Source organism: Protomyctophum parallelum (assembly GCF_964188405.1).
Source record: "Protomyctophum parallelum genome assembly, chromosome: 17".
Classification (NCBI taxonomy): Eukaryota; Metazoa; Chordata; class Actinopteri; order Myctophiformes; family Myctophidae; genus Protomyctophum; species Protomyctophum parallelum.
In genome coordinates this window covers 42,791,536-42,863,624 of record NC_139719.1, presented here as the reverse complement: position 1 = coordinate 42,863,624, position 72,089 = coordinate 42,791,536, and the positions used below count along the sequence as shown (strand labels likewise).

Here is a 72,089-nt window from a genome sequence, read left to right as displayed (position 1 = left end):
AGTATCACGTTAGTAATGTATCATGGTCAATGTCATGTCAGTATCATGTCATTATCATGGTCAGTATCACGTTAGTATCATGGTCAATGTCATGTCATTATCATGGTCAGTATCACGTTAGTAATGTATCATGGTCAATGTCATGTCAGTATCATGGTCAGTATCATGTCATTATCATGGTCAGTATCACGTTAGTATCATGGTCAGTATCACGTTAGTAATGTATCATGGTCAATGTCATGTCAGTATCATGGTCAGTATCACGTTAGTATCATGGTCAATGTCATGTCATTATCATGGTCAGTATCACGTTAGTAATGTATCATGGTCAATGTCATGTCATTATCATGGTCAGTATCACGTTAGTATCATGGTCAATGTCATGTCATTATCATGGTCAGTATCACGTTAGTAATGTATCATGGTCAATGTCATGTCAGTATCATGTCATTATCATGGTCAGTATCACGTTAGTATCATGGTCAGTATCACGTTAGTATCATGGTCAGTATCACGTTAGTAATGTATCATGGTCAATGTCATGTCATTATCATGGTCAGTATCACGTTAGTATCATGGTCAATGTCATGTCATTATCATGGTCAGTATCACGTTAGTAATGTATCATGGTCAATGTCATGTCAGTATCATGTCATTATCATGGTCAGTATCACGTTAGTATCATGGTCAGTATCACGTTAGTAATGTATCATGGTCAATGTCATGTCAGTATCATGGTCAGTATCACGTTAGTATCATGGTCAGTATCATGTCAGTATCATGGTCAGTATCACGTTAGTATCATGGTCAGTATCACGTTAGTAATGTATCATGGTCAATGTCATGTCAGTATCATGGTCAGTATCACGTTAGTATCATGGTCAATGTCATGTCAGTATCATGTCATTATCATGGTCAGTATCACGTTAGTATCATGGTCAATGTCATGTCAGTATCATGTCATTATCATGGTCAGTATCACGTTAGTATCATGGTCAATGTCATGTCAGTATCATGTCATTATCATGGTCAGTATCACGTTAGTATCATGGTCAATGTCATGTCAGTATCATGTCATTATCATGGTCAGTATACCAGTATCATGGTCAATGTCATGTCAGTATCATGTCATTATCATGGTCAGTATACCAGTATCATGGTCAATGTCATGTCAGTATCATGTCATTATCATGGTCAGTGTGCCAGTGTCATGGTCAATACTCAGTATCATGTCATTATCATGGTCAGTGTGCCAGTATCATGGTCAGTATCACGTTAGTATCATGGTCAATGTCATGTCATTATCATGGTCAGTGTGCCAGTATCATGGTCAGTATCACGTTAGTATCATGGTCAATGTCATGTCAGTATCATGGTCAGTGTGCCAGTATCATGGTCAATACTCAGTATCATGTCAGTATCATGGTCATACTGACATAGGGTGATCAGATGACCCCCTTTGCGTGGCACAGGCGTCCCACAAATGGAGACCCTGTCCCACATTGTGACTGACAGGCGTCATGCAGTGTTCAAATGCCCTAATAGTTACTCCCCCAATAGTTGCTCTCATTGTCTCTTTTCGTGTGAGGAATGAGAACCAAGGTGGGATGTCAGCAGTAGTTGATGCACAACCGTTTTACCTGTTACACTGAATCTCAAACAAAACAAGTGATTGTTTGATTGACTGACTGACTGACTGACTAAACGTTTTAGTCAGAATGTAATAACACTAAAAGGATAACACTAAAAGTCTTGGGGAATTATTTATATTTATCCTTTCTGTATTTCTGTTACAATGTAGGCATTTATAGTCCAGTCCAGTCAGAATTTGTTTTGCACGAAAAACCCTCCTTGGGCTAAATTCGGCCAAAGCCACTTGCCCAAATGTGATGAGGTCTTATACGATATGGTCTTTTCAACATTGCGTGGAAGTCTGGGACAGTTCCACGGGAGTGGCAGACCACCACCCCGGGTGGTCCCACCTCATTTAAGAAGGGGGATCAGATTCCAATTACAGCGGTATCACATTACTCAGCATCCCCGGGAAGATTTATGCCAAGGTATACTGCATGGGTCTGGCCGAGAGTCGAACCTCAAGAGGAGCAATGTGGATTCCGTCCAGGCTGTCCAGGAACAACTGACCAGATCTCTGCTCTGTACTGCAGGCGTCCAGACGGGCTGGGAGTATTAACTAGAACTAAGATGAGAGAACATATTACTCCAGTTTTGGCATCACTGCACTGCCTTCCGGTTGTTTTTAGGATTGATTTTAAAATTATTTTACTTGTCTATAAAGCTCTCAATGGTCTCGCACCTTCCTACCTACATGACTGCCTGCCTAAATATGTCCCAAAACGCCCCCTAAGGTCTTCCACCGCCGGCCTGCTCGCTTTGCCTAAAAAAATGGCAACTAAAAAATACGGGGAAGCAGCTTTTTGCTTCTACGGGCCGTCGGCATGGAACAAGCTCCCACTGTACCTTCGTCAGGCAGCCTCTGTAGACATTTTTAAAGCTCAGCTCTTTTATTTTTTATTTTTCATGTCCTCACTGTACTGCATTACTGCTTGTTTTTTAATGTCGTTGCCTTGCTTTTCTTTTATTCTCCATTGTTCTGTAAAGCACTTTGAGCTGCATTTCATGTCATGAAAGGTGCTATACAAATAAAGTTTTATTATTATTATTATTATGCATGCATATCCGGTCCTCATGTGTTTTGTGGATTTGGAGAAGGCATATGGCCGGGAACCCCTGTTGGAATCCCTAACAAACAACCCCCCCCCCCCCTTTCCACCTGATGGACTAGTGAACGCATACAGTAAATATTTAGATTTTAATCATTAGTACTTATAGAACAGATTTTAAATATATTATGCTTTTAAGTAGTTCCTCTTAAAAAGTCATTTTTTATGATCTTTTATATAGTAACTGTGTTTGTGTGTATACTGTGATCTCTGTTGTCTTTACCACTGCACAAAAGAAGTTTCCGAAAGGAAAAATAAAGTTCTTTGAAGTTGAAGTTGAAGTTGAAGAGGTGCTGCGGGAGTATTGGGGTGAGGGGGACCTTGTTGAGGGCCTTTCAGTCTCTGTACACCCAAAGCGGGAGCGGTTGTCCGTGTGCTCGGGAGTAAGTCGGATTTGTTTCCGGTGGGGGTTGGCCTTCGCCAGGGCTGCCCTTTGTCACCTATCCTGCATATTTTCACGGACAGGATCTCGAGGCGAAGTCGTGGCGGAGAGGCTATACGGCTCGGTGAGCTAAGGGTTGCATCACTGTGGTCCTGAGGGGCTTTCTAGGCTCTCTCTGTCGCTCGCTCGCGCGCACACACACACACATACACACACACACACACACACACACACACACACACACACACACACACACACACACACACACACACACACACACACACACACACACACACACACACACACACACACACTTTACTGCAACTAAAGATTTCCTATCAATAATAACCAATGTAATGCCTGTTATTGAATAAGCTTGACTATATTTGGAACATCTGAATACTTTCACTTTGGTACTCTTAAGTTTATTTTGATGACCCTTCACACCCCACACAATTTATCACACACAATTTATCACCCCTCTCATGACCCCCCCCACCCCCCTCTCATAAACTGTACAGCAGTCGCATGTACTTAGTATCCATCGAGCCATAAAACTATTTAAGACACATGCCGTCGAACATTCACCCCATACTTGGTATTTGACGTGAACTTGCTTCGTGGGAACCATCTATTTTACCGTTACATTTAATCACCGCTTCCTGATTCACCGATGGCGGCACACAGGTTTATGCACAACAATTCTAACAGGATAACCCAGATAAGCTCTCATTTCCAGTGATAAGCCTGGACTTATTGTTACAGTGACCAGTTGCTGTTTTGAAAGGAGTTTAAGGAGTCACACTTTTTTAATGACTGTTGGTAGGACGGAATAGCAGTAGAACAAATTTTGACCCCATTTATGTGCGCCGACACTTGTATTCGTTCGAGTTGGTAAAAGGCTGACTTCGTTGGAATTTGTCAGAAAATGGTAAATGGTGCATTTATATAGTGCCTTTATCCAAGGCGCTTTACATAGATTGTACATTACATTCACCCATTCACACACACACACACACACACACACATTCATACACCGATTGCGGCGGAAGCCATGCAAGGTACCAACCAGCACATCGGGAGCAATTTGGGGTTCAGTGTCTTGCCCAAGGACACTTCGACATGTAGACAGGAGGAGGAGCCGGGATTCGAACCGCTGACCCATGGATCATTGGACGACCTGCTCTACCTCTTGAGCCACAGTCGCCATGCAGGTTTCTCTCTCTCTCTCTCTCCTGGTCCTTAATTGGCTGTTGATGGTGATGTAATTACTTGCGCAAGCAGAGTGCACAAGTACAACGGATTAGAGTGAAAGTCAACCAATAATTCCCAGTACTTATCAAGCAGATCTTATCAACCTCCTGCATGTAGTCTGTCTTGGGAGCCTACTGGCTGCGAATGGCATGATAAAACATTAACCGATCTTATTCGGCCTACTGCACATGCTGGGAGCCTACTGGAAATGACAAGCCACCTCGTACCCTCACCTAAACATAACCGCAAGCACGTAGCGGTGCGTCTCAACCACCTAAACATAACCGCAACCACGTAGCGGTGCGTCTCAACCACCTAAACATAACCGCAACCACGTAGCAGTGCGTCTCAACCACCTAAACATAACCGCAAGCACGTAGCGGTGCGTCTCAACCACCTAAACATAACCGCAAGCACGTAGCAGTGCGTCTCAACCACCTAAACATAACCGCAAGCACGTAGCGGTGCGTCTCAACCACCTAAACATAACCGCAACCACGTAGCGGTGCGTCTCAACCACCTAAACATAACCGCAAGCACGTAGCAGTGCGTCTCAACCACCTAAACATAACCGCAAGCACCTAGCGGTGCGTCTCAACCACCTAAACATAACCGCAAGCACCTAGCGGTGCGTCTCAACCACCTAAACATAACCGCAAGCACCTAGCGGTGCGTCTCAACCACCTAAAGATAACCGCAAGCACGTAGCAGTGCGTCTCAACCACCTAAACATAACCGCAAGCACGTAGCCGTGCGTCTCAACCTCAACGCACGTTCGCCAACCTTAATCCGGTCGTTTCCCGAGTTTCCGTTTTATCAATGCAGTTATACAGCGGGAAGGGGGCGTGTCCGATAGCATTATTATCAGTATAATCTAACAGAGTTTCCAATGGGTTGTTGGTATACAGTGGGAAGGGGGCGTGTCTTGTCTGATAGCATTATTATCAAATATCTAACCATTAAGATAATATAATAGAGACCTAGTCATTTGGCGATGATAAAATATACAGAATACAATATACAGCTAAAAAGGGGGGGGGGGGGGGGGGGGTCTACAAGCTCATTTAAATGGTAAATGGTGCATTTATATAGCGCCTTTATCCAAGGCGCTTTACAGAGATTGTGCATTACATTCACCCATTCAAATACACACTCATACACCGATTGCGGCGGAAGCCATGCAAGGTACCAACCAGCACATCGGGAGCAATTTGGGGTTCAGTGTCTTGCTCAAGGACACTTTGACATGTAGACAGGAGGAGCCGGGATTCGAACCGCTGACCCATGGATCATTGGACTACCTGCTCTACTTCCTGAGCCAGCCCCCCCCCCCCCCCCCCCCCCCCCCCCCCACCACACACACACACACACACACACACACACACACACACACACACACACACACAGAGCAGCTGCAACCATATCATCGGTAAGTGGCTCAGTCAGTGGTTAAGCTGTTAAGCTGTGCTTTACACTCTAGTTTGACATGGCCTGCTTTGGATCACCTCAACGTGCCTTCACAGTACATTAGAGCACGGTGGGCGACAGAACACTCACTGTTTATCATCATTTTTACTCCCATGTGTGTCTCAGGATAATCTGATGTAATTAAAGTATAGTGTGTTTTATATTATGTTTGTATTCTTCCCCTAATATAAATCAAGAAGAGTCTGGGGTCACTTGTTAGACGGCCAACCTTCCCACAGTGATATGAATTAACAGTTTCCGTGCTTTGAATGGATTACTCCAGGTTAATGTCGCTGCCATATCGGAGATACGCAACTTTTGTTTTATGTGTTTAATCCGCCGCAATGTAATAATTAAAAAGAAAATCCGTCTTCGCCGCAGAGAAAGAGTGTAGATGCATCTGTTTTGATGAGGAAACGGAAATCGTCACATGCTGTGGGCTGCTAGGGCTTCTGGGAAATTGAGGCCAATGTAAACGAATGGGGTTCAACGCCTCATGGAGGAGGGTCCTGTGCTGCGTCTTCCGGGTGTACCAAGATGGCGGGTGGTCCAGCCGTTCATAACAAACGGGGGAATCTTTTTTCGCTCGATTTTCGCGGATTAAAAGCCCAAATAATTCAGCGTATGCTCTAAAGGTAATACAACAATCTCGGCAGTGAAGGGGGGTTGATTAAAAGTCTGATAAATCGTTTTCCGCAGTCAAACTGTTAATATAGCCATGATTGACAGTTCAATGACAAGTGAGAACCGAGGTGGGACATGTCAGCAGTAGTTGATGCACAACCTTTTACAGTGAAACTCAAACAAAACGTGATTGATTGATTGATTGAATATAGCCTACTTTATTAGCCAGAAATGTAATCAGCACAAAGTAGGGCATTAAGCAACTAGTCGACTATATAGTCAACCTTGTTGGTATTAGTTGACTAAAAAAGTTTGTTTTTATTTTTTTCCCCGATTTTGAAGGCCTCAAGATCAGGTAGAATATAGTTAAAGTCACCAACCAGGCTACACAGTTTTTTTGTTTTTTTAGGTAGTTAAACAACTAGTCGACTAGTAAACTATAGGCAACTATAGTCACATAGTAAAAATGACTAGAAGTGAATGCCCTAGCACAAAGCTAAAATTACAACACAAAAGAAAAGGTTTTCCATTTGTCTCGATCCGTGTTCTTTCTGTATTTCTGGTTTGTTTATCAGTGGAGTTCACCTGTGTGTCCTTGTGTATTTATACCCACTGTATGTATATTTATACCTCACTGTTCCCAGTGTTTCTTATCTTAACACCTTGAGGGCTTTAGATTCAAAGGTGACACGTACATACCGGGATACTGCCGGGATTGTTTCATTACCTTTGGAGCATAATAACGCTGAGGTATTTGCGCCTTTGATCCATGAAAATCCCCCTGGAAATAGTTCCATGGCTTGTTGTTGAACCGAGAGATATGCCACCGTCGCGATGCGGAACAACAGACAGCGAGGGCTGCTGGAGTCCAGTTGAAACTATACTGTTAACTTATTTTCCCAGAAGCCCTTGCAGGCCCAGCGTACCGGTCGATTTTGTCATCATAACGTGACGGCCTCGTCACCAGAGATACGCAACAAATCCGGTATTTCTAGAATGAAACACATGAAACAAATAGCGGGTTTAGCGTATTACGCAGGGCAGAAACATGTATTAAATAGCGTGGAAAGCGGGTTATGCAGTAGAACTGTGATCTGCTCATCATCCTTGTGGCTTTGTTATTAGTTTTGGACTTCCTATCCTGACTCAAACCGTGACACCATTATTTGGAAACGGTATAGTTACGGTATAGGCTACAATAGATACACATGGACAAATGATTATAGAAAATGTTAACATTTGAAAGAGTATATGAAAATACATTTCTGGGTGTATTACTTAATCGTCTGGAAATCCATGTAAGAACAAAGTTGCAATTCTGGGGAAAAGAAAACACATTTTGGACCATGAATGAAACTATTGTATAGACTAGCGGCAAAGTCCTGACGTCACTCGCTCATCCCCTGGTTCTGCCTGGTTCACGGAAAACAATAACCTCTTTGAGAAATTTAAATCAGGATTCCGCACAGCCCAGAAACAGCACTGGTCAGAGTCACTAATGACCTGCTGATGGCAGCTGACAATATGGTTCCCCCTCCCTCCTCATCCTCCCACAGCTTGAGACACACACAAAGAGAGAGAGAGAGAGAGAGAGAGAGAGAGAGAGAGAGAGAGAGAGAGAGAGAGAGAGAGAGGGAGAGGCGTGCACTTGAGGACATGGGGCCATCCTAAATAGCCTGCATCAGGGCCCACCATTACTACGCCAAAGTGGGGTAGGGGGACCATAGGGGTCCTTCAGGAGTTCCAGGGGGTCCCAGCTAAATGAAACCAAATGGACCCTTATGGGTCTGTAACTCTGAGAGTGTACACATGGAACTAAATTGACCCTAACGGGTCCATTTGGTTCCATTTGTACACTCTCAGAGTTAAATTAACATTGATTTTACAATATAAATTGGGGGTCCCAGAGATAGAAATGTAATTGAATGAGGGTCCGTAGACTGATGCATGTCAAACTGGTGGTCCTTGAAATTAAACGGGTTGAGAATCATTGCTAGAGTCGTAAAAAATCTTCTCTTATGGGGGTCCCTGGCATATATTTTCAAATGGGGAGTCTGCGGGCTAATTAGTGTCAATTTGGGGGTCCTTGACATGAAAAAGTTTGGGAACCACTGCACTAGCAATTATTGCACCTGGGGCTGTTTCATGCTTAGCCTGTCAAAGTGGTGCAAAGTAACCTACTTAAATGTACTCAAGTACTAACTACTAGACAATAATGTGCAGTGCTTACAATGCACAGTACAATGTTGAGGTACTAAATTACTTTCCATTTTTGTTACTTCTACTCCACTACAATTTACAGCCTTTGACAGCTTTAGTTACTTTATTATTTATTATTGTATTTATTTATACAAAACATTGATTAACCACTTTGGCTATTCGGGGAAAAAGCTCATCTACAATGTGACGTGTCGTGAGCTTGTAGATCTGCTGTTTTTGAAAAAGCTTGACAATAATATTTGGAATATCATGAATGCTTTCACTTTGGTACTATTTTGATAATAACATCAAGGTTAACTTTATTGTCCCTTGAGGGAAATTGGTTTGCAGCCATGGGTAATAGTAAAAACACATACAATACATCGAACGACAGTCAACGACACTCATTACAAAAGACTAAATCCCAACAGGCACTAGAGACAGAGAATTCATTACATTCAAGTAGCAGCGTCTCTGGACCTTAGTTTAGCACCCTGTGCATTGGGCCACGTGCAATAAGGGCTACGTGCAATATGGACAGATCATGTTTTTCTTCTTCCTCTCATATCTTATGTATTACTTATTTAAATGACTACTGCTCAGTTCATTACTACTGTACTACTGTAATTAATGTATCCTCCTTGCTGACATGTTTGCACTATTGGTGAGATGCGAAAATACTTTTCGCTGTGCTGTACTTGTACTGTACATTGACAATAAATTGAATCTCATCTCATCTCATCTCGTCAGGCCGTCAGCAAAAGTGCATTATTTAGTGGGCAATACATTGACATAACAACGCGTCATCAGAGCGGAGGGAGGGGCGTCAGCTGCGACTCCGCGGCTCCGCCCACCCCCCAGGGTAAGATTTGTGATTTGTGATTTGCTCTCGTTCACTGCAATGCAATTTGCGGCATTTTCAAAACAATATTGCGCAGAGTAGCGATTATCAAACGTATTTGCAATGCCATACGTTGAAAGATCTGTTGCCCGCGGACAAGGCACGTTACCTCCGCAAGTTAGATATTATCGGCATGGATGTTTGTCCGTATGTGATTAAGGATTGGAAAAAGTTGCATTGGCAGCCATAGAAAATTCTGCCCAGGGTAAAAAACCGGATGTGATGTTTTTGGGCGTTCCTGTCTTGTTAAAAAACCGGCTGTGACGTTTTTGGGCGTTCCTGTCTTGTTTCGTGTCAATGTATCTGTGCAAAGAGGCAACAATAAAGTGCTACAGTATCTGCTGTTCAGCAGCCGAATAGCAGCCGGGACAAAGGATAGTTTGAACCGATTAGTCTTTGTACTGTGTAGCACTACAAAGCACTTCTAAATGTTTTGATGAATTGAACAAGGCATGGACCCTCTTGTAAACAAGTGTAATGCTTCATTAGGGTCGTCCACTCACAGTTAACAGTCTTTGTATTGAGTTTGTGCTTGAAATGTACTGTAATTCTGCAAACTGTTAAATATTTAAATCAATCAATCAATCAAAAAGCACCCTCAGCCGACGACCTGCAGGGCAACAGTTCAACTTCAAACTCAGACCTAAGTGGGTGATCCGCGACCTCCAGGAGGGAGGAGGCTCTCCTAAACATCTGCCTCTTGTAAAAGGTCTATGAGTTGGGCTTGGGTTCCCCCAGAAATCTTACTAGTGCATGGCCAGTTGGCCACTCCCCATCTCATGAACTTTACCGCAGTACCGTAGTATCCATTTAGCCATAAAACTATTCAAGACGCATTCCGTCCATCCAACATTCACCCCATACTTGGTATTTGACGTGAACTTGGCTTAGTGGTGTCTATTTGCCAGTGGGTATTAAATGTGTAATCACTGCTGTCTGACTGATGGTGGCACGACACAGGTTTATACAAAATAATTCTAAAAGGATAACCCAAATAAGCTCCCATTTCCAGTGATAAGCCTGGCCTTATTGTTACAGGGACCAGTTACTGTATAGGTGCTCTTTCAGAGCGGTTTTGAAGGAGGGTAAGGAGTCAGACTATTGGTAGAAACTGGGTTTCAGTGGGGCTCCTGCTGGTGTTGAGCCTGTGTGTCTTGTATGCTATTGAAGTAGTCTGACAGGTGCATGGGTAATGGGTATCCTCATGTTCTCGCATAAAAATAATGGTAAATGTATACAGTATAGTGCTTTACATATGTACATTGTGCATCAATTCACCCATTCACACACCCACACCCACACACACCCACACACACACACACACACACACACACACACACACACACACACACACACACACCCACACACACACACACACACACACACACACACACACGCTGGCGGAAACCCTGCAAGGCACTAGCCAGCACATCAGGAGCAATTTGGGGTTCAGTGTCTTGCTCAAGGACAATTTGACACTAACTCTGGGGGAGCCCGGGTTCAAACTGGCACCCTTGCGGTGCCCATCCAGCCACTCTACCCCTGAGCCACCGCAAATTACACATTATTTGTACAACTGGGAGTGGTGACAGGCTGTGAAGGGTTTCTTGGTGTCAGTATATCTTGTCAAATACATTCATTCGAATCAACTAGTCAAATGATTCACGAGCGCGGCACGGCTGCAGCTCACCGCTCCTTGGCTGCAGCTCACCGCTCCTTGGCTGCAGCTCACCGCTCCTTGGCTGCGGCTCACCGCTCCTTGGCTGCAGCGCACCGCTCCAAGAGATATGGGTCAAAATCTGAGAACAGATTTCACTGCAGCGTGTGTGACAAATCGTATGACTTTGATTATTTGTATTTTTTTTAGATTTGTAATAGGTTTCAGTAGTGATTTTTTTTTTTGCTGCCAATAGCCTATACTTACACATTACATAGGCTACTTTGTAAGTTTGTATGTGGACACGTCTGGCTGGGGTTAATGTCTGGGCCTTGCACCCTAATGTCATCCAATAAAAACAGTGTCTAATATTAATTGCATTCCTTGTACTGTAATAAATTACAGCATGAATATATGATTCATCAACAGCCTCTCTCTCACACAGCTGATACAGTCCAAGATTGCCACAGCTGTGCTCGCCTATCAAATAGAGCAGATACTAAAAATGACCTAAACACAAATCAAGAGGCTTTAATGAATTGGTTTTCATGAATTGTCAGTATTCAACAAATCAAAAAAGGGCTGAGCACAGAAATAGCTGGGCCCCTGAAAAGGTCCAGTGAACGAGGCCTCGGTCCCCAAATCTGCTTCAGGTTCCGTATTTGGAGTGCAACGTTACCCCCCCCCGTCCAGTTATTGCACCGGCCTGTGATGTCGACTTCTGACAAGTCAACATTTAATATGAATAATATACTGTGCTATATAAATAGTCCTCTCTCTCCTCCAACTGCACACTGACTCTTGCAACAGCTGTAGGAGGAATGCTTTGTGACTAACTTTGACCTGTGACACTTACTTGAAGTGTCCTCCTGTTTTGGTCTGCCATGTGTTAGTGCAGAATGGCGTTAAACTCTGAGTGAAACGTTTATGACCATGTAGGAACTAAGGGAAGCCAACGGGGCAGCTAGCTGTATATAAGCTGAGACCAGTCAGTGTTCTGCGAGCCAGACCCCGCTGTATTCCTATTGCATCTCTCTGCCGCATATTTGTAAGTCTGTCTCCTATTTTTAAGGGACGCTAGCCCCTTCTATAAAACAGCTTTCGTCCCCACAACAAGTCTCAAGATTTGCCATTGACCTCGGTAAGAGAATTCCGGTCAAATGTCCACTAAATGTTGTCCCCGGCGCCCGTCTCAAGTTTTGCCATTGGCAGTGAACGGAGAAATGACATCAGAATTAAACATCAAAACATTAAACTGATGATGGATTTAAAGTTCTGGAACAAAACGACAGCATAAATATTATTGAATGCAGTTGTAGAATGGCATATTTTTGCATACGCAGGTTTATGAAAACATATCATAATATTATTATTATTAATATTATTATGTTATTTATCATTAAGATTCATAATCTAATCAAAGGAGAAAAGTGGGGAAAATCGTTGATGTAAGCAACTGTAGGAAAGCAAGGTCAGTTATTATTATTATTATTACCCTTATTCATTTAAAAAATAGCAGATCTACAAGCTCGTAGCGCGCCACTTGGTGGCGTGCTACGAGCTTGTTGATCTGCTATTTTTGAAAGATCGAAGAGCGACTGACATAGAAGACATTTTTAGAATCTGATCTCAGGTCAGAATGGGTTAACCAATAGCCTCTTAGCCCAGTGGATTTCAACCAGTGGTCCGGGGACCACCGGTGGTCCTTGAGGGGGTTCCCAGGTGGTCCCCAGCTAAATGATGGAGAGTTGGTAACCATGAACTCCCTTAGGCCTATAGATCTTTAACTCTTGAGAGTGAAGTATATTTTCTAGCTACTTAAAGAGAGAAGAGAACGGACGACGGACAGTCAGATGGAAGTTTCCAAGTCCATTTTATTGCAGAGTGTAGAGTACAAAAACAGTATCGCACAGCCATGAGGCTGGAGCCCCATGGACAAGCTCCTTCAGCCTGCCGGCTTCCAGAGGACTAACATACACTAGATACATTTCAGTAGGGTTTAAATACAACTCAAGACAGAGACATCGAAGACAAAGAGATCAAAGGGAAAATGGCAAACCCCCACTGTCCCAAATGGTCTAAAGTGGTCACTCATGTCCAAATAAGGTATGGTCACCAGGGAGCCCTCTATCTGAGCAAGATCAAAGTAGGCCTATAGCTATTTACCATAGAATGCAAGCTGTGAACTGGTGCCCATGCGTCTATCCAAACGTGTCCCTGTTGGTCAGGCCTACTATAGTCTGTCTAGTTTAACATTATATTTGAGCTATTATTAATGTGAATTGTGGTTCCATATACATCAAGAGCGTAAAATTAAACCAAATGGACCGTCCCGCCGGGTCCATTTGATTTCATTTCACGCTCTCAAGAGTTAAGTCATTGTTAAAAATCAGAATTACTTAATTTACAATTAGTCTACACAATTAGAGAGAATGTAGAAGAATTGTTATCTTGGTCAACGTTTGCCTGTTATCTCTCCTAATGGTACCAACATCAATACAGCATGGAATTGTGGACACAATCTTTTTTTTTTTAAGATATTTTTTTGCGGCTTACGCCTTTTATTGATTTTTTAAGGGACAGAAAGTAGGCTGACAGGAAACGGGAGAGAGATGGGGGGATGACATGCGGTAAAGGCCGTGTCGGGTCCGGGAGTCGAACCCGCGGCACACCGCGACTGGATCACCAGTCCGGTGCCCAGACCGTTACGCTACGGCCTGGGCCTGTGGACACAATCTTTACTAAAAACTAAACTGTTTAGTTTTGGGTCTGAGAGGTCATCAAAATGTTATTGGTCCATGGTCAAATGCCTAAAAAAAAGAATGGCCCTTGACATTGAACCTTGGCTTGGTCATTCCTGCAATCTGCTGGTCTCTCACTTATGGACATGACCGAGGCAAATATAAACACACGCCGTTTACATTGTATAGAAAGAGCTGTCCTCCAAGCACTGCTCGCAGGAAGTATGTTTCTGCACTGTCAAATAGGTCTAAATCTATTCCAAGATAGCAACTAAATAAAATGAAAAGTGAAAATGTAGTACCGCGTTGTGTCTATGCCTACAGATTCATAGTTTGGTGCAGGGGGAGAGAATAAGTCCCCCCTGAACAATTTAGTTGAATAGCCCTGTTGTAGAATATCATAGTTTAGGTGTCGAAAGGCCACCACTAACGTCTGCGTGCTGTGGCTGAAGCTGTCCTAATCCGAGGACGCGCTCACGCACGCACATGATTATTGAAGTTGAGGTCGATATATTGTAAGAGTAGGCTATAGAGACAGAGGTCCGTCTTCCCCAGCAGATGGCGGTGTTGTGTTAAAAGCTGCTGGTGCTGGTGTGTAAATGAAGCACTGTGTGAGGGATAGTTTGGAACAGATAGAATTCACTGTTGACAAGAGGGTGTCTGTCTGTCTGTCTGTCTGTCTGTCTGTCTGTCTGTCCCCATGAAGTTCAGGGTGTTAACCCATTCTGAACGGGCACCCATTTTGGTGTCAGCATCATGTTATGCTTTAGCTATTGAAAAATAGCAGATCTACAAGCTCATATCGAGCTTGTAGGTCTGCTATTTTTGAAAAATCGAAGAGCGACTGACATTTCTAGAATCTTATATCAGGTCAGAATGGGTTAATCAGACCAGTGGGTGTCCAGTGGAAACCTCGTATGAATCTGATCTCAGGTCAGAATGGGTTAATAAGAGTGAGGGAATAAAATGCAGAAGACATCCTGAGAGGTGCTCACGAACTATAAACACAATGTTGAAGGCAAAAACCTTCTAGCAATACTGAATACATTCATACAATATAATAGATAATAATTATAATAGCACCTTGTTATGGCCCTGTGGGTCATAATGTGTGTCTTTTTAATGTTCCACAAGTTGGAGCAGCTCCGGTGATAATGGTGTTTTCCTATGCACCTTGGTGGGCATGGTGGAATAAGTTACGAAAATATCTCAAACTAGAAAAAGTGCCCTACTGGGCACAGGTCTCCACCAGGATCCACAGATCCGTGCAGTTAGAGGTAAAAACACTTTTGGGCCAGTTATAGCGCCACCTTGAGGCTGAGTTGAAATTGTTCATGTGGCATTTCGTCCTCTGCCTAGTGGGAATGTGGGTGCACAATTTCACGGAAATCACGCGATGTGTTCATGATTTGCAGCATTTTGTTTGAAACTGAGCACTCCTGTGAATTTTGGAAGCCAATCTTAACCAATCAGGATGGAGTCTGAGAAATCTGAAAGACCGGTTTGGTTGAATGGCTCTAGAGAGACTGTGTACCAATTTGCGTGATGTTTGGACAAAATCTGTAGGTGTACTGTGCAAAAACTTGTTTTGCACAAAGCGGCCTCCTGGTGGCGCTATAACAGGCCGTTCTGGAAAGTTTGGGGCAGAGGTTCATGGTTGGCATCCAGGGAGTGTGTGTGCAAAATTTGGCATCGACCGGGTTAACGGTGGCTGAGATTAGCTGGTCACGGACGGACACACGGACACACGGACGGACGGACGGAGTGCAAAACATACTCTCCCCATGCCTTCGGCTGGTGGAGACAATAAGATACACTCATATGGTGAAGGAGGCTTTCATCTGAGAGGCCACGGAATTATAGCAATAGCAATTCTTATGATTTATTGTGGATTGTGTTTTTATATACTATAATGTATATCAGGGGTGCCCACACTTTTTAGACTTGAGAGCTATACTTTCAAAATGACCAGCTCAACCAGATCTACCCACCAGAAATATTATCCCATTGCTGAAAATAGTTACATCAGGCAAACACTCTTGGAATGGGAAATAGAGGACGGAAATGGAATTGATATAGGGTGTTTTTGTATAACTTTGTAATACTGATGTTTGTGGGAAACTGCGAAACACTTGAAAACAAAGTATTGCATTTTGGGTTTTGAGCTTCCCTTTTTGATGTCTATTAATCAAGTGAAGTCACCTTAATTCAAGTGGCACATATTTATTTAAATAATTTAAATGATATTTTAGGGGCATGTCATGTTGTCTACCTGCACAGCTACTCTACTTTTGGGCACCCCTGATGTATATGCATGCTACCATGGGCAGGTCTCTTGTGAGCATGTAGATCACTGTTTTTGAAATATGTGGTTGATTCATGATGCATTTTTGTACGTTTGGGATGGGAGACATGCACCAAAATATCTTTATGGTATTGAACCATTGGTGTACAAAGTACTACAAACACAACACAACACACAACACCACTTAGCCTATTGGATTTCTCAATCTTTAAGTGATTTCAGGCCTATATTGTGTTACACTGGGACACAGTGACTCGCTTCACCTATAGCTGCTTCCCTCTGTGACAGAGCAAAGACCAAATGTCACGTTGCCTAGAGACCAAATAACAATCCTAGTGTGTGCGTGTGCGCGTGTGTGTGTGTGTGTGTGTGTGTGTGTGTGTGTTTGTGTGTGCACTGACTGGTTGACTGAACAAGCTACAGCATCTCCATTGGGAACACGGATAATCCACAAGCACTTCCTGGGTTTTATTTACACTGCTCTTCACTTCAAGTTTCGTCTCTTCATTTATAATTCACCAGTTTAGAGAGGGAGAGAGAGAGAGAGAGAGAGAGAGAGAGAGAGAGAGAGAGAGAGAGAGAGACAGAGACAGAGACAGAGACAGAGACAGAGACAGAGACAGAGACAGAGACAGAGACAGAGACAGAGACAGAGACAGAGACAGAGACAGAGACAGAGACAGAGACAGAGACAGAGAGAGAGAGAGAGAGAGAGAGAGAGAGAGAGAGAGAGAGGCTGATTGCATGTATTGTTCCTTAGCATTCCGTCCTTAAATCTGCTTTTCTTTCTATAGGCCTAATCTGCATCCAACGGTAAGTGAGAGTGACTTTAATGTGTGCACAGTATATCCTCTAATTATATAATGGCTAAATTAACATTGAGGACTGACTTTATTATGTGTATAGATGGTAGGGCTGTATAGACATTAGACAACTATTTGTCTTGCTGTTACCTATAAGCTTAGGAATGTTATTAAAGCGGAACATGTGTGTTGTAATTTTGTCATTGCAACTTTAACCCCAGCTAATTTATGTGAGAAATATATTTCGGGTGGTCTGGTTTATCATAAATGGTGCATTTATATAGCGGCCTTTACAGAGATTGTTCATTACATTCACCCATTCACACACCGATGCCAGAGGAAACCATGCAAGGCACCAACCAGCACATCGGGAACAATTAGGGGTTCAGACAGAGTCTTGCTCAAGGACACTTCGACACTAACTCTGAGGGAGCCCACAGGGTTCGAACTGGCAAACTTGCGGTTTCCGGCCCAGGCCGTAGCGTAACGGTCTGGGCACCGGACTGGTGATCCAGTCGCGGTGTGCCGCGGGTTCGACTCCCGGACCCGACACCGCCTTTACCGCATGTCATCCCCCCATCTCTCTCCCGTTTCCTGTCAGCCTACTTTCTATCCCTTAAAAAATCAATAAAGGCGTAAGCCGCAAAAAAATATCTTAAAAAAAATAAAAAAATAAACTTGCGGTTTCCATCCGGTCACAAGCCACTGCAGCCCTTATGACTTTTTTTTATTTATTAACTTTTGGTCATTTCATCATCTACTACTCAGTCTTATGTCAACACCCCAGACAGTTTCTCACTTCAGTATTTAGATATTGTCCTTAATACATGAGGGGGCCGTGGTTTTTCATTTACTATTTTTTATTTATTGTCTCCACCAGGCCGAAGGCATGGGGGGAGAGTATGTTTTGCACTCCGTCCGTCCGTCCGTCCGTCCGTCCGTGTGTGTGTCCGTGAGCAGCTAATCTCGGCCACCGTTAACCCGGTCGATGCCAAATTTTGCACACACACTCCCTGGATGCCAACGATGAACCTCTGCCCCAAACTTTCCAGAACGGCCTGTTATAGCGCCACCAGGAGGCCGCTTTGTGCAAAACAAGTTTTTGCACAGTACACCTACAGATTTTGTCCAAACATCGCGCAAATTGGTACACAGTCTCTCTAGAGCCATTCAACGAAACGGGTCTTTCAGATTTCTCAGACTCCATCCTGATTGGTTAAGATTGGCTTCCAAAGTTCACAGGAGTGCTCAGTTTCAAACAAAATGCTGCAAATCATGAACACATCGCGTGATTTCCGTGAAATTGTGCACGCACATTCCCACTAGGCCAAGGAAGAAATGCCACATGAACAATTTCAACTCAGCCTCAAGGTGGCGCTATAACTGGCCGAAAAGTGTTTTTACCTCTAATTTACTTTTGTTGCCCCTTTATCCAACCACCAGATGAAGGCAAGCTGCAATGTCCTACATTCCTATCCTGGTGGAGACCTGTGCCCAGAAGGGCACTTTTTCTAGTTCTTAATATAATTTTTTAATTCTTTATTCTCCTCCTTCCTCCAGGGTGTCCTCATTGAAACACCACGGCCCCCCTCACGTATTAGAAAGACAATATCAGTCACCGGGACATCAGTCACCAAGACAGGTGTTTTTGATTAATCTATCATGGTTAAAATGGAGTTTGAAATTACAATGGGTTTGTATGGGAAGGGGATGTGCAGGCAGCTAAGTATATCAAATATCTAAATACTGAATCAAGCAACTTAAAAACTGTCTGGGGTGTTCACATAAGGCTGAGTATAGATCTATGATGAAATGACCAAAAGTTGAAAAGTGAAATATCCATCATAATTTAGTTGATTACACATGTATTAAAGGTATATTCGGTGATTTCACTCAAAAAACCTTAGGTTTCGTTTTTGGCTGTGGGACCCAGCCTTTCGTCCAATCAGGATTTTTGACCCCCAGGGGTTAACTGGGGACAGGGAGGAACTCCTTATATGGCCAGCACACTCTATAGTAGAGAGGATTATCACAACAAAACAAAAAAATAAGTGATATGAATTAAGTGAAATCACTGAATATACCTTTAAGGTGGTTGCACACTGGACTCGCTGTGTGCAGGGACCTTTATTGTTCCAAGATCCTTTTAAGTTTCTGAAAGTCCTTTCTGGAATAAATCCATGCATTCTATCAAAGTAACCACATGAGATATAGCTCTCATGAATCTCTCCTGGACGTGTCCAAGTGTTTAATGATATCATGTCACATAGTTGTTCCGCTGTCAGTTCCTTTGTCACAGTGGATCAGTGAACCGCGGTGGAACAAGTTCTAACCTGATCTCACTAACAGGTAACCAAAGACCTTGACAAAGACATGACAAGGCATCAGGATTCAGGCCCTGTACGCGTTAGAGCTGTTGATCCCAACGCTTTGTCCTGCGGGGACCGTGACCTTCCTGCTCCTCTATTCTCCCAAATAATTGGTTGTCAGTCTTAACACTTTATGACGGCTTTATAATAATTATGTGACATATACCGAGGCTGCCAGGATTGTTTCATTATATACCGTTGGAGCATAACGCCGAAGTATTTGCGCCTTTGATCCATGAAAATAGTTCCATGGCTTGTTGTCGAACAGAAAAAATATTCCACTGTTGCGATGCGGAAAAACAACAAGCAGTGAGGGCTGCTGGAGCCCAGTTGAAACTACCGTTCACTTGCATTGAACTCATTTTCCCAGAAGCCCTTGCAGCCCAGAGCACGGGGTCGATTTCCGGTGGAAAGCGGGTTTTGCAGCTAAACTGTACATTTTGACAGCAAATTCTGATTTAGTCTTATGAGGGGTGCCTAGCCCCTCCTATATCCAGCTTTTAATGTTTGTGTGTACACAAACATTAAATTCCCATTGACAACGAATGGATCATTTTACGTCATAGTGTCTGAGCAAATAGACATACTGTCTATTTCACGCTATGATGATGTACGATGATATGAGTGCCCCTCACTTCACACCATTTAGTATTAGTCCTATTTTTAGTCATATAAAATTGTTTAGTCTTAGTCTATTATGGTCTTAGTCGACTAAATATCAAAATCTTAGTATTTTAGTCTATCTTATCTTAGTCAACAAAATGTGCTCACTGGTGTTCCAGTTCTTAATGAGTCACTGATTAGACACATAATGGAGTCACTGATTAGACACATAATGGACACCACCAGCAGTGCAGTTTGTCCTCGAGGACCCACTGACCGGCATACGGGTCACTACGGTCAGACGCAAGTCACCAACCTGCACATCAGGAGCAACTATAGGGGTTCAGAGTCTTGCTCAAGGACACTTCGACACTAACTCTGGGGGAGCCCACAGGGTTCAACCTTGCGGTTACCATCCGGCCACTTTACCCCTGAGCGAGCCACCGCCGCCCCAAAACAAATACTGTAGTTATTGAACAAGTGCCAGGACCGTAATCCCGTCTTATGGACGTCTTTGCAATGGGTGCCAAGGACGACACTTATTTTTAAAACGTCCTCTCTTTTTTATAAGAGCCTAAACTGGTGACCACCAGGTGGCGCTGAAGGAGTTTTAATTTAATACTTTCTATAACTGGACAAAAGTAGAAGGGCAGCACCGAACTACACGACAGCATACATACATGCTCGGGCCAATATTACAGCAAATATTGCAGCACTTATTAAACCCATTTTAGGCGGGAACCCCTTTTGGTGTTAGCATTACATTATGCTTTAGCTATTTAAAAATAGCAGACCTACAAGCTCATAGCGCGCCACCGAGTGGCGCGCTACGAGCTTGTAGGTCTGCTATTTTTGAAAAATCAAAGAACGATTGACATAGAAACATAGCTGTCATAACTGTCATTTTCAAACAGACATTTTTTAGAATCTGATCTCAGGTCAGACCCTTGGTGAAACATGCTGTTGTTCCATCCCCTGACAGCAACAACAACATGGCAAAAGGGACGACGAAGAAGAAGACGACGAAGAACACAGCGGAGTCTAAAGGGAAGAAGATGACCCTGAAGATGGCCAAAAGCTGCCTGAAGTCCACGGCGGACGGCTCCCGGTGTCTGGACCTCAGCAACCAGGGCCTGTCCGCTGTGCCAAAGTGCATCGTGAAGCTGTGTGACGTGGAGGAGCTGGACCTGAGCAGGAACGCTCTCCAGAAGCTCCCGGGTTTCATAGACCGGTTCTCCAACCTCCGCTCACTGGATCTGCACAGCAACCATGTGAGTTGTTTGAGGAGGAGGGGGGGGATGCATTCCATAGCGTACATTCCACAGGGCTGCATGGTCCTGGACCACACATGGATAAATGATAAATCAACTTGCGACAGGCGCATGACATGCATGTCCATCTTGTGTAAAATTCCATATAAATCATATATGGAATTTTAGTTTTTAATTTTAGTCATAGAGGGAAAGTAATGTACTATATTAACAGTTTCCGTGCCGGGAATGGATTACTCCAGGTTAATGTCGCTGCCGTATCGGACATACCCGCCTTTTGTTTTATGTGTTTAATCCGCCGTAATGTAATGAATCAAAAGAAAATCCGTCTTCGTCGCGGAGAATGAGACTCGATGCATTCGCTGTGATGACGAAACCGGAAATCGTCACATGCTGTGGGCTGCTAGGGCTTCTGGGAAATTGAGGCCAATGGAAATGCATTGGGTGCAACGCCTCATTGAAACCAATCTTGTGTGCGTCTTCCGGGTGCACCAAGATGGTGGATGCTACACACAGATCATAACAAACCACGGGAGCTTTTTTTGATGGATTTTCGCGGATTAAAAGCCCAAATAATTCAGCGCATGCTCTAAAGGTAATACAACAATCTCGGCAGTGAAGGGGGGTTGATTAAAATGCGGGTTAATCGTAAAAAACAGTCAAACTGTTAAGGCATAAGGCTTAATAGCCATGCAGGGATCCCTTTTAAACTGTGATAGTATCAGACATTCACTGTAGGTTAAGTGTGGGTTGAATTCAGTCTGACCAGAAGAAGGAATAAATTATATCCCCATTCTGGCCATAACAACAAATGACCCAAAAGGGGCCTTATCTGTCTCAAAAGCAGACATTAACACGTCATCCCTACATGCGTATGTCTCTCCTCTCCTCTCATCAGCTGGAGCACATCCCAGAGTCCATCGGCCGTCTCCAGAACCTGGTGTCTCTGAACCTGTGCAACAACCGTCTGACCAGCGGCGCTCTGCCCAGCGAGCTGGGCCTCCTGCGCCGGCTCCGGCAGCTCAACCTGGGCCTGAACCGCATGCACCTGGTGCCCTCCTCCTTCTCCGCCCTGAGGGAGCTGCGGCGCATCGGCCTCTTCGACAACCAGCTGACGCGCTACCCGGAGCACCTCCGGGCTTTGCCGCGCCTGGAGCGCATCAACCTGGACAACAACCCCATCATCGCGGCGGCGGCGGCGGAGCGCGGGCCCCGTGGCGGCGACGCGGACGCCGTCCGCAGGGTGGAGAGCCTCTACCTGGTGAAGGAGAGCTGCCTCTGCGAGGAGTGCCTGCAGAAGGCGCAGACGGAGAGGCAGAGGCTGGAGAGCAGGGTGAGCGGCGAGGCCGTGTCGTCGTCGACCGTGAGGTCCAGGGTGACGTTCGCCGGCCTGGTGTCGCCCAACTCGGTGGCCCAGCTGGACCAAGAGACGTGGAGATAAGAACTAAGAAAAGGGATGCATTCCAGCCGGGGCGCCTGATGGAGGGGAAAGGAACTGGTTGGAATAACGTGTTCCTTCCACGCGCTATACGTCCAACCAGGGAAACTCCCCCCTGTCAGGTGTAAAGGAGCTACTTGGACACTCAGGCATGAAGGAAGCATGAGTTCAAGTCCGTTGCTCTCCCCTTGTCCCCATATATGGGGACTAGGTTGGTGGAGGGTGTGTAGAGCCCAGGATCACATTAGATGATTGACACAGGGGTGAAAAATGGGTTACAAAATCGTGGGATAAAAAATATTTAAAAAAAGGATGCATTCCCAAACTTTCCCAAGGTTCCTATAGACAGCTATGTGTGTGTGCATGTGTCCATGTGTCTGAGCACGAAAATGTGTCCGAGCACGAAAATAGCGTTATAGTAGCCTTTGTTCACCACCAAGTGTCACTGTTGCACAGCCTAACACACAGACACACACAGGCCAGGGAGGAGGTCTTGTACAGTACAGTACAGTACAGTACAGTACAGTACAGTACAGTACAGTACAGTACAGTACAGTACAGTACAGTACCACTCACTTCAGACTGTTTTTTTCCCCTTTTTGGCCCAAAATAGCGGATCCATACATATATACCTGTATTGAACTGAAATGCAAGATGAATTAACCACTAAAGACCTGATGGCCAATTCCACAAAATGCCTTCTACCGTAAATCAGTTTCAAAACTATTCCGCGAGTGAGCTTGTATGTCAATCTGCAATTTTTAAAAGGTTTTAACCCATTCTGAACGGGAACCCATTTTGGTGTTAGCATCATGTCATGCTTTAGCTATTGAAAAATAGCAGATCTACAAGCTCATATCGCGCCACCGAGTGGCGCGATACGAGCTTGTAGGTCTGCTATTTTTTTTTTAATCGAAGAACGACTGACATTTTTAGAATCTGATCTCAGGTCAGAATGGGTTAATAATGAAACTGTCAGGATGTAATAGACATTTTTAGAATCTGATCTCAGGTCAGAATGGGTTAATCAGACCAGTGTGTGTCCAGTGGAAACCTCGTATGAATCTGATCTCAGGTCAGAATGGTAGTGAAAATAGTCGATACACGCTCACGAGACGTGCACTTGTAGATCTATGAATACATGTCATGTCCTTCTGAGAAATATAAAAGTTTCATACCATCCATCACTAAACCCGGGTGATACTGTACACCATACTGTACAGAACTGTACTCTGTACTGATCATAAAGTATGGTCATAAATGATGCATTCCATAACCTACATTCCACAGGGCTGGTCCAGGACCACACATGGATAAATGGCATCAACTTGCGACAGGCGCGACATGCATGTCCACCTTGAGTTAAAGAGGTTAATATATGGATTTTTTTGTTTAAATTTTTAGTTATAGAGGGAAAGTATGTACTGTATTAAGGCATAAGGCTATAATAAACATGCAGGGATCCCTTTAACCCATTCTGACCTGAGATCAGATTCATGCGAGGTTTCCACTGGACACACACTGGTCTGATTAACCCATTCTGACCTGAGATCAGATTCTAAAAAAATGTCAGTCGTTCTTCGATTTTTTTAAAATAGCAGACCTACAAGCTTGTATCGCGCCACTCGGTGGCGCGATATGAGCTTGTAGATCTGCTGTTTTTCAATAGCTAAAGCATAACGTGATGCCAACACCAAAATGGGTTCCCGTTCAGAATGGGTTAAACTGTGATATTATCAGACTATACATTCACTGTAGGGTTAGTAGGGCTAGTAACAATCATGAATTATGATCAGTACAGAGTACTGCGGCGCCGTTGAGTTTTTATTGTATCATATTATGATACAATGAAAACTCAACAGCGCCGCCACTTTGTCACCTGTTGTAATGGTACCCCAAACACAGACAGACATAGAGTGCAGGCTAGCACCACTCAAAAACAGGGCTGTGGGCAGGGAAACAAACCTATGATGTCACTGACATGAAGCTATACCCAAGGACCCACCCACATAATTATCCGGGTGAAAATCACCCGGGTTTTAGTTATCTAGGGCATGCATGCAGTAAAGTAGGCCGATCAGGACCGATTATTAGGTCCGTTATTTTAATTAACTTGTAGTTAGTCAATCTATCTATCTATCTATCTATCTATCTATCTATCTATCTATCTATCTATCTATCTATCTATCCAATGTACCATACTGAAATGTGGTTCAAAATAATCATTTGATGATTGATGGTTTGAACACAAGGCACAATATTAGTTAATAGTTATCAAGCATTTTTTAAATGCACTCACTTCACTGGCAACATTGTTTTTAACTGGTTTTACTGCACCATCTGCTGTCCATTTTGTATTATGCAATATAGTGTACACAAACTATCTTCTCGTGCAAAGTACAAACAATGTGGTGGTCTTCCTAAGTTTACTTATAATAGAAATCAGAGTCAATAAACATAAAAAAAGAAAAGAAAAACAGTACAATTTAGAAATAAAACATGCATTGAAATGGAGATGCACCGTGATGCACCGGTAATGGATTTATAATCGAACCGTGGCCCTGTGGTGTCTTTTCCCTTTTTGCTTCCTTTATGATGAATTCCTGTCCTGTTCTTTAACTATATAGAAGTGTCTATTTGTACGTCTCTAAATGTGTTGATGAATTGAACATGGTGGACCCTGTTGTAAACAAGTGTAATGCTTAATTGGGTCGTCCACTCACAGTTAACAGTCTTTGTATTGAGTTTGTGCTTGAAATGTATTGTAATTCTGCAAACTGTTAATACATATTTCAATCAATCAATCAATCAAACCTGCACATGCATAAAGTGAATGGCAGCAGATCGAGTGGCAAAGTACATTTAATGTTGTTTAAAGTCGTGTAATGTAATCAAATACACCTTTTTCTGTTTGGATGTACAGTATGGGCTGTCAAGGAAACAGAAATGTAGTTTTTTTGCCACTCAGTACTGTAGGCGTTCACTGAGCCAGCACTGAGCCTAATTATCTGCCTAATTATCAAAATCACAATTTTCATTGTGGTGTCATTTCCAACTCTATTGTCGGCGCATGGAAACTAGGTGCTACTAATATACACTATTCTCTGCCTATCGGGACGTAGCTCGGACGGCGCTGAGTCGTGTCTGGTCGCAACGCTCGGCACGGCGACTCGCTCGCAGTGACACAAAGATACCATTATCACCACCGTCACAATAGCTGATAGTGACATACTGAAACAGTGAGTATGTGGAAAATGTCCACGCTGGGCCCATTGCATGGCGCTGATGACGGCAAAAGTATCATTCAATACCAAAGTGTAGACATTCACTGTGTTACAAAATTAAATCACAAAAGTCCTGCCGCTGCGTTCAACATAATGTTCACAAAACACTGCATGTTCAGATAATAGAGAAATAACCTATATACTACTAACAAGTAAAAGTTTAATATGTTCTTCACCACATGACTATGTATACCCTATATTTTTTTGCTAATTATAATGTACCTGTACTGTACTTTTACTGGCAGAGGCAAGGAAGCAACCAGGTGCTCAGGAGGTGTGCAGGTATGAAAAATAAAAAAAGATTGTAAAAAGGTGCTCCTGGGATCATCGTTTATGATGAAGACCGTATAGGTCGAAACATGTCGGTTCAATAAAGTTTTCCTCCTTTTTAACATTGAGTGTGCCCCGGATCTCCGCTTTGTTCTATATAACTGTACTTGTACTGTTTTGTTTTGGACACAACATATATAGACACAAACATACACGTCACCATCATCAACATAGACGCATTGCACAACGCAAACAAGTTACCCAACAACAAAGTCAGTACTGTATACGTCACTGACGTAGTCTCGGGGAACGCACTGTGCACAGCAAGTCAAGTCTTCTATATCCGGCTGTTTAAGCCCAAAACCACTAGTTGAACATACAGTAGCAGGGAGAAAATAGAAAACTCACAAATAGGATAGTTGAAGTACAAATATTGTTCCCTGTTACAACATCACTACCGGTTGAAACATCAGCATCAGTCATTGGGTCCCAAAATGACAGCACTATAGTACAACAACAGCTTGAATCACATTAGTATTTGGGGTCGGCAAACCTTTTTTCACATGAAGTGCCATGTTTTCTATTATCTTGATAGTCAGTAGGGATGCACCGATCCAGCTTTTTGGCATTCGATACCGATTTCGATACATGGGGGTCCAGTATCTGCCGATACAGAGTACCGATCCGATACCCCCCACAAAGAAACGTAATAACCTATTAAGCTGTATGCCTCACTGTGTGGAGTCTGGAATCATAATTTTGTGTAAGGCAACATCAAGGCTTGACTTAAACATTACTTTCCCAACTTTGTAAAACAAAATGTAACAAACACAGATATAAATGCACTGAATTATTTATTAAATAACTGTGCAACAATTAGACCAGGTTAATGTGTGCGCAGGCTAGCCTGGCTGCATTCCACATGTTATACTGTCAATACTACACTGCTGTGTCACAGAGGAGGTAGAGCTGTTTTCATACTATACTGTAATTACACATAATTATCGGATCGGATCGGATCGGATAATGGATCGGCCACCGATCCGATACCCGATCTAGAATTTTAGCCTGGATCGGCGCCGATCTCCGATACGAGTATCGGATCGGTGCATCCCTAATAGTCAGTGTGCCAAACCAATATTCATTTTAATTATGACACGGATGCCTGAAGAAGGTCAGTAGACCGAAAGCTTGCTAAATAAATGTGTGCAGAGCTTCCCTTTATTTTTTCTCATGCTCCCTTTGTGGCTCCAGCACCTCTCTTAAGTTTTTTCAGCGGATGAGCGGTGGGTTTTTCTTCCAATTATGACACCAATGACATCAAAATATATTTCCAATATATTCCATATGCACAGACAACAACCTTTATCTTTTCTTCTTCTCCTATTGAAATTGAACTGCTGGTATACAGCATCCTCTGCCTTGTGACCAAGACCCGATACTAACTGTTGTAATCTGATCGCCCATGGCTGTGTACTTGTACGTGAGTATACAATGTACTTGTTATGTATCGTGTACTGCCTGAACTGTAGCATACTTTATAGTTATAGCTACGGGAGACATCTCAGACAGCGAGGTCAGCTTGCTGCAGTTAGAGGTTGTTATGTCTCGAGTGGTGTTGTCACGTCATTGGGATCCAGCTCTATATATATTTCCAGTATGTGTGTAAAAAACTCTGTGAACCTTTAGCGTGATAATCCCTCTGTTTCTCCACTATGCTCAAAGTGTAACACGGCAGAGGGCTCCCTAGGACATCTATTTTGGTCGTGCCCTAAACTAACACAATTTTGGAGTGACATCTTTAAGTTTTTCTCAGACGTGTTTGACTGTGTTATCACCCCAGACCCCTACTGTGCTATCCTGGGCGGATTTCAAGACCTGTCATTTCTGACTCACTACCAACATAAAGCCATACAATATGGCATGGTTATCGCAAAAAGGAATATTCTGACCCATTGGAAAGGAGTGGAAGTACCCACTTTTAATGTATGGCTAGCAGAATTGACCAACCTGCTACAAATGGAAAACAATTTTTTTCTCACCTATCATTAACAGGCTGAAGTATGTATGCACATAAATGTTTTATTTCATTTTTTATTTTCTAAAAAACTTAACTGTGATCTATTGTATAGTATTACTTTCATTTGTGTATGTTTCGTTTCTGTGCTAAATGTATTATATTTCCTTTTTCTTTCCTTTGAATGGGGGGGTGGGAAGGGTTTATGTGTGTGTATATGTGTGTGTGATGTGATTGTTTGTAAAGTATGTCTTGTCTTTAAACCTGAAAATGTATAAATAAAATTGTAAAAAAAAAGAAAACCTTTAGCGTGATACTGTCTCGTGTCGCGCTATTGTTCTCCCGGGCCCGTCGACCGCCGTACCAAGGTATACTTCAACCGGATTGTCACACACCACCCAGCCGGCACACACTACCAGTCTGTCAGAACCACACACCACCCAGAACCACACACTACCTGTCTGTCAGAACCACACACTACCCAGCCGGCACACACTACCAGTCTGTCAGAACCACACACTACCCAGCCGGCACACACTACCAGTCTGTCAGAACCACACACCACCCAGAACCACACACTACCTGTCTGTCAGAACCACACACTACCCAGCCGGCACACACTACCAGTCTGTCAGAACCACACACCACCCAGAACCACACACTACCTGTCTGTCAGAACCACACACTACCCAGCCGGCACACACTACCTGTCTGTCAGAACCACACACTACCTGTCTGTCAGAACCACACACTACCCAGCCGGCACACACTACCAGTCTGTCAGAACCACACACCACCCAGAACCACACACTACCTGTCTGTCAGAACCACACACTACCCAGCCGGCACACACTACCTGTCTGTCAGAACCACACACTACCAGTCTGTCAGAACCACACACCACCCAGAACCACACACTACCTGTCTGTCAGAACCACACACCACCCAGCCGGCACACACTACCAGTCTGTCAGAACCACTCACCACCCAGAACCACACACTACCTGTCTGTCAGAACCACTCACCACCCAGAACCACACACTACCTGTCTGTCAGAACCACACACCACCCAGAACCACACACTACCTGTCTGTCAGAACCACACACCACCCAGAACCACACACTACCTGTCTGTCAGAACCACACACTACCCAGCCGGCACACACTACCAGTCTGTCAGAACCACACACCACCCAGAACCACACACTACCTGTCTGTCAGAACCACACACTACCCAGCCGGCACACACTACCAGTCTGTCAGAACCACACACCACCCAGAACCACACACTACCTGTCTGTCAGAACCACACACTACCCAGCCGGCACACACTACCTGTCTGTCAGAACCACACACTACCAGTCTGTCAGAACCACACACCACCCAGAACCACACACTACCTGTCTGTCAGAACCACACACCACCCAGCCGGCACACACTACCAGTCTGTCAGAACCACTCACCACCCAGAACCACACACTACCTGTCTGTCAGAACCACTCACCACCCAGAACCACACACTACCTGTCTGTCAGAACCACACACCACCCAGAACCACACACTACCTGTCTGTCAGAACCACACACCACCCAGAACCACACACTACCTGTCTGTCAGAACCACACACTACCCAGCCGGCACACACTACCAGTCTGTCAGAACCACACACTACCAGTCTGTCAGAACCACACACCACCCAGAACCACACACTACCTGTCTGTCAGAACCACACACTACCCAGCCGGCACACACTACCAGTCTGTCAGAACCACACACTACCTGTCTGTCAGAACCACACACCACCCAGCCGGCACACACTACCTGTCTGTCAGAACCACACACCACCCAGAACCACACACTACCAGTCTGTCAGAACCACTCACCACCCAGAACCACACACTACCTGTCTGTCAGAACCACACACCACCCAGCCGGCACACACTACCTGTCTGTCAGAACCACACACCACCCAGAACCACACACTACCTGTCTGTCAGAACCACTCACCACCCAGAACCACACACTACCTGTCTGTCAGAACCACACACCACCCAGAACCACACACTACCTGTCTGTCAGAACCACACACCACCCAGAACCACACACTACCTGTCTGTCAGAACCACACACTACCTGTCTGTCAGAACCACTCACCACCCAGAACCACACACTACCTGTCTGTCAGAACCACACACTACCTGTCTGTCAGAACCACTCACCACCCAGAACCACACACTACCTGTCTGTCAGAACCACACACCACCCAGCCGGCACACACTACCTGTCTGTCAGAACCACACACTACCTGTCTGTCAGAACCACTCACCACCCAGAACCACACACTACCTGTCTGTCAGAACCACACACTACCCAGCCGGCACACACTACCTGTCTGTCAGAACCACACACTACCTGTCTGTCAGAACCACTCACCACCCAGAACCACACACTACCTGTCTGTCAGAACCACACACTACCTGTCTGTCAGAACCACTCACCACCCAGAACCACACACTACCTGTCTGTCAGAACCACACACTACCTGTCTGTCAGAACCACTCACCACCCAGAACCACACACTACCTGTCTGTCAGAACCACACACTACCTGTCTGTCAGAACCACTCACCACCCAGAACCACACACTACCTGTCTGTCAGAACCACACACTACCTGTCTGTCAGAACCACTCACCACCCAGAACCACACACTACCTGTCTGTCAGAACCACACACTACCTGTCTGTCAGAACCACACACTACCTGTCTGTCAGAACCACTCACCACCCAGAACCACACACTACCTGTCTGTCAGAACCACACACTACCTGTCTGTCAGAACCACTCACCACCCAGAACCACACACTACCTGTCTGTCAGAACCACACACTACCTGTCTGTCAGAACCACACACTACCTGTCTGTCAGAACCACTCACCACCCAGAACCACACACTACCTGTCTGTCAGAACCACACACTACCTGTCTGTCAGAACCACTCACCACCCAGAACCACACACTACCTGTCTGTCAGAACCACACACTACCTGTCTGTCAGAACCACTCACCACCCAGAACCACACACTACCTGTCTGTCAGAACCACACACTACCTGTCTGTCAGAACCACACACTACCTGTCTGTCAGAACCACACACCACCCAGCCGGGTGCTCTGGATTTAGAGCGTCTGCTAAATCCCTAAATTGTATAATTGGCCCTTTCTGTAATTTATACTGCTGTGCTGTCTCCAGTGCCAGAATTTCCCCCACAGGATTATAATCAATCAATCAATAAATAAATCAATCAATCAAGCAAGAAATCAATCAATCTGCCCGCAGCGGGCCCTAGGAAATTTGGACCCGGATCCGAAACGTACCGAAGATAATTAACCTTAATTTATTAGGCCCGATTTACTGGACCTGATGTTCATTTATTTAATTTCACCATGGCATTCAGATTAGATAGATGTATGTGTCAGTCACCTCCCTCCGCCCCTGACAATTCAATTCAAAGGAGCCTTATCGGCATGAGAAAACCTGTGATACAATAAAATAAAACTGTTGAAAATGGGGTAACCATGTGTGTGTGTGTGTGTGTGTGTGTGTGTGTGTGTGTGTGTGTGCGCGTGCGTGCATGTGTGCGTGCTCCGAGAATTCAATAAAGAAGACATGTTATATCACATTTATCATTAGCCACTGGTTGAGCATCACTCATCTAATGTATGAAAGTGCATTGCAGTAATGTGATGGGAGTCATGTGTGTTACGCGTGTTGGAATGAAGTGATTACCACCATTGTGTTGTCACAGCCAAAGCAAATGCATTGTACTGTATGACTGTACCGACGCTTGGCACTGAAGTCTCTTCTATGTAACCGTTCAGATTAATTCACCTCTATTTACGCACATGTACAGATCACCCACTGGAACACAGCGCTGCTTGCACAGACCAATTTGCCATTCAAGCTAAACTAGGGTGAGAAATGTCTGGATAACAATCAGATGGTCTCTAGATAATAAACAGATTATGTAAACCCTCAACCCCTCTGGGTGTGTTTCGGAAATATGCTCAGAGAATCATCTCCAATTGGCACATTGACACATTGTGTAATTGGCCAGCCAAATGGATCGTATAAGTCACATTGCACTAATTATTTGTGTATCCATGCGGTGTGTTTATACCCCAAGTAGTTGATTTGACTTTGACACAAATTAACTAGAAAAGTGTGCTCCGACAGTATTTCTTCCTCCGCCTATAAGTGGGAATGTGCACGCAAAGTTTCAGGACAATCGGATGCTGCGTTCATGATTTGAGCCATTTTGTTCAAAACAATTAAAGCAGATGCTCTTAATCCATGAGCGACTTAAGAAATGAACACATTGGTAATATGTTATATGCATAGAAATGAACACATTGGTAATATGTTATTTGCATAGAAATGAACACATTGGTAATATATTGTTTGCATTGAAACAGTGATCTACTGTAGAGACTGTATGTAGAGAGTGAGAGAGCCAAGTTATGCGTGGAATATCACTGCCCTCTACTGGCAAGATTGGTCTAAGCCTCAGTCTACACAGTTGATTATGTTATTGTTTGTATCATTATATCATTATTTCATTGTTTGTTTATATTATTATTACTAATGCTGCTGCAATATCTGCTTAAATGATTGATCATTTCATACAATCATTGATTCATAATCGATCCCTATATGTTGAGCATGTCATAAAAAAGTGAAAATAGTCAATCAACACGTTCAGATTGTGAGGTTGTAGATTGGCAATTCTTCCATGACACTGTTGTACAACGAAGTATAAAGTAGATACTTAATGGATTCGTTATTTAAAATAAAATAGATCTATGAATGTATTTGTTAGGGCACTTCTCGATTATTCTGTCGTAAACTGTTTTCTGATATCATTAGGCTCTACATCCCCTACAGCAGGGGTTCTGCAACGTTTGTGGCTTGGCCATGTCTCAAGCCATAGAGTAAGGTCACATTCTCACCTAATACTTCGGTAGACTCAGATCCGTATGGGCGGGGAAAGGGGATACTTGCATATTTAATTGGCTGCGGTTTGCCTTCACACTGTCATTCGCAGCAATTGGAAACGCAGCAGGGGGGACCTTTATCAATGTGTTCCGTTCATAAACTATAGCCTACATAGTGAAATCTATGGTGATAAAATTACACTCATAACGTGCATGTGTCGTGCCGTCTGCCCCCCCCCCCCCCCCCCCCCCCCTCTCTCTCTCTCTCTACGCACGCAGCCGCCACACACTGTTCTTTTGGGCATGGAGGCACAGCGCTGCATGAGCGCACTGATATAACTCCCCAGTCCCACACAGTGACAGCACTCCATGTTTACGGCACGCACAGACAGACAGACAGAATATTATGTAGGCTATAATACACTGCAGTGTTTTTATGTGTTTTCTTAAGCAATTGATTAATGTAGCCTACACGTCCTCATTTCGATCAGGGCTTCAGTCTCCTTATTCGACCACGTCTATCCACAGTAACGGGACATCTTTGCGCTGCGTAAAATATGCCTTAACCGTCTCCAACTGTGTTCAGCTCCTCACCCGCCACATTATGTTTGCTTCATTTCCTTTATTTACTGCGGATTGCATTCACACCTGCACCGAATCGTAGTCAAGTGCGATTCGAAGCGAAGCGAAACCCACGTTTTTGGGCGGAGTAAAATGCGGTTATTTGCTGCGCATTAGGATTCGAATGAGCCTTCACACCTGCCAAACGAAGCGCACTTTCTGACAATGCGCAGCAGGATTCGTTTTAATCGCAGCAAAGCTCTCTGGTATGAATGCGACCTAAGACAGAGTTACGAAAACTGCGTTCACTTCATGGGGCTTCAGTCCAATGGCGGGCACCAGCCCAGCTTTAATGATCTTACATCCTTTTATTTTAGATTGATTTGTAGTAATCGTATGATATAAACATTACAGAGACTTTAGTTGTCACTGTACGATACTTTAAAACAGCTGTCATGTTGCACACATGCCTAAAATAGCTCTTATGTGCGCCGCCCTCGTTGAAAACAATGTATTTCAAATTCCAGCTTGTCCCAGTTCAGGCTGCATGAACAGTGCTTGAGTGCTCTGTTTCTGCCCCCTCGATGTCATAACTCTTCTATTAGAGTCCCAGTAAAGCAATAATAATATGTATGAGTTTGTCACACCACATAATGTGTTGTAACCACCACGCCACATTTGAATGGTTAAAACAAAATAATAATGCAAAGACGAGTGTCTATAAGAAGCAATATTTTATGAGCATGCTGACCAGGTCCTGGCACTGGAAAAACATCCTGATATTTGCATTGAAAACATCTAAGATGAATATAGATTTAGGCCTATAAATCTTTGCAATGGGTTTACAAAATGTATGTAGCGGACATGTGAGTTGGAACCAGAATACTGGAATAACAAGTGATTGTCAAGGCAATGAATACAAGAAACATTTTCTTTTTTAGTTGCAATCTTTATTGAATAAAATGGGTCATATTTTATGACTTTTTATGGTGACTTGAATTGGAGATCTTATTCAGCATCTTTTCCCTGTACAAATAGAAATATAATATTAGATATTCAACTGTAATCTTTCGTTTTTTGTTAAAGATAATCATCTTAATAAAATTATTGAACATGTATTACCTTGGCGTCGCGGCCTTTAGCTCTCATCTTGTTGACCTGGGATTCAGCGATGTCAGCACGCTCCTCTGCCTCCTCCAGCTCATGCATAACCTTTCTACACTTGGTCAGGTGAGAGTTGGCTGCCTCCTCCTACAATATGATAGAGATGGTTCAAAGCCTCAGTATGTGAAAAGAGGAGCTTGCAATTATAGTCCAAACAATACAATGTCAGGAAATTGTATAATGTGTTTGTGGCTATAACACAGTGGCCCATCCAGCATGAGTGCCTTAGTTGGGACCACATGAATGAGCTCGGACAGGTTCTCATTGGAACGGCACGATCATGGCTGTGCCGCTTCTTGTTCTTGTTTGGCACCCAGAGCGAAAAATCCCAGCTTAGAGGAAACAAAATCTATTGCTTTCTGTAGTCCACGTTGGACATTTGTACCAATTTGTCTGAAACACACAGCCTGTGTTTGCTGCGTGTGCATTGTTGCCTTTCTTTTCAGCACCCATTGTACAGTAACAGCGTGCAGAATCCATACCATGCCGCAGAAGCATAGGGATCTAGAGATAACTTAATTTGGGGGCTCGTCCTAAAGCTCGTGGAAAGCAGGGAGATAGACATACTAGTATATACTAGTAACATACTAGTAATACCAGTATATATTTTTTTACATAACCAAGTCATATTATGTCTTATAGTTACACTATGCCAACAGTACTATGGCCATGGCAGCCACAAGGGAACATTCATCACCATGTAAATGTGTCTTACCGCTTCCTCAGCCGATCTCTTGTAGCCCTTCACCTTCAGCTGCAGTTTGTCCACCAGATCCTGAAGCCTGGCAACATTCTTCTTGTCCTCTTCAGTCTGAAGTCAGAGTGAATTCATAACATTAGTTGTATGCTCGTGCAATCTATTCCTTTTGTCAGAGGAATGATGGTCATTAAAGTGAACATGGAATACAGTACCTGGTATGTCAGCTCCTTCACTCTCCTCTCGTACTTGCGGACACCTTTAATGGCGTCTGCTCCACCTTTCCCTGCATTTTCGACCTCTGCCTCCAGCTCCTTCACCTGCACAGTTGAATGATACATTATGAGGTTATCTCTTCATATTTCATTGTCTATGACTATAAGCCGTGTTGAAGTAAACTACACCTTACCCTGCCCTCCAGTTTCTGGAGCTGCTTCTTGCCTCCCTTCATGGCCAGGTTCTCAGCCTCATCTAGACGGTGCTGCAGGTCCTTCACTGTGACCTCCAGGTTCTTCTTCATTCTCTCAAGGTGAGAGCTGGTGTCCTGTTCCTTCTTCAGCTCCTCTGCCATCATAGCAGCCTGGAAAGTCATGTTGCATTGTATTGTGTTACTATGAAGCATGACATGAGGATATCTAATAGATAAGTATGTTAATATGAAGCATGCCATGAGGATATCTAATGTTAGATAGTATACTAATAGATAATGGTAGGGATTCCTAACTTACATCAGTGATGGCCTTCTTGGCCTTGTCCTCAGCATTCCTTGCTTCTTGAACGCTGTCGTCCACTTCACCTTGGACCTGGACCAGGTCAGTCTCAATCTTCTTCTTGGTGTTCAAAAGGCTTGTGTTCTGAAATAAAGATTCAGTTGAACAATATAAGTAAGCATGATGTAAATATTTGTTTAATTCTGAATATTGGATTTATTTTAATTGACTTGCGTACCTGAGAGTGCAACAGTCCAGCGCGCTCACTAGCATCTACCAGTTCTTGCTCAGCCACTTTGCGGCCTCTCTCTGTCTGTTCCAGAGCCACTCTCAGCTCCTCGATCTCTGCCACCATGAGGCCGTTCCTACGCTCCACCATGGCAGCTTGCTCCTTCAGGTCTTCTCCGCCTCTGAGAGCATCGTCAAGGTGCAGTTGGGCATCCTAAATGAAATCACATTTGAAGCGGTGAGGAGAAACATCAGAATGTGACCATTTTTTTCAGAGCAGCTCCACTGTTTGAATATGTCTCTGTCTCTGTCTAACAAACTACTATGGTTTGCACCTTAAGCTGTCCCTGGACGGTCCTCAGTTGCTTCTGGGCCTCAGCAGCCTGGCGGTTGGCGTGACTCAGCTGAACCTCCATCTCGTTCAGGTCTCCCTCCATCTTCTTCTTGACCCTCAGGGCATCGTTCCTGCTCCTGACCTCACCGTCCAGAGTTCCCTGCATGGATTCAATGACCCTCTGGCTGTTCCTCTTGATCTGCTCTGTCTCTTCATCCTTCTCTGCCAGCTTCCTGTCGACCTCACCCTTGATCTGGTTGAGCTCCAGCTGCACACGAAGAATCTTGGACTCCTCGTGCTCCAAAGTACCCTGAAATGTAATACAGGATCAAAATGTAACATCATATAGGACTACAGCTACACTGTTTTAATATAAAGCATATTAAAAAAAAAGAAATACATAAAATACTGTAGCATCAAATATTGTAGCAAATAGCACATTGCCCTGAGCTGGGATCAAACCTTGATCGCCAACTCACCAGTCCAGCACGCAATAGGCAATGCTACGATAGCTAGCTCACTCAGAGGTGCTAATATCACTGCGTAGATATTAGTCTGGAACGTCGGTGTGGAAGATTTAAGGCCTATTCATAGTCTGGAGCTGTATTAACGTGGAGCGGTGGTGAGTAAAAACAGAGAGAAGGGCTTTGCTCTTCAGAGCGGCTCCATGACATCATGTTGATGTTATTTTGCATGGTTGTGTTATAAACATCTTAACATCAGGAAAGTTACACGCGAGAAGCACAGCTTGCCAGAACCTAAGGGTCAATTGCATTGTTCTGCAGTGTTACCTCGGCTTCCTCCAGGGCTGTCTGGATCTCTGCCTTCTCTGTCTCCACCTGCTTCTTGCCCTTCTCCAGCTCATGGATGCTCTTTCCAGTCTCACCGATCTGTTCAGTCAGGTCTGAGATCTCCTCTGCAGTGGATTGAAAATAATGAATGAGGAACTTTTCAGTATTTTGTATTTGCTTTTGAATAAAGTTGGTCTAGCCTATAATTCACAACTGATTTTGAACATTTAAAGAATTTCAAAAGGCAAAATGATGACCTTTTGACCCGCTTTTGGCTCAGAAGAAATATCCAAAACAATATTGAAGAAAAAATAAAAAACTTCTATCAAAAGAAAGACTCACGTTGCAGGTTCTTGTTTTCACGCTTCATGGTCTCCAGTTGGTCCAGAGACTCCTCGTAGGAGTTCTTCATCTTAAACATATCAGTGCTGAGAGAACGAGCCTCTTTCTGAGCTCCTTCCAGTTCTGCCTGTCCCTCTTCAAACTTCTGCTTCCATTCTGCCAAGACCTGCACAGTAATGTAATGAAACGTGTCATTTTACCCCAATTTAAGTATCTGCACAGCATGTGTCATTAACCACACTTATTTTAAAATATTGAATGTGAAAGCACCTTATCGAAGTTCCTCTGTTTCTTGTCGAGGTTGGCAGCCAAACCGTTGGCCCTCTCCACATCAACCATGAGGTCTTCCACTTCACCCTGGAGTCTCTGTTTGGTTTTCTCCAGAGAGGCACACTTGGAATTCACAGCCTCGATTTGCTCCTCAGCTTCCTGAAGACGCTGGGCGAGCTTCTTCCTGTTGGTCAGTGTTGAATGGAATCAAATGATTGTGGGCAATATTTTTGCATGACAGTGTAAAACATTGGTTCTCAAACTGATCATTTTAACCACTCGTTCATGTGTTGGCTAATAGAAGATCTACAAGCTAACACATCTATATTTTCATCAAAAGTGTATTTGGATTTCTTTCAATATAATTTGGAAAACATAAATGTTCTCTTCTGGGAGTCCCTGGCCGGGCACAAAATCTTTGCAGAGGGTGGTCCGCGGCCAAATCAATATGGGGGTCGTTGAAACAAAAAACGTTTGAGAAACCCTGGTGTAGAAACACTGATGACTTACTTAGCTTCCTCCAGCTCCTCAGTGCGTTGGACAGCGTCAGTCTCATACTTGCTCCTCCACTGACACACCTCAGCGTTGGCCTTGGACATTCCACGCTGCAGCTCAGCCTTGGCTTCCTGCTCCTCTTCAAACTGTTCCCTCAGAAGGTCACAGTCATGGCGAGCTGATTGCACAGCGTGGGCAAGGGCATTCTTTGCCTGTCAGACGCAAAAACGACAAAATAATGTCAGTTGGATACAAATAATGTCAGTTGAAAGAAATGCAAATAAAGAAACTAGGCTTAAATAGGGTGTCTGTTCCTCACCTTAACCTCCTCTTCAACGAGTCTCTTCAACTCCTCAATCTGCTGGGTGGAGGCCTGCTTGCCTCTGGTGAGCTGAGAGACGAGAGCTTCCTTCTCCTCCAGTAGACGACCAAACTCACCTAGGTAGAAATTGGAGATGATTTGTTTGAAATTAACAAATATTCAAACTATGGTCAATTTGCTACCATGAACAAACCTTGTAGACAAAGTAAACTTCAAGATGAACATTTACCGTTCTCTGTCAACAGTCTCGCTTTCTGAGCCCCAACATCATTGAGCTGGCGGAAGTTCTCATCAGCCTTGGCCTTGATTTCACCAAGTTGGTCCTCAAGGGTGCGTGCCATCTTCTCAAGATTTCCCTGCAAATGAACATTGGACAAATTCAATCATCGTCTTTTTCTGATTGGTTCAATGCTTCGGTTTGAACAGTGAAGCCAGTCCTGTTGGAGATGTTTTTCTTATGCATCACTGGGTAGGCCATCATTAGCTATGAGGAGAGAACAGCACTGCACTGTTTCATCTAACAAGCCTTATTAATCACTTAAACCCTTATGGTTGATGCATGCTAGTGTCTTTTCTGTTAATGTGGGGAAAGCTTCGTTGAAACTATCCAAACATTATGCTATGTTTACTGTAATTAGATTTATATTATACAAAGGCATTCCATGATACCTTTGCCTTAGCAACAGCCTCCATGTTGCTGGACAGGTCATCGATCTCCATCTTGTATTCACTCTTCTCCTTCTCCAGTTTCTGCTTGACGCGCTGGAGGTTGTCGATCTGCTCGCCCAGCTCTGCGACGCTGTCCGCCTGTTTCTTACGGAGAGCAGAAGCGGTGGCCTCGTGCTGCAGGGTGGACTCTTCGAGGTCACGACGCAGCTTCTGGAACTCAGCCTCGCGCTTCTTGTTCATCTCGATCTGAGCGGCGGTGGCTCCTCCGGCCTCCTCCAGCCTCTCACTGATCTCCTCAAGTTCCCTGGAGAGATCAGCTCTCTGCTTCTCAACCTTAGCACGAGCAGCACGCTCTGCCTCGATCTCCTCCTCCAGTTCTTCAATACGAGCCTTTTCAAATGAATGGACATGTTAAAATCCTAATTCACACTTACTTATTATCAATGATTTTAAAGAAGATGGAGAAAAATAAATACCTGGAGTTCCTTGATCTTCTTCTGCAGCTGGGCCCCCAAAGATTGCTCATCCTCAATCTTACTCAGAAGCTGGGATACTTCAAAGTCCTTCCTGTGGAATACAGTACATTCATGTTTTTGCCCTTGTCATTTCATATTGTTATTATTATTAATATGAAGTATTCATATAGTTTGTCCACATTACTTCTTAATCTTCTCATCAGACTGTTGCTTGTCGTTCTCCAGATCCATGACGGCTTCCTGGGCCAGTTTCATATCACCCTCCAGCTTCCTCTTGGTTCTCTCCAGGTCCATGCGGAGCTTCTTCTCTTGCTCCAGAGAACCTTCCAGCTGCACAATGATACATTATGTGTAAGTCACCATTCAGTGAAACAATAAACATATAATGTATTCAAAACCTGTGCTTCACTTTGGTAACACTCACATCATCAACTTGCTGCTCCAGCTTGGTCTTGGCCTTGGTCAGAGTGTTGACTTTGTCTTCCTCTGCCTGCAGGTCATCCAGGGTCTGCTGATGGGCCTCTTGGAGCGCCTTCTTCTCCTTGGTCAGCTTAGCAAGACCTTCATCTTGAGAGGCCATCTCCTCAGTCAGGTTCTTCACCTGATAGAAGCAGAACACAATTTGTTGTCATGGAATAGATCATTATTGCACTTGGACACTGTCGGGCGTGGAAACAGTTAATTGTCAGGATTCACATCCAAAAATAGCCAAAGTAGCAGATTGACAAGCTTGTAGATCTGCTATTTTTATTTTTCTGTGTGTGACGCTGTCGTATGATAAAGTAGGGCTTTAATTTACGAAAAACAAAAGGTTTCAATATGGAGAAAGGTGGTTTGTCTATGATCATGAACCTTGTTTTCAGTGGCGTGCTTCTCCTTCTCCACTTTGGCCAAGGTGAGCTCCAGGTCATCGATGTCCTTCTTGAGCTCAGAGCATTCATCTTCCAGCTTCCTCTTCTTGGCCGTCAGCTCTGCATTGATCTCCTCCTCGTCCTCCAGTCTCTCAGTCGTCTCTTTGAGCTTTGCCTCCAACTGGATCTTACTTTTAATAAGACCCTCACACCTCTCCTCAGCGTCGTTCAGAGCCTCGTCTCCCTGGTTGTCAATGAAAGAAGAACGCAAGGCAGGAAACATGTCAGCATTTGTTCTGGTAGATATATACTTTTGCAGTTGCCTGTTGGGGGGTACAGACTCTTAGGGAGCATAGTGTGAAAAAGAACAGCTTTGTGATCTGAGGGAGGGAAATGTAAAATATCCAGTATACTTACTGTTGACGATGCCGCCAGGAGGCCATTCCTTTCCTGTGTCAGAGTCACAAGCTTCTCCTCTAGTTCCTTCTTCTTGGCCAGGGCAGTAGCCAGGTCACCCGTCATCTTCTCGTAGTTCTCCTTCATGTTGGCCAGCTCCTTCTCAGTCTCGGCGCTCTGCAGGAGAGGCTTGATCTTGTAGTAGACCTTCATCCATGGCCAGTTCTTCACATTGACGAACGAGCGGAGGTTGAACTGGATGGTGAAAACGGCCTCTCTGTGGAAAAACGGTTGAACTGTGTCATGATTGTGGACAGAGTTGGAAGAAGTACGGTATGGACACTATAACATAATTGAATTGAATAGTAGGCTAAGTGTACTTACAAATTATATAATAAATTATGCTTTCATAGTACCTTCTGACCATCATCTTGACAAACTCCTTCCTCATGAGGAAAGCTCGTGCGAGAGCCTGAGTCATGGTGACCAGAGCAAACAGCTTTTCATCTCGCATCTCCTCCAGCGTCCCCAGCAGACCAGCTTTAAAGAACACCTGAACACAACGTTACAAAGACTGTAACTGTAAGTAAACGACTGCAAAATCAACTTTTAGTCCATACATATGTTAAGCCAGATGCACAGTAGTGTATTTAAATTGGTGTATCGATAATGTCAAACCAGTGTATTTACCTTGGTGTGCCCAAACTTGTACTCATCAACGGGAACGTCGATGGACCCAAGCAGCTTCTCTGAAGCTTTCTTGTTGTCCATGAATGCGCCATCGGGACATGCGCTGGCGTTCAGTACTTTGTACCTGTTTTGCAGAAGTTCATGGTCATTTTGCGTCCCTCCCGTTAATAGGTTTGGAGCTAAAAGCTTCTGGAAGAAGGAATGAATACCTCTGCTTGAAGTCAGCGTATGGGATCCTGCTGGGGAAGCCCTTTCTACAGATCCTGATGCCCTCCAGCACACCGTTACACCTCAGCTGGTGGATGACCAGGAAGTTCTCCATGAGGCCTGTAAAGATGTTATTATTATTATTATTACCAGTAGGACGCCTGCGGGCGAGAAGCGACCTCGCCCTTTCACACATCCGCCTCGTTGACGGCAGACTGCTGGGCGAGTGCTGGCGCTTTGGCATGGGGGGGGTCAGATAAACATGGAATGAAGTCTGCACTCGAGCATGGCTTGAGTGTACAGGGTTTGATGAGGTCAGATCAACATATGGAATGTTTTGATGATGGCCCAGGTAGGGCCGGGCCTTCACTTTCGGGCCCATGTTGAGAACTCCAGTTTTCGCCGGCTGCACAAATAACTTTGGGGCAGGCCCGTCTATAGTATAGTTCAATGGATAGGTATCAGTCAAAAGGGAGACATCGAAGAGGAATGATGGATGGGGAAGGATCAACATACATGGAGATCTAAGGGTTTGAGGTCAGATTAGTTGCTGGCCAATATTGATGACATCAGGGATCTGCATATATGGGTTCGCATTTAGTATATATCCATCCCTGATGATGTCATGTCACAATGACCTGGGCACCATATATATATATATGACAGAATGTTTATGACAGCATTTGTTTATTTATTTGTTTTTCCCTGTGTTTACCTGGAGTCTTGGACTCGTTGGGAATCAGGCAACGCACAAAGTGAGGATGAGTGCTCCTCAAGTTGGTCATCAGCAACCCCAAGTTAGCCTATTGAGATATAAAACTCATTATTAGTTAAAAAAGAAGTACTATTGAGACATAAAATAATCATGCAGGCTTTTTATTAGTAAAAAGTTATCCTATTGAGACATAAAAGAGCCATGTATAATATTGTCCTCCACTTGAGCACGTATTTTAATTAACACTTCAGATGCTAGTTACTACTATACCGATTCAATACATTGTATTGTATTAAAACATAGGCCTACATTAACCACTTAAGCCGAAATTGTAACTTCAGCCATTCAAAGATAGCTGATCTACAGGCTCACAACTTGTGATAAAGAAATTGTTTAATTCCAACATGAATAGACGTGCCTATTGCTTACGGGTTTGAAAATAATAATGTTCATTCAGGAATATAACGTTGATAATAATGAATAAATGTTCTTACCCTGAAAGCGCTAGACACGGTCTGCATGGAACCACCCTTCTTCTTCTTGCCTCCAGCCTTTGTGTTATCTGTTTATATGCAATAGAATCATCAAATCAAGGTTGAAGCAAAGGTCTGAACAAGAATACATCAGCTTGAAAATATTGTTTCTGAAGAAATGTGGGCTCGCTTATTAAGTTCTGTCGGGACAACTCACGAATGGATAGAATATATTTTATTGAATGTAAAATTAGCAATATATTTATTATGGTTTGGCGGTAAATTGGTATCTGCTGTTGGATGAGTGTGTGATTGGATGAGTGGATGTGGACGTGGAGTTCCGAATCATCAAATCAAAGCAACGTTTATTCGCACATTTTCAACAACCAAAGGTTTGAACCATATTAGTGCCGAGGAACAAATCAAACATACCTTCTGGCTCAGCAGGAGGATACAACACAGACAGCAGTTTAACTGAAGACTTCTGGTACAGCTGGATGACAGAGTCGTTCAGCGGGTCCTTGTTCTTCTCCAGCCATCCTGTGATGCTGTAGTCCACGGTGCCAGCGTAGTGGACCAGGGAGAAGTGGGCCTCGCCCTTGCCTTTGCCAGGCTTGGGCTTCTCAAAGGCCTTGTTCTTCCCCAGATGCTGGTCAATCAACTTCTCTGAGAAAGACTTGTCTGAAGCCTTGGGGAACATGCACTGCTCTTCAAGGATGGAGAAGATGCCCAAGGGCTTTTGGGAGAGGAGACAAAATGACAAAAAACAATGTTAACATCATGTCTATCCAAGCGCAACATAAAGTAAGTACAATACAGACAGCCAAGTATATAATATATAATAAGGTAAGTGTATACCTTCTCAATGAGCTCAATGCAGACAGCCAAGTCCATGCCGAAGTCAACGAGATCCCAGGGAATTCCTTCTTTCATGTACTCTTCTTGTTCCAGAACAAACATGGTGTGGTTGAAAAACTGTTGCAGTTTCTCATTGGTGAAGTTGATGCACAGCTGCTCCAGGGTGTTGAACTGTGAGTGGAAACATCATTAGCCCAATTGTGTATGTATAGGTCAAATTGTGACAAAGAGAATTAGTCTCACACTTAAAAAAATAAATAAATAAATAAATAAAAGTCCATAATGCTTACATCAAAGATTTCAAAACCAGCGATGTCCAGCACACCAATGTAGAAGTTTCTCTGCTGCTTGGTGTCCAGCATCTCGTTGATCCTAATGACCATCCACAAGAACAGCTTCTCATAGATGGACTTGGCCAAGGCACCCACTGAGTTAGCGACCTAATGAAATAGGAACATTATTAGTAATGGTGTGAATTACACAATTCACTATTAACAATTTAGGCATCTAAAGTCCTAATCCAAAGCGATTTACAGTAAGCAAGGAAAACAGGAGGCATAGCAATAGTAATCTAGGATCCTAGGTAAACCAAGAACTTGTCATCAGCCTAAACAGTATAATCTAAGAGAACTCAATAATCTGTACATAATTTAAACTGTACACACTACAGGACGCCAAGTCTACAAATGAACTGGCATCTGTCTCTACATACTGTATCAAAATCTTGTTATGTAAGGTAAGGCTAGGGCAACTTGGGCAAAAGCGTTAACGGAAGAGTTGAGTCTTCAGACAGAATACTGGGAGTGTGTCTGCACTCTGCAGTTATAACTGAAAAGCTTGGAAGCCAGAAAGGATAAGAGTCTGTCCAGGGTGTCCTGACAGTGTCCCTGTGTGTGTGTGTGTGTGTGTGTGTGTGTGTGTGTGTGTGTGTGTGTGTGTGTGTGTATGCATTTATTAACAATGCTGTTAAAATAGCATGTCTGTGCATGGAACTGCACGTCATTTTGTTTACATAAGATGATATAAGCCGGTCTGGGCGCAACTCGGAAATAATGATATTAGAGTTCTAATGGTATGCTGTGTGTGTAAATCATGTACTACTCACCTGTGGCACAGTCTGTCCCTTCGTGACAAACTCATTTCCGACTTTCACTCTGGGGTAGCAATATGCTTTAAGCATCTCTGCTGAGTTGATACCCAACAGGTAGGCAATCTTGTCAGCCTCTGAAATGTTCATACAATTCGCAAATTTACAATTTAGTCATTTCACTTTCAAAATCCAAAGCAAGGTACGCACAAGGTTACGTCAGGTGATAGAGATAGTTCCATTGTATATTGAAAATATATTTCGCTTAGCTTAAGTAAATACAAGTATTGTCTGTGACAAGTATTGTCACAAAGTTTGTGTCAGGCCCAGTCCGGGTAGCTCGGTGGGTAGAGCTCTCGCCGTTGGACCACAAGGGCATGGGTTCGATTCCGGGCACCGCCAACTCAGCGTACGAGTAGCAAGTCGTGCGGGAAGTACTGGGAGCTGAATTGTAGGTGTGGCGCTGCACCTCGTCAATCCATCTCCCAGGGGTCTAGCACGTTGTTGTTACGGGACAGACCCCCGCGTGTTTCCGGACGATACCGACAATAAGCCAGACCCGATCTACTACTACTTCTTGTCACAAAGTATACATTATTTCCTTCCTTTAGTTGAAGATGCAGCTGAACCTCTGTGATGGTGATGATGATGATGATGATGATGATGATGATGATGATAAGAACAATAACAATAAAGATCAGCTCACCCTCTGTGATAATGATAAATACTACTACTACTACCACTACTACTAATAATAATAATAATAAACTACTACTACTACTACTATTATTATAAATAAAGATCAGCTCACCCTCTGTGCCGTCAGGTTCAGCCTGCTCCTCACGCTGCTTCTGCTTGAACTTCATGACTCCATGATGCATCACTGCACCGGTGAACTTGTAGATGTATTGTTTCTGCTCAGCGTCGAAGCCCAGGATGTCAATAGCTTCCTGATGTCAATAAGCAGAGATGTGTTCAGAAGATTGAGCTTAACGTTACATTAACAAACGTCCTGTAAAACACTGCACAACTCAACTGTATACAGGTTATCTGCACATTTCTAAAGTGACAATGTAAGGACTGTTAAGACATATTAATACCCCAGTTCAAATAGGATTATTTTAGGGGGGTCACCATCTGAAAACTTTGAGAGCGACTGCATTAGAAATTCCATTCTGTAGAGCAACTGCCTGCAGTGCACAGTGATTATTGGAAATATTCAAATAATAATAATCACTGACGTCAGTGGCGTCCAGCTCTGCCTTGTCGTCAATGCTGGCCACAACGATCACACCCATGCTGATCAACGGGAAGTCGTAGGGGTTGCTGGAGATCAGGCACATTTCTGAAAAGGGATTAAAAAGGCGAATGGTGCATTTATATAGTGCCTTTATCCAAGGTGCTTTACAGAGATTGTGCATTACATTCACCCATTCACACACATTCATACACCGATGGCAGCGGAAACCATGCAAGGCACCAACTAGCACATCAGGAGCAATTAGGGCTTCAGAGTCTTGCTCAAGGACACTTCAACACTAACTCTGGGGGATCCCGGGTTCGAACTGGCAACCTTGCGGTTGCCAGCCAGCCACTCTACCCCTGAGCCACCCCTGCGAAAGGGTGAAAGTGTATTTTGTATTCATTAATTTATATTCTGGCTGCAGCATCATTAATTCCACTTACCAATGATCTCAGGTTTGTGGTTGGTCATCATCTGAAAAAAGATGTGGTACCCTCTCTCTGCAGCAAGCTGATAGGTCACCCTTGACTTCTCCAGCAGATCTATATGGGTTGTACATTTAACTCATATTAATAATGAATAATGATGCTACTAATATTACTACTACTGCTAAAAATAATAATATTCACACCAACAGTAGGAGTAGAAAGTAAAGTGAATGCTGATTGATTGCTTGTTATAGGCTAATAATTGGTTGTACATAACTCAAAATCTAATACTCAAAATAGTGCATATATAATTTATCATCTGTGAACTTCATACTTACATGTCTCAATATCAGCACTGGCCAGTTTACCCGTTGTGCCGAAATGGATTCTGATGAATTTACCCTGTTTGATAACAGCACAATTTGTTGCATCACCTCTACATTGTGGAATTATTGTAGGTTTTCTCATAAAATGTCAAATTATTTACACTTACAAAGCGAGAGGAGTTGTCATTCCTCACAGTCTTGGCATTACCATAGGACTCCAGCAAGGGATTGGCTGCAATAATCTGATCCTCCAGTGACCCCTAGAATGTTTCAGACATCGCCCACTTTAATATTTGGTCAGATTCTTTTTTAATGAATTGCAATATTGCATATACATGCTTTAAGTTGGAAATATATTTTGCATTTTTTACAAGTTAAAAACATGTCGTATACCTTGATTTTACCGCTATCTGCGGCAGATTTCTCTCCACCAGAACTAGCTGTTGCAAAGTACTGGATGACACGCTTGGTGTTCACAGTCTTCCCAGCACCGGATTCTCCACTGGTTATAAATGCAGAGAAATGCAGTTAGTGAATTTGTGTACATGTTATTTTTGTAATGCCTAGTAGATGATGGAAACTTACGTGATCAATACAGACTGGTTCTCTTTATCTGTAAAATGTAAAGCAAACTTTTAGTCATGGATATACAGCACAAAAGCATTATAGTTTTATATTTGTTGACATTGTCCTGTGAGTACGTACCCATCAGCATGAACTGATAGGCGTTGTCAGAGACAGAGAAGATGTGGGGTGGAGCCTCAATACGCTTCTTGCCTCTGTAGGCATTCACAACCTCCTGGTCGTACACTGGGAGCCACTTGTAGGGGTTCACAGTTGCACAGAACAGGCCGGAGTAGGTCTGAAGGGGAGAAGAGAGAGAACATTAACATATCATACAACCTAGCTATATCGACAGGTGCAACACTGTACTGTTCTCAGCATGTAGAAAAGCTTACGTAGATCATCCATGCTGCATAACGCTCTTTGAGGTTATACAGGACGGTGGCTTCAGTGAGGTGGGTCATCATGGCCATGTCCTCAATCTTGTCATACTTGGGAGGGTTCATTGGGGTGACGTCAGCCTCGGGCACAGTTCTTGTCTAAAAAATAAACATAAAAATGCACAACTTCAGAATATAATTGTGTGATTACAGTTGTAATGTCACTATTTTATTTTAGATCCACCTACATCTCCCTTTTCGAGCATCTCCACGGTGACTTTGCCACCATCCTTACTGATGATTTTGCACTTGAGGTACAGCTCGGCCTTATCCGCCACATATGCTGCAGATTTGGCATCAAAGGGAGCACTTTGAGACTCCATTCTCTCCTTCTCTGGCTTACGGAGGTAAATGGCGGCCTTGCCGTACTGCTCCATCTCTGCGTCCGTACTCATGGTGGCGGCTTTCTGTAGACGAACACATAGATGGTGTTGATGCCTTTGCTGACTTGAGATCTGAGCGGATAAGAGGCTCTATGCACACAGAATAACTCTTCCTACATCCGGGCCCCTTCCCTACTTTCTTCACAGCCGTTACAGATGACCGACCAGACAGTGGCCTTGTGGTTAGAGTGTCCGCCCTGAAATTGGGAGGTCGGGGGTTCGATCCCCGGCCGGGTCATACCAAAGACTGTTACAATGGGACCCAATACCTCAGCATCAATGGGTTGGATTGGCTGGTCAAATCAACTAATGACTCCCGAGCGTGGCGCACGCTCACCGCTCCAAGAGACGGATCAAATGTGGAGAACAAATTTCACTGCGGTAACGTGTGTGACCAATCGTACAACTTTGACTTACTAATGAAGGCTCTGTTCCATTTAGTGTACAGTGGTTCTCAAACGTTTACATTTCAACTTGGCCCCCCATAACTCTGAGAGTGTACAAATGGAACGGAGCTACACACCCGTACGGTACGGGGGCCATGTGGATACCACTCAAGGACACTTAGAGACTCACTGGTGCAGCGGAGTGTTTCCAGTGAGCCAACCTGCACAATAAAGTGTCGCAGTCCCGTCCCCTTGCATGACCCAGAAGTGAATTCCCCGTTCATTTTCTCCATAGGCTTTTCAAAAAAGTATTTATTTAAAGTCGTTTACGTTGCCGACAAATCCAACTCGAGTTGTGACAAATCATGAGAACAAACAACATTTTGGGCCGAACAAATAATTACAAAGAAGAAAAAAAACAACAAAAAGTGTTGTAACCTGCCTTCTTTCTAATTATTTGTTCTGCCCGAATTTTTTGTTTGTTGTCATGCTTTGTCACAACTCTAGTTGTCTTTGTACGAGGCTTAAAAAAGGTCTTTAAATAAATACTTTTTGAAATGTCTATGGGGAAAATGAACGGGGAACCTTTTCCTGGGCCCTGGTAGGGGGCGGTACTGAGGCGCTCTATAGCATCACCCTGACCTTTTGACCAGAAGTAGGGAAGGGGCCCAAGTCCTTTCCAAAATGACCTATGTGCATAGAGCCTATCGGATGACTATTTTGTATAGTTATAGCTTTGTGTACAGTAGGTTTAATAGAAAAAAGTATGAACACTCACTTTTCCCCTCTACCAGTAGAAGTGAAATCTTGTGTGCAACCCCTAAGTGTGAAAGAAAAACATATTCGTGAGGACATTAACATGAGTTTATGATTAATACAATGTATAATCGTGAATGAAATTAGATTATATTAGTCCATAGTGTTCATTCTTGCCACACACCACACTTCATAATAAGTTCTCATTAGTTCCACGTCTGAAAAGAGGGATCCATTTAAATGATTGCATGCAAGATGTGCAATATGTATTACAATACGAAATGAATTGATGCTTGCCCATTCGGTTCTGTGTTTGCTTTTTTTATTTGCTTGTTCACAATTTCAGTTATTTAAGTTAATGTTTGTCATTGCAGCCATGTTTCTTGTGTTTTAGTAGTAGCCTACTGAAACAGTGCTAGATTAGTATTTCTTTTCTTTTATGAATTAAGGTTACATTAAGAGGTGGGTAGACAAGCCAAACTGTACAAGTTAAAAAATACATATATTTCTAATAACTCTAGTAGATGTAAAAGTACATGCAATCCAAATTATTATTTAAATATAAATCATAACACAATTGAAATGTCTACATGGAAATGCATGAACAAAATCTGACCCAAACCTATATCATCATAGATAAAATAACATGCAATCAATCATTTCAATCTGTACAATAGGCCTATAATAACAATGACGCCGTGTGTAGCTATAGATGTGGCACTATATTCACAAAGTCATGTTAAAAATCAATCGATAAACATGTCTAATAAATGTTCATGTCCATCTCTAAAACATTTATGACTATGAATACCCAACGTCTCCTAGCACATGAAGGACAGATGAAGTCTCACTCACCGCGCCAAATGGAAATGAACTCCTTCTCCAAGTGGGTTCCGTGGTCCGCCGGCTCAGCGGGCTTATATTGGCTGCTAATTGCAAGCAATGCAGAAAGTAAAAGCAGGAATGGCCTTTAAAGGTCCGGTAAATGCCATTCCAAGGCCATTCCAGTAGCATCCTTATGGACTGAATATTCCCATGAAACTTGATAGTGCTTCCATGGTTTATGTCCACCGCTGCATCAGTCCATATCAGTGAGTGGGATAAAAATAGCATTGTTAGGGGAAGCTGCTACAAAGCGTATAGCTTGTAATGTAAAGCTATAAGTATAGCTCACCATGGCAGTATCTTAACATTATTTTGTATTATTTTGTTATTTTGTTATTTATATGTTTGCTTAAAACCCACTTCTTCTCCCACCCTGGCTTTTAACGACAGTTGAAGTAGCCTTCACTAGTGCAATAGTCTGCTTTGTTTGCTCCTTTGTAATGTCTGCTTATACTGTATATATTTTTCTTTCATTTCTTCTAAATGCCTGTTTGTTTTCATGTTTTAAATGCCTGTTTATATTGTATTGTTTTTGTCTCTGAACCTGTACAGCACTTTGGTTGACCTGGTCATGTAAAATGTGCTATATAAATAAAGTTGAGTTGAGTTATTATTATTATTATCATTATATCATTAGCATTATTAGTAGTAGTATACCGTAGTAGTAGTATTTTTGTATCTATCTATCTATCTATCTATCCATTATATGATTTAAAAAATATATTGTTTTGTAAAATGTCATCTATTTGTGTTAACTATTTCTGGTTGGATGATTATGAAAGACTTGTTTTAGGAAACTTATTTTATTTTTTTAGCAGATTTCAAATGCAAGGCTTGTGTGGGGAAAGAAAGTTTTGAAAGGTCCAATTTGACCAAAATATGGTCAAATTGTACAACATGTCTTACTATAGGGCTCTGGTTTTATGGCCTTGCACGGTGGTCTGCTCGCCTCTTGGGTCTGGGGGGGGGGGGGGTGCAGGTTCTGATGCTCAGCGCTTGGGATCGCCTCTTAATTGGTGCCGTGACCACCAGATGTCCCCCTTTGCGTCGGACAGTTCCTCATTTCCAAGACCCGTCAGGCAACCCACAAATTGAGACCCTGTCCCACATTGTGACTGGCAGGCACGAGGCATCAGTGTTCAAATGCCCTAATGGTTACTAGTCCCTTAATAGTTTGCTTTATGTTTTAAAGCTCATTGTCATCTTTTCCAGCAAGATTATTTGCTGGAAATGCCACTTTTTCAAAGTGGTAAAGTCAAAGACCAAAGATCACCAAAGAACCCTAACCCTACAGGTGGTTGCACACCGGCCGCGTTTTTCGGAAAACCGATGGAGAAACGCCGCTTAGAAATCCGAATTTGCGCCCGGTGTGTGGAGACCTTAACCCTTGTATTGTTGTTAACAGCTTAATGTGCAACATTGTTCTCCTCACTCAGTAGTTGAGTTATTTCAGTTTGAGACTATCAGTCCCATTAAGAAGGTGCAAAACCCATGTGCTATTACAGAATTTCCTCAAACCGTGTGCTGAACGCACACACACATATGGCATACCACGTTCCTGCATATTTTAGCATTGGGGGAGTGTTCATATGTTAATTATATTCGCTTTGCGCAATTTGCTATTAAGCCCCTTGACCTAAAAACACTCCGCGCATACAGATTATTACACCTGGGTCTGACCACCTCTTAAATGCAAAAAGCAATGTTTGATTTTTACACAAGAGCGATCTGTGCGCAGTGCAGAATGTTATTTGACTAGATGTTTAAACCGACAATACAATGTCACCCTCCTTTGTGACTGCCAATGTGGCACTGGTGCCTATTTACAAGCTCACAACACGTCGCAATGTGATGCATTGTGAGCTGGTAGATCTGCTATTTTCAAAAGGAATCTTGGATAAAAGTGACAATAATTGTGGAATATTTTATTGAAACTTTTAAAAACACAAATCTGTCATGGAGGTCACTGGCCCACAATATTTTTGGATTAGGGTCCTTAGTTGGGAAAATGCATTCATCTGGGGGTCCTTGACATGGGAATATCGCTGTGTGAGGATCACTGGTTTACAAGGGATAGGCAACTGTATGCACTGGAGCCAGCATTGGCACAGCAAACACAGGTCACTGGCACACTGGCATGTGTGAGAGAGATTATTTATTATTTTCAAATTAAATATTCAAGATGTCTTGAATTAAGTCCAGTCCCATGATCACATCAGTATGCACATTACATCCTGCATTTAAATTCCACATTCATTCAAGCTCACATTAACTGAACTCTGACCAGGGAGAGACTTTGAGGAGATTGAGTCTAATAATCAATCATACATCCTGAAGATATTTTTAAAGAAGAAGAAACAGGAACAAACACCCGCATGATAAAGATAGCCTGAAACGTTGCCGTTTCCCTATTAAAAGTTGGTCACTGCATTTGAAGACAGTGTGCAGGTGTTTGTTCCTTTTTCATTGTTGGCCTCTGTTATAATCTGATCGCCCATGGCTGTGTACTTGTACGTGAGTACACAATGTACTTGTTATGTATCGTGTACTGCCTGAACTGTAGCATACTTTATAGTTATAGCTACGGGAGACATATCAGACAGCGAGGTCAGCTTGCTGCAGTTAGAGGTTGTTATGTCTCGAGTGGTGTTGTCACGTCATTGGGATCCAGCTCTATATATTTCCAGTATGTGTGTAATAAACTCTGTGAACCTTTAGCGTGATACTGTCTCATGTCTCGTTATTTGTTCTCCCGGGCCCGCCGCCTTCAGTCGGCGTACCAAAGGAATAATTCAACTGGATTGTCACACACCACTGACCACCCAGCCTGCACACACACACTACCTGTCTGTCAGAACCACACACCACCCAGCCTGCACACACACACTACCTGTCTGGCATTTTATTATTACACACTGGTGTTTAGGTTTTAAACTCGTCACAAGTTCCAGGGATTTACAGTGTATAGAGAACCGGGGCAGCGGTGGCCGAACGGTTTGCGGAGCGGTCAAGATATCGGAAGGTCGCTAGTTCGTATCCCCGGACCGGCACGTTAAAATTACCACCGCTGAAGTGCCCTTGAGCAAGGCATTGAACCCCTACCATGAAATGTTCTATGAGCAGGGCCAAGTTCTTGAGCTTAGTCCAGTTACCCTGCAGGGTAAACATAGTACCTTTCCTTTCTTTCCTATAGTACCATTTATTGCAATGCTATTGCATTCAGTTTAACCCCCCGGAGCGGCGCCATATAAATAAGATATACTACAGTAATTTACATGTACATGTAACGTTGAACCTTCGAATTGCATCGTTTAAAATACACCACATGCCATACTACAGTCCACCGCATCATCCTATTAACTAAAGGCGAGGAGAGGAGGCCGGGGAAGTGGAGGGACAGCTGTACAACCAGCTGTGACGGCTAAGCTCGTAGAATTAACTCAGGACCCGAAGGACAGCCTGAGCTGCGCCGAGGAATGACAGCGTGTGTGTGTGTGTGTGTGTGAGATAGCCTGAGATAGCAAAGGAGAGTTGAATGTGGAGAGATCAGAATGACTTAAGTTGTGGGTGAATTTGTCACACGTTTATAACCTAAACAACAAGTGTGTAATAATTAATTAAATGCCAAATGTTTATTTACGGAGTACACTCAAACACCTCATGAGAACACCTATAGGACTTTTGATTGTAAAAACTAAACAAATTTAACATGTTCTTCCGTTTATAATCTAAACACTGTGACACGTTTAAAAAGTGCTAAGTGTTTAGAACCTAAACGCTTGGACTGTGAGAGGGTGTGAGCATGCATGGAGTGAGTGAGAAATGGAGTGCATGGTGTAAGTTACGTGTAACCCTCAATCAATCAATCTTTATTTGTCACATACATTAAAAAAGTAGTATCTTTAAATGCAGTGAAATGTGATGTGCTGAGTGCACGGGCTGCTGCAACATGTGTCGCCATGTGAATCCCTTGACTCCTTCAAAACCGCTCTCAAAGGGCACCTACGGATGGCTGCAATTCGAAACTGGCCTCTGTAAAATCTGAATCCCCCCCCCCCATTTTCCCTCACTGTATATTGTATCTTTTCCCTTTTTTGCTTCCCATATGATGAATTCCTGTTCTGTACTTTAGCTACATAGAAATGTCTATTTGTATGTCTCTAAATGTTTGTATGTCTTTAAATGTTTTGATGAATTGAACAATGTGGACCCTGTTGTAAACAAGTGTAATGCTTAATTGGGTCGTCCACTCACAGTTGACAGTCTTTGTATTGAGTTTGTGCTTAAAATGTACTGTAAATTCTACAAACTGTTAATAAATATTTCAATCAATCAATCAAAAAGTCGCGCTGCCACAAACTTCTCTTTACATGATAGGAAAAAAAGAAACTTGGGTGGGGGGTGGGGGGGCAGGGTGGGGTTTTAGGTCTGGGCAACAATAAAAAACACTCCTCTCACGCCACTCTCCTCAGGTTTGAGGGGCTGCGTGAGAGTAGGGGGGGAAAAAAAGTGCACAGCCGGACAGCAGGAACGCGCGCGGGGGGGGGGGGGGTTGGGGGGAGATGCGATGCACTCAGCATCACGGGTAAAGGCGGCGTGTGGTTCAGAGTGTGCAGGGAATAGGCAGAGAGAGAGAGGGAGGGAGGGAGGGAGAGAGAAAAGATGCGACCGCCTTCTTCAGAAGCAAGAGTTCGTGGTCCTATGACCTATGGTATAAACTATACACAGGGGGATTGTTCCTTGAACCAACCCAGTTGGCGTTCAGCAAAGTATTATGGGATAGCTTGTGTTTGTAGAGGGAAGCGGTCGCTCTGATCAGAGTTAGAGATATTTTACATGTGTTGTCATACCATGGACTTTTGATACAGAATTAGAACCCTGGCTGGTTCAATGTATTTGAACACATTATGGACAAACCCACGCCATGACATGAACACAGAGTTTACACACATTTATCGATAAGACTCCCCCCCCCCCCACCCCCACACCTATCGCAAAATGGTTCTCAGAAATGAACAGTTGTGTTCCTCTTGAGAAGATTACTTATATTTTGAGAAATTCAAAAGGGTTTGAAACATATCTTTGAAGATTTGGCAACCTTATTTGAATGATATGGACAATGTGTCCTTACCTGTATCAGAAATACTTTTTCTGTATAGTAGATTTGTCTAGTTTAGCGTTTAGTTTAGTTTTTAGTTTAGTTTCTTCCAAGTTTTTTTGTATTTTATTGTATTCTTTATTTTGCATACACATTGTGTGTGTGTGTGTGTGTGTGTGTGTGTGTGTGTGTGTGTGTGTGTGTGTGTGTGTGTGTGTGTGTGTGTGTGTGTGTGTGTGTGTGTGTGTGTGTGTGTGTGTGTGTGTGTGTGTGTGTGCGTGTGCGTGTGCGTGTGCGTGTGTGCGCGTGCGTGTGTCTTGTATGATATGGAAGTAGTCTGACAGGTGCATGGACATACTGTTTTAATGCATACAAATAATCTTTATAACTGGGAGTGGTGACAGGGTGCTGGGTTTCATCCTTAGGTGTCGGTATGTCTTGTTAAATACCAAGTGTAGCTACAGTATATGGAATGGAAAAGTAACTAAACCCATCTTTTTCTTTATTTTTCTTCTTAAAATTGCTAAATACAATGCACAAGCACTTATAGTATTGGTCAAATTGATTATTCATATTGCAAAACGATTTGATACCGATTATTCCCGCATTGCAAAACAATGTGATACAACGTTTTGGGGACTCAAAATAGTCTGGCGACAACCAGTACAAAAAATAAATAAAAACTATTTATACATACACTTCTTTAATGTGTTTGTGATAGTTTATTTACACGTTGTTAATGTTTCTTTATTTTCTGGAAATTATATAAATAAAAAGTAGTGAAAATAGCCGATCGCTAAGCTCGCAATGCGCGGTTCCACAGTAAAATACAGACGCACACCATGGACTGTGGATTATGAATCTGGACCAATGGGTTCGTTTGTTGCTTGTTTTGTGGACTCTGTATTCAGTTGCTGTCGGTAGACATGGCCGCCAGTTCCCACCTGATGTTGTGTGGGAGGCCAGGCTGCTCCAGACCGTGCTGAATAACTGCTAGCTTGCACAGCGTCTTGAGACTAGGACTGAAGTCTAACATGTACAGATCATTGGGTGTTTGGGGTCCTCCAACGAGGACGACACGATCTCCCACCATGCAACAGCACATCCTGAACATATTAGACGGGCCTTTCCCTTTGGTCCCAACCTTCTTCCAGGAGAAGGTCTCTGGGTTTAATTTCCACAGATCATTGAGGGTGAGGGTCCAGTTGCAGCCACCAAATATGTAGAGCTCTCCATTGTAGGTAAAGGCTGAATGACCCCAGAGATTCTCTGGAAGCGTTCTCAGCCAGAAGTTGGTCTCTGTGTCAAACACTCTGATGATGTTTTTGTTCCACTGGTTCCCAATTACAAACATCTTTGTCCCGATGATGGTAGCAGAGTGACACCATGAAGCAGGAGGTGGAGTTCCTCTGGTGTTAATTAGAGACCAAACCATCGTGCTGGTGTCCAACTGGTGCATGTCATTAGTGTATCTAGTCGGGTTGTATCCTCCATGGATAAACATGACCTTCCTCAAGACACAGGCTGAGTGGTACATCCTCGCCTCTGGCACAGTCCCAGAGGCCCTGGGTTGAAACCATCTGTGGGTGTCCACATCAAATGCATGAAGCACGTTGTGCCACGCATCTTTATAGACGTGACACCCACCCCAGAGGTAAACAATATCGTCTACCAGCACAGCTGTGTTGAAGACATGCACACCAATCTGATCCTCTACCATTCTCGTAAAGAAGTACACCTCGTATCCAACTGCTACGGCAGCATGATGGTGCAGCTCTTCTCTCAGGTGCAGCGTCCAGCAGAACATTTCTCACACCGTATTCTAAGACTTTCTCCGTAAAAGAAAGAAATAAGTAGTGTTAATTGTGTTCTCTGCTGCTTATGTTGGTTCTGTGGAACGGATGACTCCCAAAGTCTGACAAATCCACACAGCTGATGAGTTGGGTTTGACCAATCAGGGAACGGTTGTTGTGGTGAATTGAGTCACGCTCCGGGCAGGTTCTGGTACTCCTCTGCGCTAATCGTTACGGCAGACGGTCCGGTTCAGCGGTGTCGGCGAACGAGTTACTTCAAGCAGACAAGTTGCACAATGACGTTCTGGTTTAGTCGACGTTTTATTTTAAAGGATAAATCTTTGTGATGATGACATTGTGATGTCGTCAACGTGATGATGTCATTACGTAGAATCACCAATGACGTTGCTCCAACTGACTGCCGTCTGGGATGATGTCAAAATAAAGTAACCTTGAAACGTCGTGTCCAGGGGTGTACGTGTACATCAAACGGTCTGACCCTACTTTAATTATTATTGTTATTTATTCACAACCAGAGCGGTGCCTGTTGGGGCCTACCTGGAACGATGCAAGTTGGAAATTAATGCCCCACCAAGTTATTATGTCTGTGTCCCTTTTATGTCCCTATGTGGAGTTATGTGTCAGGAATGCCCAAATATGGAGTCTATGCTAATGTAAGAACATATTTTGTGATGTCAGAACAGGCCAGCTCCATATATGGACCCCGGGTAGAGACCCTGTCCAGAGCCCGGGCAGAGGTCTTTTTTGGGGCGGTTCTGGAAATGTATTGCAATAACATGGAAGTCTGACTCCCCCCCCCCCCCCCCCCCCACCTATCTCAGAAATGAACAGTTGTGTTCCTCTTGAGAAGATTACTTACTTATATTTTGAGAAATTCAAAAGGGTTTGAAACAACTTTGAAGATTTGGCAACCTTATTTGAATGATATGGACAATGTGTCCTTACCTGTATCAGAAATACTTTTTCTGTATAGTAGATTTGTCTCTTCTTTTGTTTTGTTTTGTTTAGTTTTTTCCACGTTTTTTGTATTTTATTGTATTCTTTATTTTGTATAATATTATTATTGTCATTATGCTTTACACTGCGCAAAAAGCTTGGAATACGGATGTATTCACGTAAACTCCCGCATTGTAGCATCACACCTGTATATTACCGTATATTAACTGCATGCACATTCCCGCTAAACTTGAGGTTTGCGGGCAAAATACAGTGCCCATAATTTTGCCCGTTAACTCCTCTTTTCACGCAGTGTTAACTTCTATGTACTGTATGTGGGGAGGGGGAGGGGGCTGAAGTCATCTAACTCTAGTCTGCATGCATGCTGTGTCCAACGTGTCGCTCTGTACCAGGGATGGGTGGGGCGACGTTGACGATGGAGAGGGACACTATATATTTCCAACTCACTCCAGAGGGCCACATTTGCTAATGTCGTAACAAAAATAGCCAATCTACAAGCTCAAAAAGGTGTCGCTGTGACTGCTATCTTGAACTCGACAAATTCCGTCCAACATTCACCCCATACTTGCTCTCCGATCTCCTCGAGCCACACACGCCCCGTCCCGCTCCCTCAGGTCTACAGCGACGCCAGCCTTCCTTGAGATCCCAAAAAGGATCAAACGGAAAACCTGGGGCGACAGGGCCTTCCCTCGGGAACACTCTCCCCAAACACATCCGAGATGCCCCCCTCCTCACTTCCCACCTTCAAATCCGCACTGAAAACCCACCTGTTCAAAATCGCATTCCCAGGCTGATGTGTTTTTAAAACTTGTTATATGCACTGTTTTATTGTTTTTATTCTTTTAATAGTTTTTTTTATTTTTATAAAGTTGTCCTTTTCTCTTGTTCCCCCCCCCCTGGCCCCAACACATGCAGCGTCTTTGAGTATCAAGAAAATATATTATTATTATTATTATTATTACTATTATTATTATTATTATTATACTTGGTATTTGAGGTGAACTTCATGCTTAGTGGATAATACATTGAATCACTGCTGACTGACTGATGGTGGCACAACACAGGTTTATAGAAAATAATTCTTATACAAGCTCTCATTTCCAGTGATAAGCCTGGACGTATTGTTACAGGGGCCAGTTAATGCATATAGGTGCTCGTTTCACTGTTCTCTTTTGTAATGTAGTGTTTATGTTATGTATATTCACATTAGTATCTAGGAATACATTTGTGATAAGGATAGGCACTAATAAGCTATACGCTTCCGCCTATACCTTTTCGATGACCTTACAAGTACCGTTTAATTTGTAATTTGCATGACCGATGTGACGTGTTGTGAGCTCGTAGATCAGCTTAATTGACTCATTTGTAATATCTTAGTACAGTTTAACCCATTCTGACCTGAGATCAGATTCTATAAACGTCTTCTACATCCTGACAGTTTTCTGATAAAGCTATGTTTCTATGTCAGTCGTTCTTCGATTTTTCAAAAATAGCAGACCTACAAGCTCTATTGAAAAATAGCAGATCTACAAGCTCATATCGCGCCACCGAGTGGCGCGATATGAGCTTGTAGATCTGCTATTTTTCAATAGCTAAAGCATAACATGATGCTAACACCAAAATGAGTTCCCGCACAGAATGGGTTAACTTTGGTACTTCCCAAGTATATTTTGATGATGATAATTTGCCCCCCATAAAACACATCGCCCCTCAAAACGCCCCGCCTCCTCTCATGTATCCAGATTCCAGCTTCCGTGCATAAGGAGTCCTAGACTCATAAAACTATTTAAGACACATGCCGTCCAGCATTCACCCCATACTTGGTATTTGACGTGAACTTGCTCCGTGTTGGGCCATTTGCCAGTGGGTATTAAATTTAATCACCGGTCAACTGCAGCTGATTGACCGGTGGTAGCAACGATGTATAATACACAATAATTCTAACGGGATAAGCCAGATAATTATAAGCTCTCATTTCCGGTGATAAGCCTGGACTTATTGTCACAGGGACCAATTACTGATGTGATGGTAGGACGGCATATCAATCAGTAGAACGAATTAGACCCCATTTCTGTGCCGAAACTGGGTTCAGTGAGAGCAGTGGGGCTCGTGTGTGTGTGTGTGTGTGTGTGTGTGCACGCGCTTGCGTGCACACACACACACTATGGAAGTAGTCTGACAGGTGCATGGACATACTGTTTTAATGCATACAAATAATCTTTATAACTGGGAGTGGTGACAGGGTGCTGGGTTTCACCCTTAGGTGTCGGTATGTCTTGTCAAATAAATTATTTCTAATAATATTCCGTGGGGGAAAGTACATAATGCTAATAGCTGACTAATACATGTAGGCATGTCTGATATGTCTGGCTGGGATTAAGGCATGGTCCTTGTTGCTCCCTAATGTTATGCAATAGCAATAAGTGTCTCACATATAATGTTATTTCCATTCCTCGTACTCATCATCACATTAAACGGAATGATTAAACGGACTGTAATTTATTGCACTGCACAGCCTCTATCACACAACTGATACAGTTGTCACAGAAGGCAGCATGAAGAGTGCGCAGAGCAGCAGGAGTCAGCTAACTCCAACATCAAGAGACTATATATATATATGGGACTCTATTAGGAAGATGACCAACATGGAACCCACTAGGGAGGGAGGGCGAAATCCATTTGACCCGAGCGAGCGCCGCGTCGGTCGGTAGTCCGACGCGGAGCTCGGGTCAAATGGATTTCGCCCTCGCTGGAGGAAGCCCATGGCTGCTCAGAATGAGAGCGCAATGAGACCGATACTGTCAAAGAATGCTGTGATGTATTAAATGCTCTACCATGTAATGATGGTATGTATGTCCCTGCGACATACTAGCGTCATGTCCAGGGGGTGTACTTGTACATCAAGCTGCCTCACGCTACAGAAACAGGACATGTAAACATGTAATGTTTAACATGTAAACATGTAATGATGAAGATGTCAGGATAATAATACACTCAGGTTCTGTTACTGAGGTGTTTAAATCGATGCAGACTAACAAAGCAACAGGACCGGATGAAATGCGTGCTTTTTTTTTTACTGAAAACACTCATGCATGCGGTCTATTTCGGTTATCAAGTTTAGACACCTATACGGTGCCAGGAATCTGGAAATAAATCTAGTTCCAGTCCCCAAAAAGCCATGTCCACTGGAGAGAATCCTAACTGAGGAGCTCCGAAAGGAAACAGAGCGATCACTAGATCCACATCAATTTGCATACGCATGGAATCGTGCGATTTCAACATTATCACACCGTTTATCAGCAAGACTTCTCTTTGTTGATTTTAGCTCAGCTTTTAATCCATCCAGACATTCTTCTTTAAATGGTGCATTTATATAGCGCCTTTATAGCGATAGGAACGAGGATTTTAGTCTCTCACAGGCACAGACTTTTTACGGGGACAGGTTTTAGTTTAGAGGGTCGGTGGGAGACGAGTGGCTTGTTCCAGTGCCTGGAGAATGGACAGGCATAGCGGCGAGAGTATGATGTGGAATCATTATGTTTCACATGGCGACGAAACAGAATAAAGTTGGGTAGTGTACACGGTTTATCTTTCACTCAATAGGAACTGCTCCTGTCGCAAGTTGAGGATGTCATATGACATAAATTATGTCATATGACATAAATTATGTCCAGTCCGTGTGTGGTCCAGCCCCAGAGAATGTAATGTATGGAATGCACATGCTAATAAAAAAGTATTTACATATTGCTCTGATGCTCATATTATTCTTAAGTTAAAGTATTAAGTTGTTTTATTAGCATATATGCATTCCATAGGGCTGGACCCCACATGGACATACAGTATATCAACCTGCGATGGGAGCAGTCCCTATTGATTGAAAGATTCTCTATAATGAAAGCAAATAAAATATTGATGTTTTTATTTATTTTTATTCATAGAGGGCAAGTGTAATGTTTTAAGGCATATTGCCAGGGATACTTTTAAGGTTTGGACTTTATTCCAATAGGAAAATTCACATTTTGCATTTAAAAAAAAAAATACATATTTTATTTATTTTTTATTTTACTGATTTTTTTTCTCGAAATTGAGCCAGGGTTTTTTTTTTTTTGCAAAATCGTGCAGCCCTACCTGGTGTGATGAACATCACTTACATTAATTAATCAGACCAGTGTGTGTCCAGTGGAAACCTCGTATGAATCTGATCTCAGGTCAGAATGGCTTAATGTAAGGATAACCGAGGAGATTGTAGTGGATCCCAGGTCTATAGGTGACCACACCACCATCACCATACATGGTCATGACATCAAACAGGTCACCTCCTATAAATATCTAGGAGTGCGTGACATGGATTGTGACATGAGCTGGCACTCCCAAGCGACGAAGTGTGCAAAAATACACCAGCACCTTCATTTTCTACCGTAGGTTCAGACTTTTTGGTGTAAGTATAGAAACATAATGCTGATCTTCTATAGAGCTATAGCATAGAGTCAATTCTAAGGTATGGTATAACCAGGTGGTTTTGGAAACCTAACTTTAGAATCTGAGATCCTTAGATTAGCCAAAATGGCAGGGAAGATCATGGGTATGTCTACACCTCCCATCACCCCCAGTCATTAACCAATTCTGACCTGAGATCAGATTCATACGAGGTTTCCGCCGGACACACACTGGTCTGATGAACCCATTCTGACCTGAGATCAGATTCTAAAAATGTCAGTCGCTCTTCGATTTTTCAAAAATAGCAGACCTACAAGCTCGTATCGCGCCACTCGGTGGCGCGATATGAGCTTGTAGATCTGCTATTTTTAAATAGCTAAAGCATAACATGATGCCAACACCAAAATGGGTGCCCGGTCAGAATGGGTTAAGACATGTGAAGCCCTTGACTCCTTCAAAACAGCTCTCAAAGGGCACCTACGGAGTACGGACGGCTGCAATTCGAAACTGGCCCCTGTAAAATCTGAATCCCCCTCCACCGCCCCCCCCCCCCCCCCCTTTCCCCTCACTGTATATGTTTCTTTTCCCTTTTTGCTTCCTTTATGATGAATTCCTGTTCTGTTCTTTAACTATATAGAAGTGTCTATTATTTGTACGTCTCTAAATGTTTTGATGAATTGAACAAGGTGTAATGCTTAATTGGGGTCGTCCACTCACAGTTAACAGTCTTTGTATTGAGTTTGTGCTTGAAATGTACTGTAATTCTGCAAACTGTTAATACATATTTCAATCAATCAGGTAATCTTTGAGCAGGCCACCCATTGGGCAGGTTAAGAAAATTTGGTACGAGGTCCATGCGTGCAAATATAATAAGGTACAAGCATTCCTTTGTCCCTCTGTCAATCACACTCCTAAACAGAGTCCTTGCAGAGGGCAGACAGGGCAGGGGAGAAGGTTTTGACGTGATGATCTCCTTTTTGCACTATACACTGTAAATCCCTGGAACATGTGACGCGTTTAAACCTAAACACCATGTGTGTAATAATAAAATGCCTAATGTTTATTAATGGTAATAAAATACAGTAGAACACGAGTTCACTCAAACACCTCACGAGAACACCTAGTGTTCAAATTCTAAACACCTATATGACTGACTTTGATTGTAAAAACTAAACACGTTTATGTGTTTAAAAAGTGTTACAGGCGATTAAACATCTAAACATATATATAATCTAAACACTGTCACACGTTTAAAAAGTGTTACAATTATGTGTTTAAAACAGTTTATAACCTAAACGCTTGGGTTTAGTGTGTATGTCAGTGTGTGGTATTGTATTGTAATACAATGTCTCCTTCGGGAGACAAAATAAAGAAACCTTGAACCTTGAACTGTGAATATATAAGTAGCCCTCTCTCCTCCAACTGCTCCAGCTCCTGCACCAACAGCTGCGTGAGGAATGCTTTGCCCCTGAGCCTTGGATCTTGGCTTGGTTCATTCCTGCGATCTGCAGGCCTCTCAATTACAATTTACAATTTAGGCATTTTTGCCGACACTTCTTAATCCAGAGCGATTTGCATTCATCCGTTTCGGGTGGGAATCCCTTTTGGTGTTAGCATTATGCTATGCAAAAATAGCATAATGAAAAATAGCAGATCTACAAGCTCATAGCGCGCCACCGAGTGGCGCGCTATGAGCTTGTAGGTCTGCTATTTTTTGAAAAATCGAAGATCGACTGACATAGAAACATAGCTTTTTCAGAAAACTGTCAGGATGTAGAAGACATTTTTAGAATCTGATCTCAGGTCAGAATGGTTTAAGCAAGAACAACGCATGGCAACACATCAAATACATAAAAATAGCCATCAAGGATCATAAGCTACTGTAAGAACAGCCATCTGTCTAACAGTATAATATCTGTACAGTACATAAACAAAACACTACAGAGTGCTATGTCTACAGTACATAAACACTATCATGGCCCGTAGCACTTACCCTACCCCCTAAGATATAGCATTTATGTAGACTTAGATAGCATTTGATACAGACTTATAGCATGTTATGTAGACAGCACTATAATTGCATTGTATGTAGTCATAGCACGTCATAGTACATATGTATAGCATAGTAGTATGTATAGTTTATATGTATAGTTTCATTATATAGATATTCCACTGTTACTTTCTTAGCTTACGCATGTTTCATGATAAATGCTTTTATGTGATGTATTCCCATGCTTTTTTTTGTTCTTGCTTAATGTAAATCGCTCTGGATTAAGAGCGTCTGCTAAATGCCTACATTGTAAATTGAACACTACACTACAGAGTGCTATGTCTACATGAAATTCTATGACAAATATCATAGGTTTAGCATAACCGAGGGCTTGTAAATATATAAACACAAGCTGTGTACAGTATATTGTAACAAAGCTGCAATTAGAAAGAGCTTTCCAACTTCCAAGCACTGCTGGCATCATGAAATCACACCTGGAGTATCTATACTTTTATTGTTAGTTACTATATTATGATATAGTTCCATAGTGACTGCATGTTATAATTACTGTGTTATAGTGGGTGTGCGTGTGTGCGACTGTACGTGTGTGTGTGTGTGTGTGTGTGTGTGTGTGTGTGTGTGTGTGTGTGTGGTGCCTTGGAGCTAAGCACAGTTGTTGACTTAAGCAGCTGCATAGGGTCAATAGGTCCTACTCACACATGTCAAAGTTTCTAATCAGAAAGACAGACGTGTGTGTGTGTGTGTGTGTGTGTGTGTGTGTGTGTGTGTGTGTGTGTGTGTGTGTGTGTGTGTCTCTGAGAGTGTAATTGTGGTCACTCTGTATTGTACACTCTCAGAGTGCAATTGGGGGTCCCAGAGATAGAAATGCCATTAAATGGGGGTCCGTATAGACTAATGCATGTCAAACTGGGGGGTCCTTAAAATTAAACGGGTTGAGAATCACTGCTAGAGCCGTAAGAATCTTCTCTTATGGGGGGTCCCTGCAGGCATATCTTTTCAAATGGGGGTCTGTGGGCTAAATAGTGTCAATTTGGGGGTCCTTGACATGACAAAGTTTGGAAACCGCTGCAACCGCTGTCCTGTAGCCTATGTCCTCTCAAAGTATTTCCGCACATTTCACCCGCCATGTTTTGGTAGCACATTTTGATTTTAGTTTTAGTCATAGTCTTTTGAATAGTTTTCATTTAGTTTTAGTCACATTTTAGTCACCTGGAATGTGTTGGTGTTAGTCTAGTTTTAGTCGACTAAATGTCATGAGATTTTAGTTGACTAAATCTACAGTTGATTTAGTCGACTAAAATGTATTTTGGTGGGCATTGATGCCGTCGTAAGGACTGTTTTTACACTTTCTGAAAATACCCGATCTACAAGCTTGTAGATCTGCTATTTTCAGCATGCAACCAAGTGTAAAATGACTTATACTGGATCTCTTGTCCACTATAGTCCCTTCCTAACATTTTAGTCTAGTTTTTATTTGTTGACGAAATTGTCAGTATATTTAGTCTTAGTTTTAGTCATCATAGCTTAGTTTTCATTTAGTTTCTATGTAGTTAGTTTTAGTCGACGAAAACAACACTGCTTTGTCCTCAGTTGTTGTTATTAACTTGTTCTCGACTCTCTGCTGTTTTGTTTCCCCTCCTTCCTCCGTTTTGATGATGAGGTAATAATAGGCATGCTGTCAGTCTATCTATAGTGCATTACACCAATTCATCCACCAGAGGGCAGCGACAACTGTTCTTCATGGCATGATTACTGCTATGCTGGCAGCTTTCATTCATATCTTATTTTCTTTCACGGTCTATGATTCATATACTGTAACTCAGTTACAGTATGACAATATGACATATCAATTAACAATAAACAACTACTACCAACACCACAGAGCTGGCTGCATGACTGCTGTAAAAAAAAATCAATCAATATTAAAAACAAATATTTATAGCAAATAATATTTTTTTTTTTATTAACAGTGTCGAATAGTGCAATGTGGCCCTTTACTCTGGAGTGACTGTGGAACTATAGTGGCCTTATAGTGGACCACCATGTCTTGCTAAATGTCTCTCGAATACTGGGTTTCGCCAAAATGTGCTGTTGGTTCAAAAGCGACTTATTCGGCAGCACACAGTGTGTTAGATGTGGTGATACATTGCCTGACTATCATCCTAGAGAAAGGAGCCCCTCAAGTTTCCATGCTAGGGACTTTGCTTTTTCTGCTGTATGTATTTGTAAACCATATTTGTAGTCAATCTAAGCATAGTAGGTATCATATCAAAAATAAGAAATAAGTTGTCCTCCCCTGTGTTCATTCACACTGCTCCATTCCCCTGGTATGGTTCATTGGGGCTCACGTTGTGCCCCCCCCCCTTTTCCCCTCACTGTATATGTTTCTTTTCCCTTTTTGCTTCCTTTATGATGAATTCCTGTTCTGTTCTTTAACTATATAGAAGTGTCTATGTGTACGTCTCTAAATGTTTTGATGAATTGAACATGGTGGACCCTGTTGTAAACAAGTGTAATGCTTAATTGGTCCACTAAATATAAATGCAGACCAGCCTCTCCTCTGTAGCGAAAAACAATAATAATGTTTTATCTATTTATGTAGACTTAGATAGCATTTGATACAGACTTATAGCATGTTATGTAGACAGCACTATTGTATATTATTATATATTGTATATACAGCATTGTATATAGTCATAGCACGCCATAGTACATATGTATAGCATAGTAGTATATATGTATAGTTTCATTATATAGATATTCCACTGTTACTTTCTTAGCTTACGCATGTTTCATGATAAATGCTTTTATGTGATGTATTCCCATGCTTTTGTTCTTGCTTAATGTAAATCGCTCTGGATTAAGAGCGTCTGCTAAATGCCTAAATTGTAAATTGTATCTGCTCACCGATACATTACAAATGGCACGTTGTGTAATTACAAAGTTTCCTTATAGTGGACACACTTTGAGCCCTCCCTCCACCACACGCATAAATTCACTTTTTGGCCAGAAAGGGATTTATTTTCACCCAAAGGAAAAATCTGAGGGTTTTCTATTGGCAATATCGGTAGAGGGCGCAGTGGAGTAACTACATTTTTTTTTTCTTCTGTGAAAACAGGCCAAACAGTTATTTGGTGGAGGGCTCAGAGTGCGTCCACTAAGGAAAGTAGGCTTTGTAATGACACAACTCGTCTTTGTATTGTTGAGTAGGTAAAGCATTATTTTTTTATTTTCGCTACAGAGAGGCTGGTCTGCATTTATGCGAGCCCCGGAAGCCATCATTTCCATAGCCTTAATGCAGGTATGTATGGACCAGAGCTAGCCCACGACAGTGACCTTCCAACTTCCAGTGGTGGAAAACTTTCTTTACTTTGAGTAAAAGTATCAACACTGCAATATATAAATACTCTGTTACAAACGAAAAGTCCAGAATTCTAAATCGACTTGAGTGAAAAAGTACAAAAGTGTAAGTTAAAATACTAAAAGTAAAAGTACTCATTATACAGAATGTCCCATTTATAGTTTTCAAATGTTTGAAAATATTCTGAAAATAGCCAAACTGCCTACATGAAGGTATAGGTAATTGTGGTTAATGTATGTTTTTTTAATGATAATCATAATCTAATCATAATTGGTAATCTAATCCAAAGTAACGTTTTCAATTAATTGTAGTGTAGTAAAAGTACAATATTGTAAAAGTACAATTTGCTTCTGAAATGTAGTGGAGTATAAGTTAAGTTAAAGTAATGATTTTTTAACCCATTCTGACCTGAGATCAGATTCATACGAGGTTTCCACTGGACACACACTGGTCTGATTAACCCATTCTGACCTGAGATCAGATTCTAAAAAATGTCAGTCATTCTTTGATTTTTCAAAAATAGCAGACCTACAAGCTCGTAGCGCGCCACTCGGTGGCGCGCTATGAGCTTGTAGATCTGCTATTTTTCAATAGCTTAAAGCATAACATGATGCTAACACCAAAATGGGTTCCCGTTCAGAATGGGTTAATACTCCAGTAATGCAAAAGTATCTCAACATTGTACTTAAGTACAGTCATGTATTATATGTACTTACAGTACTTACACCACTGCCAGGTTCAAAGGAAATTGTAAAACCAGGAATAGCAAATTTTACAGATGTCATAGCGATGTCTTGTGTCTAGAGGGCAGCAAAGACTAAAGGCATGGAGCAGCGATGGATATTAGAAGGAAATCATTTGGAAGTTAAGCCAAACACCACTTGTCAGTAACATTGTACGTCACGCACTTTCCACAGAGGACATGATTCAGACATTATTATCCTAAGTACACACACACACACACACACACACACACACACACACACACACACACACACACACACACACACACACACACACACACACACACACCGCTTGGACAGAAACGGGATTTATAGCAGTATAGATGCTGTGAGTGAGCTGTCTTGATCAAAAATGTTAACCCATTTTGAACGGGAACCCATTTTGGTGTCGGCATCATGGTATGCTTTAGCTATTGAAAAATAGCAGATCTACAAGCTCATAGCGCACCACCGAGTGGCGCGCTACGAGCTTGTAGGTCTGCTATTTTTGAAAAATCGAAGAATGACTGACATTTTTAGAATCTGATCTTAGGTCAGAATGGGTTAAGAAGATACTAGTGTATATGTTGTATGACAGCAGAATAAATCATATGCATTATGGAGCTCAGCACACATTATTTGTGATGTGGTGTGTTGTTGTGAGATCCGTTATCTCCACCACTTCTGACATATTCTCAACATTTTCACCTATGTACAAGATTGAACAGGTTGAAAGTGGTTAAGATCTATGAATTAAGAAAAACACTGTACTGTACTGTACTGTACTGTACTGTACTGTACTGTACTGTACTGTACTGTACTGTACTGTACTGTACTGTACTGTACTGTACTGTACTGTACTGTACTGTACTGTACAAGCCCTCATCACTGGCATGTGTGTGTCTGTGTCTGTGTGTTAGGCTGTGAAACAGTCTGAACAAACGCTGCAATGCTATTTCCGTGCTCGGAAACAGCCAAGGACGTAGGGACACAGCCACACACATAGCTGTCTATAGGAGCGGTTGCACCACTCAAAAAGAAGACCCCCAGAAGGTTATCGAAACGATCAGTTGCACTGCATGCCGTCTGCATTGAAGACGAGCACTCAGTTAAGCCTTCATCGTGGATCAGTTATAATAGGCTACTGATCTCACTCCATCTGGACATCAAACGCTATCATAGAAAAGAAAAGAAAATCCATTGTGATTGACTTGTTTTGTTTGGACGCTATAGGGCAGAGGAGTGCTGAGTGGACAGGATTAACATGTGAGCAGATAGACTCATTAAATGGAAAGCCGCGGTATTGATCGTCTGCCGTTGAGATCTAAAGCAGAGCTTAAGACACGACGGTGTGGAAGGAACAGGCGGGCACCGCGATGAGCATCACTGTTGCCATGTTTGCTTTTGATAAGCGACAGCATTGCTGGGCTTGATTTTCTCTAAAGTCGCTTGTTTTTTTGCTTTCCTGTTTTCTGAGGGAGCTAGTTATAATGTGCTGCGAGCTTGTAGATTGACTATTTTACAACGTATACGGTATACGACACAGTACAATCATACGATGGCGTGTGTGTGTGTGTGTGTGTGTGTGTGTGTGCATCAGGCTTCAATCTCTCTTCCCAGTTCTTCTCCATTTCTCAGTCTTTCACACTGCGTGAAAAGAGGAGTAATTATGGGCACTAGATTTGCCCGTAATGCTCAAGTTTAGCGGCATATACAGTTAATATACGGTAATATACAGGTGTGATTGTGCAATTCAGGAGTTTACCGTAGTTTGTTGGAAAGTTTAACGGGAGTCTCCTGTAATATACACATCCGTATGCTATGCTTTTTGCGCACTGTTATTCTGTTATTCTGTTCATCAGCACTGATGTTGAATTATCTCAGCATGTACTGAAAGGATAAAGGGTAAAGGATGAAGGATAAAGGATGAAGGCCCCTGAGATTCTTATCTCACTTTTGAGTGGGTCCTCAATATATCACGTTTTGACTTCCTTTTTGCTGAGTGCCGTGATCTTTTCCCCACTCTAAAACATGATCATCAGGTATTATTATTATTATAGAAGGAGGAATATTTTCGGAAGTTCCCACAGGAACGCATCCAGGGTGCCGGCCCGATTAGGACGAGCCGCCCTGCATCCGAAACGGTTGAGAAATGACAGAGTTACCATGTGGGTTACTGCACTGTATACTGTAGGCCTACTGGCACTGTGGCACACCCGAAATCACCATACTGTATATACAGTTAATATGTGCGTGTGTGTGTGTGTGTGTGTGTGTGTGTGTGTGTGTGTGTGTGTGTGTGTTTGTGTGTGTGTTAGGTTGCGCACAGGTGGTGAAAGACAACCATGCTGTTTTCGTGCTCAGACCAAGCCAGCCACCCACACACACACACACACCTCCGTAAGGGAGTGGTTGCACCACTCAAAAACTGAAAACAATATATATATCCACAAATCACGGCACTCCATCTTTAATTTAGGCCTGAGATCAGATTCTATAAATGTCTTCTACATCCTGACAGTTTTCTGAAAAAGCTATGTTTCTATGTCAGTCATTCTTCGATTTTTCTAAAATAGCAGACCTACAAGCTCATAGCGCGCCACTCGGCGCGCGCGGCCACGCCC

At 42.9% G+C, this 72,089-nt stretch overlaps 2 protein-coding genes across 2 annotated transcripts; one reads left to right on the top strand and one right to left on the bottom strand.

Annotated features, from left to right (window-relative positions):
- Nucleotides 1-21,038: 21,038 nt before the first annotated feature.
- LOC310874780 (leucine-rich repeat-containing protein 18-like) lies at nucleotides 21,039-22,758 on the top strand (the record flags this gene model as incomplete). Its single annotated transcript, XM_083787644.1, has 2 exons — nucleotides 21,039-21,317; nucleotides 22,216-22,758. The coding sequence occupies 2 exons, from the start codon at nucleotides 21,039-21,041 to the stop codon at nucleotides 22,756-22,758; spliced, it is 822 nt and encodes a 273-aa protein (XP_083643770.1).
- Nucleotides 22,759-25,863: 3,105 nt separating this feature from the next.
- LOC310874779 (myosin heavy chain, fast skeletal muscle-like) lies at nucleotides 25,864-50,245 on the bottom strand (the record flags this gene model as incomplete). Its single annotated transcript, XM_083787643.1, has 40 exons — nucleotides 50,203-50,245; nucleotides 48,844-49,062; nucleotides 48,611-48,754; nucleotides 48,357-48,513; nucleotides 48,237-48,264; nucleotides 48,045-48,153; nucleotides 47,819-47,911; nucleotides 47,664-47,727; nucleotides 47,341-47,439; nucleotides 46,896-46,999; nucleotides 46,466-46,604; nucleotides 45,673-45,791; nucleotides 44,858-45,007; nucleotides 44,568-44,738; nucleotides 44,142-44,445; nucleotides 43,731-43,798; nucleotides 43,237-43,324; nucleotides 42,524-42,641; nucleotides 42,315-42,438; nucleotides 42,041-42,177; nucleotides 41,646-41,901; nucleotides 41,230-41,472; nucleotides 40,802-40,978; nucleotides 40,562-40,707; nucleotides 40,378-40,468; nucleotides 39,902-40,291; nucleotides 39,462-39,588; nucleotides 39,230-39,348; nucleotides 38,926-39,122; nucleotides 38,416-38,599; nucleotides 38,146-38,311; nucleotides 37,804-37,928; nucleotides 37,014-37,322; nucleotides 36,689-36,892; nucleotides 36,469-36,594; nucleotides 36,150-36,320; nucleotides 35,956-36,060; nucleotides 35,759-35,854; nucleotides 35,002-35,130; nucleotides 25,864-25,986 (listed from the first exon to the last, which is right to left on the bottom strand). Exons 2-40 carry the CDS (start codon nucleotides 49,048-49,050, stop codon nucleotides 25,864-25,866), a joined length of 5,907 nt encoding a protein of 1,968 aa, XP_083643769.1. The 5' UTR covers nucleotides 49,051-49,062; nucleotides 50,203-50,245.
- Nucleotides 50,246-72,089: the final 21,844 nt, after the last annotated feature.